Consider the following 72,089-nt stretch of genomic DNA (forward strand, 5'->3'; position numbering starts at 1 on the left):
CTGGGATTAAACACATGTAGTACCTCACCCAGCACTGTTTACTATCTTAAGAGAAATAGCCAGGTGGTGGTGGTGCAGGCCTTTATTCCCAGAACTTGGGAGGCAGAGGCAGGTGGATCTCTTTAAGTTTACGGTGAGTCTAGTCAAAAAGAGCTAGTTTCAGGACAGGCACCAAAGCTATTCAGAGAAACTGTTTAAAAAAAATAGGCATACATACATACATACATGCATACACAAGCACATAAGTGCTTGTGTATGCATGTATGTATGTATGCATGTATGTATGTAAAATCCCTGAGTTTTGCATATGCCAATAGCTTTTATTTAGAGTTCTTGTTATTCCTTGCATGATTAATATCCAGGTTATTATCTAATTCAAATTCAACAGGAAATTTTTTCCTATTAGTGATTGCTACCAAATACTACTACTAACGCATATTTTAAAATATTAACCCTCTTAAGGATTTGATGATAATCACTTAGCTGTTTATCTGTGAATTATACAGGTGATCATGTTTAATGACATTGATTGAGTTGTCACATGTTTAGTAATCCCGTATCATTTCTCTAGTGAAATATCTTGAATTTTGCATGCAAGTGGATGGAAATAGAAAACACTATCCTGCTCCCATTACCCTTCTTCTCCCCCTCTCCCCCTCCCTCTCCAGTTCTAAGAGCAGTCAGGATTCCCTGCCCCATGGGAAGTCCAAGGTCCTCCCTCTCCATCCAGGTCTATGAATGTGAGCATCCAAACAAATCAGGCTCCCACAAAGCCAGTCCACACAGTACAATCAAAACCCAGTGTCATTGTCCTTGGCTTCTCAGTCAGCCTTCAATGACAGCCACATTCAGAGAGTCCGGTTAGATCACATGCTCCATCAGTTCCAGTCTAGCTGGCCTTGGTGAGCTCCTATTAGATCAATACCACCGTCTCAGTGGGCAGACGCACCCCTTGTGGTCCTGACATCCTTGCTCATGTTCTCCCTCCTTCTGTTCCTCATTTGGACCTTGGGAGCTCATCCCTGACTTCAAACTCTATTACAGAGTTACAGTAATAAAAACTGCTTGCTATTGGCACAAAAATGGAGATGTTGACCAATGGAATCAAATCGAAGACCCAGATATTAATCCACAAACCTATGAACACCTGATTTTCGACAAAGGAGCTAAAAGTATACAGTGGAAGAAAAAAGCATCTTTAATAAATGGTGCTGGCATAACTGGATGTCAAACTGTAGCAGAATGAAAATAGATGCATATCTATCATCATGCACAAAACTCAAGTCCAAATGAATTAAAGATGTCAATATTAATCTGACTACATTGAACCTGATAGAAGAGAAAGTGGGAAGTAGTCTACAAGACATGGGCACAGGAGACCACTTCCTAGGTAGAACTCCAATAGCACAATAAGAGCAACAATGAATAATTGGGACCTCCTGAAGCTGAGAAGCTTCTGTAAAGCAAAGGGCACTGTTGTTAAGACAAAAAGGCAACCTACTGATTGGGAGAAGATCTTCACGAACCACGCATCAGACAAAGGTCTGATCTCCAAAATATATAAAGAACTCAAGAAACTAGACACTAAAACTCTAATTAACTCAATAAAAACAATTTTAAAAGACATATGGGTTAATTTAATTTGGAAGAGCTAGTTACCTACAAATCTAAGCTATTGGCTACGTCTTTATAATTAATAATTTTCTTTATGGTAATTTGGGAGACTGCTGGCAGCACAGAAAAGTCTGTCTACATTCCTTGATGACTAAAGATGATGAATACATGTAAAAATCTTAGTGACCATTTATTCTTCTCATAGGAAAGAAACGAACTATTCCCTCTGAATGTGGTTGACAGTTGCAGGGCTGGGGCAGACTGAGGGACCACTGGCAGTGGCACTGGGATTTATCCCTACTGCTCTTAATGACTTTTTTGGGAACCTATTCTCTTTGTAAGGATACCTTGCTCAAGGTAGATATAGTAGTGAGGGCCTTGATCCTTCCCCAAACAATGTGCCTTACCTTTCTGAAAAATAAATAAAGGTGGAGAAGGTGTATGTGGAGGGTATTGGAGGATAGGAGGGAGTGAGATCTTGGATTAGTGTAGGTCCATATTTCATATAAAATAATTTACAGGCAGGCTCACTGGCCACTAGGCAGATGCAACCATGCAAAACAAGTAAGACAGCCCATTAACAAAGGCCAGGATGTATGGCTTCTTCTCCTTTGTTTAAAGTTAGATCGCTTGGGAAGAGGTGTTTTCCAAAGCTGGTGAATTATGTTGCAGGTGATTCGCTAGCCCCATATTCCCCGGAAAGAGAAGATTAAAGAGGATCCACCTTGGTTTATCTGGAGGTTAAAAGGTGTTTTGGGGAATAAACTTGGGTAGATCTTCAGGATGAATGAAGCCTGAGATGCCCTTTCTTGATGACTGTGTGAACTGTGTCTCGTTATTTCTCGCACTTCTGCACTGGTCGAGTTGAGGGAAAAATAGTTTCTATGTTGGGGTCTACAGCCCCTGACAGATTAGTAATTAAAATTTTAAAATAATAATAATAAAATGTTTTATCTTTTCAGATTATGTGTAAAAACATTTGTTCACTTACTGGTGTTTTTAAAATATAATTTTTAAAAGTGGGATGAAAGACATGCATTGAATGTTATTTTTCTGCAGGTGGATATCCAGTTTTCCAAACATTATTTGTTGATGAGCTACTTTTTTGTAAATACAAAAATGGAGGAAATGTTGGGAATTAGAAACACTTATTTTCTGCTACTGGGAATGTTAATGATTAGAGCATAATTTTATTATGACAGAAATTCTTCAACAAATGAAAAGAACTGACAAGTGATCCAACTGTAACATCCTTGTAAATATGCTCAAAGGGTGTTGTATCATTTTACAGACATACTTGCACAAATTTTATGCTACTATATTTCTAATAGCATGTAATTAGAACTATACAAAATAAATAGATAGAGATGATTGTTCAATAGAAATATGACATGTGCACATAATTTTATTAGCAAATCAAAATAAAATTATAAGAATTTTGGGAAGTATATGTGGCTGAAAAGCATAATATTTTATGAGATAAGCCTAATGCAAAAGAAAGGTAGGAAATAGGAGACAGTGGAGAATGCTGAAAGGAAGGGGAGTCATTAAATTATGCTTCAAAAATGTCAGAATTATGGTTAACTTATTATATTCTATTTTTGCAAATATTTAAAGGGAAAAGTCTTGTATTCCTTTAATATGAGATGACAATTTAAAAGAACAAGCCTGCTGACAGTGGCTGGGCTAGGGAATGGTTTGTTTCTGGACTATTTTCCATTCTACAAGAGTATTCTTACACAGGACTGAGATTTCAATTTTCTTAATTTCAGAGGAGGTTAGATACATTCAGGATGCAATATCTCTAGACTCAGTTCTCCGGCTTTAGTTTCAAGGGATTCAATAATCTTGTGGTTGATTTGAGATTGGCTTTAAATTTAATATGTATCTCCATAAGTTAAATAAATATTATTATATATGAATATTGTCTTTTCTGAGCATAATGGAATAACCATAATAAAAATGAAAATCACTCTTTTAAATTTTTATATGCCTTAAAATGTAGTCTTTGACTTCAGCTCTCTTTGCTTCCTTAAACATAGTTGAGTCTGTATGAGTTCTACTAGAAAAATACAAGGTAACTTGGCTGAAACTCTCAAGCTATACTTACTCATTGATCTGTTAGCTTTACATTTGTTTCATACTCTTTTCATCAACATCACCCTGAAAGTAATATGCCATCTTCTTTGTTTTATGTGTTAATGAAAAAAAAAAACTTGAAAGCAATTAAGGCACAATTCAATAAGTGCAATGTGTAGTTTGAAGTGCAAATCTGTGAACAGTTATTTTATTTAGAGTTCCTCAGCCCAATGGAACCAAACTGATAAAGAAAATTTGATGAATAGTCTTATTTTGCTTTATGAGTGTACTTGTACATTTGCATATATGTAAGTGTGTATGTGTACATTTTGCTCTTGATTGGCTGAAAAAAAGTCAAATATTTGACATTGTCAAACTGCAGCACTAAAACACAGGACTCAGTGAATTTACTTGTCAGATGCGGAAGACTGGTGTACCTTGAACACAGAAAGAAGTCTTTCTTTTTGTATCATTTTATTTTTATTATCTGGTTCTCATATTATTTTAATACTTAACAGATTCGACAAGTCAAAAATGAACATCTTATTTTGACTATTTATTGTTAAAATTAGTTATGTCTCTGGAAAAAGTAGCACAGTAGATTAAGCCATGATAGTGGTAGAAGTTACAGGAGCGTGTTAAAAAATGCACTGGATTTCAAGGCTTATAATCAGAATTCCAACGAAAGGCCACATATTTATCTCTGAAGATTCATTTGTTTCTGAAGTGTATTGTCTGACAACCTTTTATGGTAATGACAATTAGTTCATATTTTACTTAAGTCTGAAACAATGTGAAGTGTTATCTAGGTTTTTTGGGTGATTTAGTGGAGCAGGACTTAAAATATGTGTATTTGATTAATATTTCAAAAATTAAAGGATAATTAAAATATTTTCACAAAACATATAATTATAGACATTTTATTTTGTTCAATATCTAGATTCTAATAGTAAATTAATAATAGTTCATGAATGCAGGCAGTCATATAAATATTTCCTATGTAATTGATGAATGCCTTTATCTACATTCATGAAGATATTCTGAAAACTGTGGAGACAATAAAAACACATAAGCAGTCTTTCTATAGGTCAGCATGATGATACTTAAGAAGCAGCATTTGATAGATTGTTTTTAGGTATCACATCATTTAGGGGTAAGGCAAAAGTACTGGTTTATCTCCAACAAATGAAACTCTCCTGAACTCTGATCTTTAACCATGTGAAGACACTGGTTGCAACAAAATATCTGTGTCAGCCTACTTAGCACTGTAGTCATTGATTTCAGTAATGGAACCTATTTGAAACTTTAAAAGAGGCAACTCAATGGAACTGAAATTTCAGAAGATAGATGAAATGAAACATCTCTACAGTCACCTCCCAGAAAGTGACTTTTTAATTAAATGCTTTCTGACCACCCTTGGAGTATGATTGCCTGGATAACAAAAATTACTGATCCAGATTATATATTAGTTTAAGGTGTATTACCACCTTACCAGTACTGATTAATTCCAATGTCTCCCAAGTGTTCTAAAATGATATTAGTTATTACAAGTTTGCTCAATCATAATAAATCATGCAATTTCTTATCCATAGCCATTATTTTTAACTTTACCATGATCTCCTACTTGAAAAGAAAAAAAAATTACAGAATTATTAAAACTTTATTGAAAATCCACAGTACTGTGCATGAGAAATCTACTTTCCGATTGTTAGTCAGAAGAATCTAAAGGAACTCAACAACATACGCGTATGCTGTTTCACTTTGTTGCCTCCCAGAAATTGAAGGATTCTTGCTAAAGACATGACACACTTCGGACCTGGACTTGAAGGGCTTGACATAGAATTGGCCTGGAATTCTCTTCATTTAATACTTTTTATTCTTTCTAGTACAAAAGGTTGCTATTAAAGATGGTATGCAATAAAGCAATCAATAAAGCAATAGGACTGCACAGATGGGGCACCGATAGACCATTACAATGGGCTTGAGTTTTCTACTCAACATACAGTGAATTAACTCATGTATAGAGAATGGCACCAATTTCAGTGAGTTGGCTTCCCACATCAGTTAACATAATTAAGACAATTCTGTTCAGGAATGTACACAGGCCAACTAATTGTTCCAAATCCATCATGGAGAATCTCCTTTCTGGCAATTCTAAATTTTGTTTTGTTGACAAATAAAATTAACAGTTATGGTATCTTTTGATATATGTCCCTGCTTTTCTGCATGGGTGCTCTTATTCCAGAGCCATTTAGTTCTTTGAGCATCTTCTTTATCTAGTAAAGTCAGTAAGTGTAATATAGGAAACATTAAAAAGTATTAGTAATACAATATAACTACATTTTCTTACCATTTTAAATATTTTCCATTCTCATAATGCAAGTATAATAAAGAGAAATCAGACATTCTAATTGTGATAAATTTTCAAACTGGATTTTTTAAAACATGGCTTCCACTGCCAGAAAGCATAGAGATATGGATGCTGAGGGTTCTCTCTCTACCTCTTTTCTTTCTTATCTAGAACACTATCCCACAGAATGTAGTCACTGGCATTTAGATTGTCTTTCTGACCCAATGACCTATATAGAAAAATTGTCACAGGCACATACAAAGGTTTATTTCCATGGTGGTTTTAAAACTCATAAAACTGTGACCCGAGGTCAATAATTATGTTTCAGAGTGGGCAGTCAGAAGACTTATGAATATTTTACAAAATATTTCTAGTAATAAACTCTTCAACTTTAAGATCAAACTACAGGGACTCATAATATCCAATAAGAGTTTGACATTTGTAGCAATTAAGTATTTCCCACATTCTCACTATATTACTAGGTAGAAGATGTAGAAAGTTGTCTGAAGTAGATTTTACATGAAAGCACTAATCCTGTTTATAGTTTCTCCATCATACAATTAGAAGACACAGAGTCAGTATTCATATTTCCTACCCTAACTTTAATGACTGAAACACATTTATTTTTATTTAATTGAAATTTATAATATAGATTAAATGACTTAGGTGTGTCTTTAAGTATCTGACTATCTGAGAATACAGACCTATCCCTATATTTATTTTCTGTATTTTACTATTGCCTAGCTAAATTTCAATAACTTGATACATAGTTTTAGATCTGAAAAGATGCTCCAAGTTGAAGGAAACATATATCTTCATTACACAGTAGCAACAGAATTGCTCAAAAGCAACTTTTATCATACTGAGACATAGAGCCATAAAACAAGGCAATTTTATTCAACATTTATCAATAGTCATATTTTAATGGGACTCCAGTGTATATGTACAGAGTTAAATATATTTTCTTTTGGGTTAATATGACTTATGTCAATTGATTCATGGTTCAAAAGTAAAAATGTAGAGAGAAAACATATTTCTGTCCTTGGCAAATGAGATAGAAAATGCATATATATGAAAGAATAAAGCATGAATACCAACTTTATTATGCATACATTGTCAATATGCTCATTTAAATGTATGAAGTTCTACAAAAAGTTAACAATTATCCTGAAGTCTGTTTTCTTTTTTGGTCCTTCATATTTTTGAAGTTCATTATGTCTTCCCTCTTATTGTTCCACTCTAAATTACTGTGTCCAGATCTGGGTGACTGCCATGCATTAAATTGTTTAAACAATCATGTTGTAAAATATGTTTTGTCTTCGGTTTCTCTTTTTTCAGGGTAATATTTAGATTTAGTTTTCAGTACAAATATAGTGACTGAATGGATTTACAACTTTTTGTTTGTTTTAGTTTTTCGAGCCAGAGTTTCTCTGTAATTTTGGATCCTGTCCTAGAACTACTCTTGTAGATTAGGCATGCCTCAAACTCACAGAGATCTTCCTGCCTCTGACTCCCAAATGCTGGGTTAAAGGTATTCGGCACCATCACCTGGCCTAAATGGCAATTTCTTAGGTGAATCACAACAAGAAATAATATGAAATCCTAAAAAAGAAAAAAGAAAGCATTGCAATTAAAAATTCAATGTGAGTGATAAAATTCATGCAAAGGAAACTCAAGAAATTCTTTTTGTATATACACACTGAAAATCCTACAGAAACCATATGGCACAGGAAGGTAAATAACTTATGTAAGCAATTAAAAAGTCGTTGAAATATCACTGAGTCACATTGCATATAACAGTGTTAAAAATACACCAGTGATTAAAGTATAATCTCACTAATGTGTGAAGAAATCACGATAAATCCATCACTTTATATACTAATAAAAATGATTAATTACCATAGAAGATGCAGGCCTATAATGTTCTAAACACATCAAGAGGGTAAAGAATACATGATTGCTTGAACCCCATATAATAGTGACAGTGAAAGTAGCATTGTACACATTGACCTGTCATTGAACCATCCAGAATGAGAACCAAGGGATCAAAATGCAGAGAACTGCTGACTATCCCATGGGCTTCCAAAGTCAATTATGCTCAAAACCAGTTTTTCTACTTGCTCTCCACCAACCATTGCAGCAAGATTCAGTTTCATGCCTCACTTGACTATTACTTTGTCTCAGTATCTGGGGATCGCCATTGTGACTTGTGGCATTTTCAATAGCTAACAAACTGATCTCAATATTCTAACTATTTAAAATGCTGAACCAGAGATTTAGTATTAATAATCATTAAATAAAATTGAAGTAACAGGGACCTGTGAACAACAATGACCATGTTGTAAGGGAAAATTAACATTTTCTAGCAAATGAAAGCCAACATAATTTATATATTTATTGTTGCTTAATGGATTCTGGTGTTGCTGAAAACCATAAACATGACATATTATGCTTCTGAGGTAGGGAAATAATGATATCTAGAACATCATGACTGAGGAGAGACTGAATGATCTACTCTGAGATCAGAGTTTGAGCTGTCTTTATTTTTATAAATCAAATATATATCAGACATGTATACTCTCATTTTATATCTTGATGATTTTTGACACAATTATTTAAAGTTAAGCTAAAACTGGCAAAATATAAAGTAAGAATGTTGGGACATATAAAATATTTATTAAAAAATATTATGCTGTGGACTTCTAGCATGACAATCCTACTAATGATAATATGAATCTATTTAATAATGAATTTAGTTTTTATTGGATCTAAAGGAAAGAAATCTAAAAATGGGTAGGCCCACTAATAAGGTTCAAAACTTACAGTTTTGGCTCATCTCAAGAAAGACTATGGATTGCTGGCAGAGAGAACAGTTCATTTTTATCCTTCCTCAGAAATCTGTGAAATATGCTTCTGTCTGTCAGGAAGAGCCACTTCTCTATTGAGATGTATCTGTGTTGCATAGCACCAGACCTCAAGCCCTTGCTCTACCATCAAAAACAATCACACCATGCAAGAAACTCCAAGCCAGAGATTTATTGAGAAGTAGGGAGACACAAAAGGTAATTCTTATTAGGGAAGGAAAGCATATATATTTATATATATATATATACATACACATACTTTTTATCACACATTTGAAACACACAAAATATAGCAATATTTTGGATCATCGCAATTGCAAGTCCAATCAGAAGTGCTAATAATCCAGAACCAGGTGCTCTGCCAAAAAAAATTCCACCATCAGTCTACGACAAGTTTCCTCCATCATATTTTCCCCTATGCTTAAGCTCCATATCATCTGTAAAAATGAGACATCGTTGTCTAGTGTCTCTCTTTATGCTTTCTTTTTCTAATTAGAGGTGACCGTTTGTGTCTCCCCACTCCTCAATAACTTTCTGGCATGATGTCTGTTGCATGGAGTGACTGTTTTTGGTATTCATGGTTCCTGTGTATTAAGGTATTCTTTTGTGCTCAAAATCCTTTTAGTTATGATATATTGAATTAAAAATAAAGAAACGAAAGAAAGAAAGAAAGAAAGAAAGAAAGAAAGAAAGAAAGAAAGAAAGAAAGAAAGGGGAAATAATAGGACTTTGCTACTTTTTGCTATGGTGTAGGAGAAATTTCATTATAGATATATGGGGTAGCATGGGTAAAGGATTGGACAGGGACATCTGGGTGAGTCCACAATGAACATGACTGGACTGAGCTGGGCCACATGGAGAGAATGGGAGTAGAAGTGAGAAAAGACAGAAGGCAAAGACTTGAAGAAGCTAGAATACTGACAGTACAGGTGGGCAACAAATGCCTGGGATATACAGAAAAGATCCTCTGAAGGAAGGATAAACAAGCCCCTGTGCTGGAGAGTTCAGTGTAGAGGGCAGGGTGTGCTAGAGATACCCTGTAACAGGCAGGGACTGAGGGGATGTTGGGAGAACCTGGTGGTCAGGTACAGCAAAGCTTTGTCACATAGAAGCCTCAGATTTTTGTCTGTGGGGATTGTTCCACGCCACGGGGTCTGCACCACCACCCACGAGCTCTAATGTCCTAGGGGTTAAATCACAGATGCACACACAGATACAGAGTTCGAGTCATTCTCAGGGAGAAGAATGCCCATTTATTTAGCTTAATCCGGGGTTAAAATACCCTTTGGCCCCAATAACAAAAACCCCTCCCAGCCAGGTGTGAGATAACAGTGTTGAGCTGCTGGCGCCAAGTGGCAGGAGATTTCAACAAGGGGTACTGAGCTGGGAACCCTGAGAGACAGATAGGAGGAGATTCAGGGCGCCTGTGAGGACCCTTCTTAGCAGGTGAAATTACCATATCAAGATAGAAACAAGGTTCTGAACTAATCCCCTCTGTCTGGCAGAATCGAGTGGAGAGAGCTAAGCTGGTTAGCGTAAACATTTCTTGCATCCTGTGCTTTGGCCTCAAGGAACAGGGAAGACAGGGCCTCATATGTCCTCCTTTTATATAAAATATGATGACTAGGGCCTGTCTTGGGTCACATGGCATCAGACATGACCCCTTACCCATCTCTGGAAGGGTGTCCAGGTTCAACACAATCCTGTCTTAGGTTTTGAAAAGTCTGCCAGAGACCTTACCCGTCATAGGCTCACAAGTCAATATCATTGAGTTCTGCCAGATTTATACTGAAAGATATTTTGAGGCGAATGCCAAAAGGACTTGATGTGCATAGTCCTGACTTTGGCTTCATGAGATCATGAAGGTCACACTCCAGCGTATATAAGCATTCCAAAAGGAGATTGCGCTTAGCACAATCCTGAAAAGTCTGCTCAGAATATAGCCCCTTGAGTAGGGCTACAGCACCAGTGAATGGAGCCCCTGGAATAACTAGCCAGACTAAATGACAGCCAATTAGTAAATTTTGTATTCCGGGGTCCGAGAAAAAAACAGCAAAAGCCTTTTTTGTGACCAGCAGAGGTCAAAAACCCATACCCAGTTTGTAAAGATAAACTGCAGTTTCCAATTTTAAATTTAGCTTAATTTGAACAGCCATGGCATTTTGCAACCTGCTTTGAAGGTACCCACAATGCTTAGCAGAAACAGCTGACAGGATAAGGGGAAACCCAGTAGTACAGCAATTGTACAGCAACAACAATACAGCAATGACTGATAGATCAAGTGTAGGGAGCTGGGGGAGGATGAATGCAGGCACTGGATCACTTTTCAGGAATCTGCCAGCTCTGCAGCAGACAGGTTGGACAGTTCCACAGCAGAGGCTTTGTCCTCAGGCCTCTGGATAGATGTACAGCACAGCACAGCATGTAGCAGTACCCAAATGGACTGGATTCCTAGGAGAGACATAAACAAACTCTTTTCCCAAGTTAATTCTTAAGAGTAATAAAAAACTCAGGTTAAAATTTCATGCAGCTGGTCTTGAACTTAGAGACCTGTAGGTCTCTGCTCCAAACAGTAAATCCTATTGGCCTGCGCCACTGCAGCAGGCCTTTGCATTGGGCTGAATAGCCAACCTTAAAGCATCTCCTAGAACCAGCTCTGCCTGGAACTTTTTCAGGGGCAGAAAATAATTATCTGATCCAGTACGTGAGCACTCACACAACCGGATAGAATTATCCAAATTGTCACTTTTATGGGGGCACATCATCTCCCACCAACATTTAGAGAAATAATTAATAGGATCTTTAGAACTGAGAAGCTTCCGTATAGCAAAGAACAGTCAACAAGACATACCAGGCTATAGAATTGGAAAATCTTTACCAGTCATTAATTTATTTTAAAAAACATAAGGACTTTAGAAATTAGTCCTCCAAAGAACAATTAAATAAAAATACATCCAATAAACCTAAACTGAAAATTCTCAGTAGATGAATTTAAAATGACTGAAAGACATTTAAAAAATGTTTAAATATGACATTTCTAACCATTGGAGAAATGTAAATCAAAACAACTTTGAGACTCTATCTTATCTCTGTAACATAACCAAGATTAAAAATATTGCTCACAACTTATGTTTAAGAGAAACTCCTGCACCACTGGTGGAAATGTAAACTGGCACAGTCTATAAGCAGCAGTCTTTTGGCAAAGAAGCAAAATTGTGAAATGGAAAAAAGCATCTTTAATCTGTTTATCTAGAGTCTGTTTTAATCTAAAACTGCCCTTTTCCCTTCAGCTGAAGTGCTGCACAGCAGGGGGTAGGACACAGACCCTCTGCAGACTGCCTCCTGAGCTTTGGAGGGGGCGGATCTTTAACTATCCTTTTGTACTGCCAAGGCCTGGCCCTTGCCGCCGGGTTTTCAGGACTCCTTGAGTTTCCAGCTGCAGTCGTGCAGTCCTCTGGAGTCCCGCGCGGACGTGGTCAGACAAAGGCATGGCCCCAGCCCAGCCCAGTGCCATCTGCCGGCCTCCACCCAGGTGCCCAGCTCGCAGGGTTTTGAGGCCGCGTTTTGCCTTAGGACCTTGTTGCTTGCCGTAGGCTGCTTTCTAGTTCGCGAGTCCATTGCCTTGGAAACAGACTCTGTGCCGTGGCTGTTTTGTCGGCTCCTCCGCTGAGGTGGCAACACCCGCGCTTCCCCGTGTGAGTTCCCCTGCCCGGCATTTTGGGAATACTCATCTCCCTGCTCAGTACGTGGCCCCACCCCGGGGGCCCTGTGTATCCCGCGACCGAGCCAGTTTCCCGATCCCGCGCTCCACGCGCGCCTTGGGTCCGGTTTATAACTCTCTCTCTCTATGGCTCTAAGTGCATCGGGCGCAATTTTAATTTATATCTGAGCCTGTGAGCTTCGGCCGAGGTGAGGGCCCCTGTGCGGTCCTGTGACCCGCACCCAAACATGCATGGGAGCTTTCTTAATCCCCATGAAAGACAGGCTCTGTGAAGCTGCTCTTTTGTTTCTCAAAAAATCTTAATAGAACTTACAGACACACTTTTAGAATCTTTTCTCAGCCCAAGACCTGCACTTTCATGGGCCCTCGGCAATTCTATTTGCTAGTCGCCAGCTACGCTGGGCCCTGTTGCCTTGGGAACGGATTTTCGCCGGGTGCTCTCGCATCAGTCTGTTTTTTACAGTAAAAACTAAAGCCCCATGCTAGAAAAGTCAGGGACTGAGCTTTAATAAAAAAAATTAGGCGATTACCACCTAATAAAAGAAAACTGTCCTAAGGAACTCCCGTGTAGTAGCTACATTAAAAATGTTGGTACTTTTCTAAAAGCACTGTCAATTGGCCGCAACTGGCCTCCCGGTTCTCAACAAGAACAGAGACGCTTGCATTTCAAAATCCAATACACCCTTATCATACACAGCTGGCCAGCCTATTATTTGAGGGCGACCCCTATGGATTCCTACCTTCCCAGGAACTTGTGGCTGCTTCTTCTTCATACTCCAGCAGGGCCTCCATCTGTGGGGGTCGTTCCATGCCACGGGGTCTGCATCACCACCCACGTGCTCTAATGTCCTAGGGGTTAAAACATAGATGCACACACAGATACAGAATTCGAGTCATTCTCAGGGAGGAGAATGCCCATTTATTTAGCTTAATCCGGGGTTAAAATACCCTTTGGCCCCAATAACGAAAACCCCTCCCAGCCAGGTGTGAGATCACGGTGTTGAGCCACTGGCACCAAGTGGCAGGAGCTTTCAACAGGGGGTACTGAGCTGGGAACCCTGAGAGACAGATAGGAGGAGATGCAGGGCGCCTGTGAGGACCCTCCTTAGCAGATAAAATTACCATATCAAGACGGAAACAAGGTTCTGAACTAATCCCCTCTGTCTGGCAGAATTGAGCAGAGGGAGCTAAACTGGTTAGTGTAAACATTTCTTGCATCCTGTGCTTTGGCCTTGAGGAACAGGGAAGACAGGGCCTCACTTCTGTCCAGCTTTAAAACTGAACATGTGTTCCTGGTGCAGTGTGTGATGATTAATTTTAATTTCAAAACAAATAGTGCAGTGATATTTTATTTTTATTTTAATAATAAAGCTTGCCTAAATAGTAGTATGCAAAGATAAGTCACTAGAGGCCAGTGAGTGTTGGCACACACCTTCTTACCTCCTCTATCTGCTTGGAATTCCCACCTTACTCTATTTTTCCTTGGTATAGTCCAAAGTCACTTTATTCATTCACCTATAAAAGTAACACACATACAGAAGGATATCCCACTTGAGCAAATGTTAAATTCCTGTTCATTCCGTAATATTATCAGAATTATATCAAAAGACTGGATAGAATTGGTTAAAGTTGTTTTAGGCTTGATCAACAATTACAATGGAGTAACTCGTTCAGAGAAGTGGTTAAAACTATGGAAAAAATAGAATAATGCTAGAGGTATAGAAATCTTCAAGATCAAGTTCTTGGAGAAGGAGATTATGCTATCATAGAAAGTTAATCCTTTCTATCACATCTTGGTTGTATGCCACACAGCACCTATGAATTCTTGGGCCAGAATTGAAGATGCAGGAAAGACTGAATAATTTACTCAAGTCATACAGAAATTAAAAGAGAACGTCATGGCTTTCTTACAAGATTTATATCAGTAACAAATAAAATGATAACAATTCAGAAGCCAATTCTCAATGTAAAATGATAGTTAGGCCATTAAAGCTAAGATCAGCACCCTTGGATGATTGGATCTAACATACAATCAATTTTAAATCCTATTACCATGATGATACTTGGATTGGGGAGGTAGTTTCCAGATTTTTAACAAAAAAAAAACAAGTGTTTCAATTGTGGAAACAAGGTCACCTAAAAATGGATTGTACATAGAATGTTCCTAGAAAAAATAATGCTTCTAAGCATAATCCATTCAGAAAACCTCCCCTTTCTGGATTATTTATAATTTTTCCAAGTTATTCTTGTATCCTGCTACATTACTGAAGGTGATTATGAGTTGTAGAAGTTCCTTTGTAGAATTTATGGGGTCACTTATGTAAACTATTATATCATGAGCAAATAGTGAGAATTTGACTTCTTTTCTAATCTGTATCCTCTTTATCTCCTTTTGTTATCTTATTACTCTAGCCTAGAATGTCAAAAAACATACTGACTAGATATGGAGAGACTGGAGGACAACCATGTCTTTTTCTCGATTTCAGTGAGTTGACTTTGAATTTTTCTCCATTTAGTTTGATGTTGACTATTGACTTGCTGTATATTGTTTCATAATATTTAGGTATGTTCCTTGTATCCCTGCTTTCTCTAAGACCTTTATCATGAAGGGGAGTTGTATTTTGTTGAAAATATTTACAGGAACTATTGAGATGATCATGTTTTGGTTTATTTGTTTGTTTTAGTTTGTGTATATTGTGAATTACATTGACAGATTTTCATATGTTGAACCATTCCTGTATTTCTGGGATGAAGTCTATATAGAACAACAGTAATAAAAACAGCCTAATAATGGTATAAAAACAAACAGGAAGGACAATGAAATCTAATCAAAGACTCAGATATCAATCCACACACACACTATGAACCCCTGATTTTTGACAAAGAACTAAGAAATGGAAAATGGAATAAAGAAAGCATATTCAACAGATGGTGCTGGTATAACTGGATATCAACAAGTATAACAATGAAATAGATCCATATCTTTTGCTGTGCCTAAAACTCAAGTCCAAATTGATCAAAGATTTCTATATAAAACCAAACACACTCAACCTCAGAGAAGAGATAATAAAAAGCACACTTGAATGCATTGGCACAGAAGACCACCTACTAAATATAACTCTAGTTGCACAGACAATGAGAGAAACAATTAATAAATATGCCCTCCTGAAACTGAGAAGTTTTTGTAAAGCAAAGGACACGGTCAAACAGAAAAAAAAAAAAAGACATCTTACAGAATAAAAAAATATCTTCACTAACCCCACATCAGACAGAGTGCTGATCTTCAAAATACAGAAATGAACCTGGTCACCAAAAGAAAAATTATTCCAAAAAAAAGGTGTATAGACTTAAACAGAGAACTCTCAACAGATGAATCTAAAATGACTGAAACATACTTAAAGAAATGCTCAGCATCCTTAGTCATCAGAGAAATGCAGATCAAAACAACTCTGAGATTCTGTCTTACACCTGTAAGAATGACCAAGATCAAAAACTCTGATGACAACTTATGCTGGAGAGGATGTGGAGTAAACAGAACATTCCTTTATTGTTGATGGTAGTGCAAAATGATACAGTGACTTTGGAAATCAGTATGGTGATTTCTCAGAAAATTAGGAAATAAGCTCTCTCAAGACTTATCAATACCACTTTTGGGTATATACCCCAAGGACGCTCAGACCTACCAGAAAGACATGTGTTCAACTATGTTCATAACAGCATTATTTGTCATAGTGAGAATCTATAAACAATCTAAATGCTCCTTGACCAAATATGGATAAAGAAGATGTGGCGTATTTAAACAACTAAATACTACAAAGTGGAAAAGAATAATGGCATCTTAAAATTTTCAGAAAAATGCATGGGTCTAGAAAACACCATATTGAGTGAAGTGACCCAGGCCCAAAAAGGACAAATATATTATGTACTCATTCATAAGTGACTTTCAGACCTTAAGAAAAACAGCCTACAATTCACAGCCCCAGAGACCCTAGACAACAAAAAGGACCCTAAGAGAGACATACATAGGTGTAATCTACATATGAATTAGAAAAAGAAAGGATCTCCTGAGTAAACTGGGAGCATGGGGCTCATGGTACAAGGTAAAGGGGAGGGGAATGAAGGGAGGGAACTGAAGAAAAATATATAGCTCAAAAATAAAAACAATCAAAAAGGTCTATAAATAGCAAAAGTTAATGAAAAGACTTTTGTCGTATGGTAATATGGTAACAAGTCAGGAAAATTATAAGGAAATGTCCTACTTGTTCTTTTCACAACCAAACACTACTACCTGTAGGAGGTAAGCCAAAGAGTAATTAAAGGAATGAAATATGCAAATGGATGTGTTCGATTTTGTAGGATTTGGATAACTAAAATATATATACCATGCCATTGATTCCTATTCAAGTTTTCAATGCATAACTGCTTTGACTTTGGAAAAGCCTTATTCAGTAACCATATATTTGCTAGAATTTATGACCATCATGGTTATACCTGCACAAATAAAGACAGACAATATGTCTCTATAAAAATGAAACAGTTTTTTTCTTATTATTATATAGAGCATATTAAAATTATACCACACAATGCATCAGGGCAGGCAGTTATAGAAAGATCAAGTCAAACTCTACTGGACACATTGAATAAACAGAAAGAAATAAAAAGTCCACCATTAATAGACTGAATAATGCTTCATGAACTTTGAATTTTCTAAATGCTAATGAGAAAGGAAAAAAAAAACAGCTACAGAGATACATTGGATAGTGGGGGAAAAAAACTACAGAATTACAGAGTTAACTCACAGAGAACCACGTGTCTCTGCTTCCCCAGTGCTAGGATCAAAGGTGTTTGCTACCACACCTTGAACTCACAGAGATCTGTCTGTCTCTGCCTCCCAGGCATTAGGATTAAAGGTGTGTGCTACCACACCTTGAAGTCACAGAGGTCAATCTACCTCTTCCCCTTAAAGTCACAGAGGTCAATATGCCTCTGCCTCCCAGGCATTGGGATTAAAGATGTGTACCACCACACCTTATTTCTCCCTTTCTTTCTTTTTTATTTTTAATGACTTTAACCTTTAGCCTGCATATATTTTTAACACACTGTAAACCATTTAGAGGTTTTCTTCCTCTTTGAATCTCTCTTTACTGTATATCTCTCTTTATTTTCTGACTACGTGAGTCTTTAAGGAGAGGATAAAAGCTGTGGCTTTGACGGCTAGATCCAGCCCATTCCTTAGCTTTCCAGCCTCATGGCCGAGGTACCGGCTATAGCCATTTTTCTTGCCACAACTCTATGGCGTTTCAAGGTCCTTGCCAGCAAGCAAACTGCAGCATTCTGCTCACAGACCACACTCAGTCAGACTGTCTGCCTCAAAGAGTCAGAGTTTGCCCTGGCAGGATGGCCCAGAAAGCTGGCATTTTAAAACAGCACAGCTTTTTTCCTGCTACGACTGAAAACCGAAAAGCATGCATTTGGCTTTTCCTCAACACAGTTTAAGTGTTTCATGGCAGGACCTCTTAAAAGAGCTGCAAGGTTTTCCAGCAAAAGCTGAGTCAGGAAGCCTCTATTAGATGAGAGCTCTTGCTTGCCTCTAACAAGCAGAGCATAACCGAGAAATTGTTGCTACCAAGAAAGCATGCTTTACTCTATTCTTTCCCAAGCTTTCTCAAGCTTTCTGTGGATTCAGTTATCCACATGGGTGTCATGGGCGCCATCTGTAGCACAAAAGGTCGGCTTGTTGGGGTATCTGTTCCCGCTGGTACTCCACAACTGGCAAGTCCCAAAGAAATCACACATAGTCTACATTAGGTTATAAACTGATTGGCCCATTAGGTCAGGCTACTTATTAGTTCTTATAACTTATGTTACCCCATTATCCTTATCTACATTAGCCACATGGCTCCGTACCTTTCTCAGCTGGGCAAGTTTCATGCTGCCTCTTTGGTGGTCTGCGCAGGAGTGGCGGAGAGCTTCCTGGTTCCCAGAATATTCCCAGTCTCTTTGCTCCACCACTACTTCCTGTCTGGCTTTCCCGCCTATACTGCCTGCCTAACCAATCAGCATTTTATTAAAATATGATTGACAGAATACAGGCAATTCTCTCACACCAAAAACTGATAAAGATTTGATTTGAACAAGAAATATTTCTCAATTAAAAGATAGTAGTTCATCAAGCAGCATGATTTTTAATCCAAATTAACCTATAAAACTAAGTTAACCTCTAAAATAACCTATTAAACTAAATTAACCTATAAAACCGTTTGATCAGATATAACTTGTCAAATAAGAATCTCCCCAAAATTAGGGTTAGAAAATGGTTGTGATTTTTGTCTTTTCAGAAGAATAAATGTTTCTTGCCAAGGAATCTGGAGTTCACTGGACAAATGAGATATCCGAAGATAAAGGACAAATCGTGCAGAAAAATTGTTCAAAGGACTATTGGAATACCACATTTCCAAAAGAAAACTTTGCAAATCTCCAAAAATGTTAGTTTCTGCTATAGTGACTTATAATACATTTTTTCTTTTATGTAGTCCCAGTCCAATTTAAGATTAAAGCTAGCTTTTTAATAGGATCATGACTCTTTCCTTCTCTAATCTCAATCATGCTCATTAACATGAAATCCAAAATCTAGTCTCATTCCAGAAAAGTCACCTGATATGGAACAGAAGAAAAACAAATATTTGATATCTATTTCATTGTTGCTAATCTCATCATCCTTTGGTATTGTATTGACTCTAAGAGCTTTCCTTAATGTATAAAATATATAAGATTTTATGTATATATATATACTAAAATTTGTCATTATATTAACAGTCATAAAGAGTACTGACTAATTCTAGCAAAAGGTTTCATCTATGTTTCTCTACATTATTCCTATTTGAGTCTCTATCAGTATTCTGTAGTTAACCATGGGCATACCTCACAGTTACCTTTGAGGCCTTCAAAGGTAGAATAGGACCCCACATGGATCAGTCCACCAGTAATATGATAACACCACAAAGCTGGAAAACACTACCTAAACCTCTGGTTTTTATTTCAAATTGCTCAGAGCAATTTTGATGTGTCTCCCTGAGATGATATAGCTTCACAGACTATTCGAGGCAGGACTTGAGAAAAACCCTGCACTTTCCTATTATGCAGAGAATGGACAACAAATAATAAAGCTAACTCTCTCAGGATTTAACAACTAACCCAATTTTTTTCTTTTCAGGATCCTCTAAAGACACTGTCTTCCCCAGGAAGCAAATTAAAGAATATGACATTCATATTTCCAAGAGGTGAGATGGGGATTTTGGATGGTGAATGCGTCATGGATATCTGTCATTGTTTAAAGGGGTTGTTTACAAGTTGGTTTTGGTTGAACTCAAGAGGAAAATTTAACAAAGGAAATAAGATTCAGAGTTCTTGTTTTGAAAGAAAAATGGGGGATACAGATATGATAGGATAAAAGGGTAGATTATTGAATCTACTCTGAGAAGAACAAAAGGAGGATGTAGATATGATATGATAAAATGATAGATTATCGAATCTACTTTTAAAAATCAACTACTAGTTCTAAATATTTCCATTGGATTCAACCTTTGTATATTGTACACAAATTTTGTATATTGATACAAACTTGAGATTAGTGTTGCTAATACATACTGAGTATGTGTTTCTAATATTATTCAAGTTATTGTACCTATATAACACATTTAACAATATAATGCAGTTTCTAGTCCTTGAAAATTATTATTACCAACTGTTTAGGAAAATAAGGAAATAATAGTTAATAGTTAGTAGTTAATTACCTTTCATAATCAAACTTGTAGTCACAGTGTATTTTCAAGATCAAACAAAGATATATTTATTCTCAATAGATAGGTCATCTTTAAACATTTTAGAAGTCTACAGAACATTTAACATTATTTACTAACATAGGATCTTTTAATGACAATGAGACATGTCTGCTCCTTGCAGTATCAATCTACTTCAGAGAAGATGATGGACATCAAAGAAACTATGCATGGAGTTTATTTTCTTTGTGAAAAATAAGCACAAAAGTAGGCAAGAAACTGCCATGTCTTTACTATTAACAGCATGCTGCCCTAATAGGACAAGTAGGACCAAGAAAAGTTATTGTCAACACAAGGAAAGATAGCCCTTCAGAGTATCATGCTACACAGAAAAGTCTCTCAGATATGCTAGGCCTGTAGGCTGAAAACAGATGTCCCAATGTTGCAAAGGAAAATTGGGTAACTATTGACTATCCAGATAGCCAGCTATTTCTGTCATTCTTACATTTTGGAAGTCACTTACTTGTACTTCCTGCTTTCTCAGTTAATATTATTTCCTTCTTATGTTTTGGAGGGGCTTGACAAATAAAGAGTTATAGTTGTCTCTGTTTACAAGACACATAAATCAAGTTATAATAGAAAGTAAATTAGATACAAGTCTTTAAACTCATTAAAACAGGATAGAAAATGGAGTATTTTCTCTGAATTTGTCAAATGCAAATGGACTAGATATTTTTTATGTACTTATTGCCTGTAGATATTGTATATAGTTATTGTACTTATTGTATATAGTTTTCTTATATTAGTTATGACTTTCTTTTATATTTTAAACAAAAATAGGAAATGTAGTAATATTTTATTAGTATTTTAAATAAAACTTGCCTGGGAATTAGCATCCAAAGCTAAGCCACTAAAGGACATACAATGTTGGCACCCACCTTTAACCCCTAGACTTGGGAGGCAAAGACAGGTGGATCTCTGTGACTGACTTCAAGGTCATTCTGGGCTATACAAACAAGATGGATCTAGAATCAGATTCAGGTGGTGATGGCTCACACCTTTAATTCCAGCGTTTGGGAGTCACACACCTTTTATTCCCGCACGAGGGTGGTAGAGACAGAAGCAATACGGCTGGGTGAAGAGAGGAATATAAAAGGGAAGGGACAGAAACTCACTGCAATGTGGAGTCTGAGAATCACCCCTTTGGTCTGATGGTTGAAAAAGTTAAAAGTCTCCCTAGTGGCTTACTGTTCTTATCTGATTCTCATATTCAGCCCTTATATCTGAGTTCTTATTATTCATGTTATAGATATAATTCACTGTAAAAGGAGAAACAATGAAAAATTTTGAGAATTTTTCCTATTCTTTTTTTTTGTTCCACAGGGTAGTTGCTAAGATTTACAGCTCATCTGCCCTGTTTTCTTTTCTTTTTTCTGTGTTTTTTTTTTTTTTTTTTTTTTTTTTTTTATCTAACTGTTCCCTTCAGATGACATGTTGTTTGGTTCTGAGACTAGAAAAATTAAATTTGAATTAAGTCTAAGTCTTTGGGTTTTTTTTTTCAGTTTACATGAAAACCACAACACATTTAATTATAATATTAAAAATGTCCTTTCCTAATTTGACGTTGTAAAGTATTTTTTGCACAGCAACAGGAAATTAATTTAGGTCTGGTTGATTACATAAACTGAATATTCTCATTGATGTCTAAGTTTCCTCAATCTTTGCATAGATTCCAAAATGTATTGAATGTTAGTGCTGTGGAATTTTCTTTTATTTGTACTTGATACCATTGTATATCTTACAGACAACTAAATTTTAGCTGGGTTAAATTAAGCTATTTTGAAACAGTTTATAATTTGTACTACTACTCTTTCTATGATGACTTTTAGACAGTTGAAGTACATTTTTAGTTGTAAGAAATTAATGTGTAATATTTAAATAAGAATGTTTTGAATAATTTTCCTGACATTCCATGAAACATGGGAAATTCCAGTTAATAGTAGAAAGAGTTACAGCCCCCACATTGTTCACTGGCCACTGTTTTTAGATCTTAGATCTTTTAAACGGTCATTTCCAAAAAGGTCTGGGATGAACAAAAAAGAAGAAAACCTATGCGTTAACAATGGAAGCACCATAACAGACATAAATTCCTTTCAGAAGACAGAAAGCATATTCATAAAGAACATTTTTTTTTAATTCCAAGTTGATGGCCTTCTCTTTTGTCTTTAATGTAGTCGGCTTTATTCTTGACACCCCGAATCCCTGCTGGGTCACATCATATTGTCAATTCGACCCCCTGCATCCAAACTCAAGGGAAACAACACAGGCTTTCAATGGGCTAATCAAAGTCACTTCTATGCTCTCTAGGAGGGCAAATTAAGTTGATTATTTTCATTGCTCAAATGCAAATGCTGTTGTAGTAAAAATCCAAGATACACATGCTTAGGTTGTATTCAGTCAAATTTTAATATACTCTTGTGGAAAATCCTACATAGTAATTTAAAGTTTACTGATAATTATGAAGAACTGAATCATTAAGTTTTAGTGTGATGCCATTAAGGGAAAAAAAGGTGGCAGAAAACTTCAGATAACTTTTGAATATTTTAGTTCTATTAAGTATTTCAACAAGGGTTTACATTACTTCTTATTGTATTTTGAACATAGTCTCCTCCACACCCCTCCATTTATTTAGGGCTTATTTTGCATATCAAGCGTACATATAAACTTTGTGAACCATGTAAGACTCTCTACAACAGAATGCCAAGAAATTTTGTATCCCACGTAATTCTCATGCTTAAAGTTTCTAGCATATAAAATGGAAATGATCATGCTAAAACTAAAGGCAAAGACTGTGCATCATTTTATCCATTATTCTGGCCTTCGCATTCATTCTACTTTCTGCTTTATAATACCCCTAGAGTATTAGAATGGGAAATACAGAAACTTGAATATTTTCTTCCATATTAAGTTCATCTTTGGTTCACTATGCCATAGCAATTGCATAAAAAACCACAGCAGACCCTTATAGTCAGAAATATCAGAGCTATGAATATCTTCAGTTATTTATCACTTACCAAGTAAAAATCACACAATAATCAACATCAGTTCTAATTTATCTTAATTTCTCTGTATTGTCAAAACCAGTTATACCATAAAGTGTGTGGTAATTGTAATGGAAATCTACAGGCATGGGTATTTATTTTTGTTTTCCCTTGATCAAACACCATGTCCAAAGCAACTTATTTAAAAAATAGTATAGGCTTATGATCTCAGATGTTTGCAATTATGGTGTCAGAGCTGGAAAAGTGAAACGCTGCCATCTTGTTGCACAAGTAGGGAGCAGAGAAATCACTATGAATGGCGTCATTCTTTTTGAATTCTCAAGGCCTACTCCAAGTGACTTGTATCATGCAAGAAGACCACACTCGCTAATCCTTCCCAAACACAACAAAACTGGGAACCAAATATGAGCCTATAGGACTGTTCTCAATCAAACCACCATAGAAGTGTAATGGTTAACATGAATGGACATTTTGATAGCATTATCTGAGAAAAATGAAATGGGTATTTCTATAAGAAGTTTTGTAGAATTGGTTGATTGAAATGGGAAAACCCAACTTAAATGTGAATGGCACCAGATTAGGAGGTAAGATCCATCATATAAAAAGGAGAAAGAGTGCAGAATGCACTAGCACTCATCTGTGTTTACTTTCTGACTGCAAATACTAACAAATGTTTGGAAAATGCATGGAATGCTTGTATTGACACATGCATGTCTTCTCTAATATCCTCCATTTTAGTCAGTAGGTGACTCTTTCCTTCTATCACATGATACTCATTTATTACTCTACTCATCAACAAAGTGATACAAAATCAAATTTGTCTCTGTTTAAGCATGAGTAGTGCTGGGTTCATAGTTTGTAACTATGGATTACTGTCGCTTAAAACTTTGAGAATTGCAGTGTTTTATATCTTAATAAGTATTAATACACACATGTATGATTACATTTGAAAGCAGTTTGAATATTCTTTATTTCCCAATTTATAAAGTCTCTTGGAAAGGGAGTGAATGATTCCGTTGGTAAAATTTGTTGTACATCACAATTTCTTTTTTTAAGTAAATAAATAATTATTATTTTTTGCTCATTTTGCATATCAATCCCTGTTCTCCTGCCTTTTCCTCTTCCCAATTCCTCCTCCTTCTCCCCCATACCACTTATCATCTACTCCTCAGCGAGAGTAAGGCTTCCCATGGGAAGTCAACAATGGCTAGCCCATTGCTTTGAAGGAGGACCAAGGCCCTCCTCACTATACCCAGGCTAAGCAGAGTATCCTTCCAAAGACATAGGATTCCAAAAAGTCAGTACATACAGTAGGGGGTAAATCCTGGTCACACTTCTGGTGGCCCTAGAGTCTACACCAATTGTACAACTGTCACCTACACTCAGAGAGGCTGGTTTCGTCTTATGCTGTTTCCTTCACTCAAGGTCAGAGTTGCTGAGCACCCTTTAGCTCAGGTAAGCTGTTTCTATGGCTATCCCAATCATGGCCTTAACCTCTTTGCTTGTATTTTCACTACTCCCACTCTTAGACTGGACTTTGGAAACTCAGTATATCACAAATTCTTTTTAAAAATATTTATTTATTTATTTATTTGTTTGTTTATTTATTTATTATGTATACAATATTCTCTCTGTGTGTATGCCTGAAGGCCAGAAGAGGGCACCAAACCTCATTACAGATGGTTGTGAGCCACCATGTGGTTGCTGGGAATTGAACTCAGGACCTTTGGAAGAGCGGGCAACGCTCTTAACTGCTAAGCCATCTCTCTACCCACCTATTACAAATTCTTTATCCTTGTCTTTTTATAGTTGGTAAACATTTTATTTTATAACTGTGAGTATTTTGTCTACAAGTAAGTATTGCACCAAGTACAGCTTGGGTGCCCATGAAAGAAAGAAGAGGGGCAACATCTCTGCTGAAACTGGAGCTACAGTTAGCTGTGAACCATCCTGTAGGCACAAATAACTTTTATCCTTCATCCCGTGAAACAGCAAAAATGCTCTTGATTCCCTCGAGAAACATTTGAATGTTACTTTAAAGTTAACACTTTAAAAATTGACTGAGATAATTTCATAAATATCTTGTCATTTTACTCACAAATAATTTCATCACTTTTTAAATTTTGCTAATTCTAAACTTTCTTCTTAATGCCTAATACAGTTTCTAGAAGGTGAAACATTAAAATTCTCATAGTGTATTATTTCTTCCCTACGGTTATTTAAATTATGTTTGAAATTTTTTCGGTGTTATTAATTTTCCAATGTTGAATCTCTAAAGTCCTTATTTAACTGTGTACTTAGATTTCTTAATGATATATAAGAAACCATCCTATGCATTCTATGTGCATGTTCCTGCCCCCATCTCAATAAGTGATGCCCGTGACTATTGATTTTAAAGTATAACTATAATGAATGTACTATTTAAAGAGAGATTGATGGACAGCAGAACTAATATTGAATTTTGATCTAATAAATTTTATTATATCCTTGAAAAGAAAAATTTGAAATCATAGAAATACAGATAGAATTAATGCATATTAGATTGTGGAAAAGTGTTTTATGATGGTTTGCAATTTCACATAGAAATAATTTTTGAAAATTAAATATGTTTTCATTTTGTATTCATACCCAGTTAAAAAAGATAGTATTTACAGCTTTCATATTCTTTAAAATAAAATTGTTTTATGGATACTATTTTATTCATGTGTATAGCTGTGGTAATACTTTATTTGCAATAGATTTTGATATAATTTTATTTATCTTACTGTAGCTATATGTATAAATACCTTAATAATATGTTTAAATTTACCTGTTTTCATAAACTCACATAGAACTTATATTCAAGATTTAGTATCCCATTAGTAAACAAAATATCTCCGTTAATGTTATTCCATTAGCAGATATAAATAATTTATATTTCTGTACATTTTTCTTGACATGTACAGTTCAGCTGTGCAAACTGTCATCCATCTTGAGATCTGTGCCTAGGGTTTAAATGGTATTGAGAAATGAAAACTTTTATAACACTTTGTATTTGCTGCATTTTGTACTTACATAATTGCAAAAAAAACAATTGGAAAGTATAGCTGGAGGAGAAAATGTTTCTTCCTGGTGAAGAAAATGTTTCTTCCTAGTGAGAAGAAAATGTTTGATAGGTAGATTAACTTTACCTATAAGTTAAACTCGCTGCCCCAAGATTTGGCTTATCAATTTTCTAGCTTAGACCACTCACACAAAGTGTAAAAACTGTAGGAGATCATCAAAGTAATTTCTAGTTAGAAAATAGTTGACAGTGGTAGAGTGGAAGGTGGATATCAAATAATGTGACAGAGAAAGCAAAGAATAAGACTGGAGATGTCAGAAAAGCAAATGCTAGCACTAAAGCACTGGGCGGTCAGTGACCAACATGGCTATGGGAAAACTGAAAACCATTTCTTAACCCTCAGTGTCCTGACATTTATTGGGCAACAAAAATTTCACAAAAGTGAAGTAAATTTTATAGAAGTTGTATATGGTTAATCTTCACAATGCTCCTACAGCTTTTGGGAAGAGTTGATATGTTATGTCAGAATTGAAAAATTTGAAACAAAACCTGATGCCTTTCTATTCTTGAAAAATAAATTTTGGGGACTAGACAGATCGATGTCTATCTAGGACTTGCAGTGTTTGGAGTGGAACAGAGTTGAATGCTTAGAATGAATCAAAAACCACTCACAACTGCCTAAAAATACAGCTCTAAGGACCACAGGCCCTTTATGAACTCTGTACATACTATAGACATACACACAGAGATACACACACTGTTTAAAACATAATACATCAGAGATACACAGATTGTTTAAAATAAAATACATGCTTTAAAACTAGTTTTCCATGTGTGACTTATCTGCCCCTGATGGCTTCTCTTTGAATTTTTTGACTCTACCAACAATGCTGGCAACCCACCACCAATATCGGCCAAGCATGGTTTCCCTTGTTGGCTTATTGGAGTTCAAAGAGCTAAGACCAAGAACAAGCAATATTCTAGGATGGTAATGCACCCAAAGCAGGAGGATTTCAGTTATATGTCAAGATTCTGTGTGGAGATTTTATGACTCAGGTTATTTTTAAATGTTTCTCACTCAAGATTGGGATTCCTCCTACAAAGTTACTTTAGTATACAGGAGAAAACAAAAACAAAACCAAAAACAAACAAACAAACAAAAACCCCAAAGATTCAATTTGTAAATTTTTCTCTACAGTGTCTGTTGACAATATTTTAAGCATTTGTCTGTTATAAATAACTTCCAGAACATTTTTATTCTCCATGTTGTATGCCTTAGCTAACAAATAACTTTTATGTGCTTGTTAGAAAAATATATTGCTTAGAGTGGAATAGTCAATCTTATACTTGTTTAACTTTTTAAAGATGTGTCTCCTTTTTATTATTTTGATTTCTAACAAGAATAATTTTTTAATTTAATTATCTGTTCTTTGTTAGTTTTTCTTAAACCATAGCATAGGTGTAAACTTTGTCTTTGTTATTCAGACACTTATGTGTCTTTAAGTTTTCTTTGAGGCTAGATGCTTCATTCCCTGAGAGCTCCATGGAGGACCAATACTTGGTGAACATAAGAGGTGAGACAACAGTGGCCCTGGGACCCCAGATGCCCCACTCCCTAAATCCTCCACATGGGAGAAAGGCCAGAGGCCGCCTCCCTCAGGTGTCTCCAGAATTCTTAGCTGCCAGCAGGGAACTTGTTTGATAGATAGCCATCTATACCACCCCCAACACATCCTTTTCTGCAAGTTCCTTGGAGATGAATTCTTGTACACATAAAAGTTGAAGGAAGAGATGGGAAGGCACCAATGCAAGAACTCCTCCAACATCCTAAAAAGCAAAATGGTACCACCAGAACCCAGCAGACAAACAACAAGAAGACTTGAACATCCTAACCCAGAAGATATAGAAGAAAATAACCTTAAATGTTACTTAATAAAAATGATGGAGACCTTTAAAGAGGGAGTGAAAAACTTTCTTAAAAAATGAAGGAGAAGACAAACAAAAAGCTGGAAGAAATTATTAAATTCCTCAAAGAAACCCAAGAAAACCATGAAAAAAGCAACCAAACAGGTGAAGGAAACATTTCAACATTTGAAGATTGAAATATAGGTAATAAAGACAACAAAAACCAAAGGAATACTGAAAATGGAAAATCTGGGTAAATAAACAGGAACCGCAGAGACAAGTATAACCAACAGAATACAAGAGATCGAAGAAAGAATCTCAGGCGATTGAGGAAATAGGCTCATTGGTCAAAGAAAACACTAAATTCAACAAATTCTTAACACAAAACCTTCAGGAAATCTGGGACATCATGAAAAGACCAAAACTGAGAATAATAGGAGTAGAAGAAGGGGAAGAATTCCAGCTAAAAGGCACAGAAAATATATTCAACAAAATTATACAAGAAAACTTTACCAACCTAAAGAAGGATATACCTATAAAGGTACAAGAAGCTAACAGAACACCCAATAGACTGAATCAACCCCTCACCATATAATACTCAAAACACAAACCTACAGAACAAAGAAAGAATATTAAGAGCTACAAAAGGAAAAGATCAAGTAGTATATAAAGGAAAACCAATCAGAATTACACCTAACTTCTCATTAGAAACTTTAAAAGCCAGAAGGTCCTGGATAAATGTGCTGCAGACACTAAGAGACCATGGATGCAAGCCCAGACTACTATACCCAGAAAAACTTTCTTTCACTACCACTGGAGAAAACAAGATATTCCAGGACAAAACAGATTAAACAATATGTAGCCACAAATCCAGCCTTACAGAATGTACTGAACTAAATAGAGAATTCTCATCAGAGGAATTTCAAATGGCCAAAAGATTCTTATCGACATGTTCTTCATTTTTAGCTATCAGGGAACTGCAAATCAAAACAACTTTGAGATACCATCTTACACCTGTCAGAATAGCTAGTATCAAAAACACCAATGATAGCCTATGCTGGGAAGGATGTGGAGTAAGGGAAACACTTTTCCGTTTTTGGTGGGAATGCAAACTTGCGTAACCACTGTGAAATAAGTGTGGCAGTTTCTCTGAAAGCTGGGAATCGACCTACCTCAGGATCCAGCAATTCTGCTCTTTAGAATATACCCAAAAATGCTCAATCATACTACAAAAGCTTTTGTTCAACTATGTTCACAGCAGAATTATTTGTAATAGCCAGAACCTGGAAACAAACTAGATGCCCCTCAACTGAAGAATGAATAAAGAAAGTGTCACACTTCTACACACTAGAGAACTACTCAGCAGTAAAAAATAATGACATCTTGATTTTTGCATGCAAATGGATGGAATTAGAAAACATTATTGAGTGAGGTAACACAGACTCCTCCCAAAATGAATATGATATGTACTCACTCATAAATCGATATTAGTTATAAACAAAAGGCAATGAACCTATAGTTCAGGATCCTAGAAGAACTAAGTAATAAGGTGAACCTAAAGAAAAACATATATAGACCCTCCTGGAAATTAGAATCAGAAAAAAAATGGAAGCAAGGAAGAGGGGGGTGAGGAGAACTTGAGGGAGTGGAATAGTCAAGATGGAGGAAGGGCAGATATGAGAGCAAGGAAAGAGATATCTTGATTGAGGGAGCCATTATGGAGATAGCAAGTAACCTGGCTCTAGAAAAATGCCCAAGAACCCACAGGAATGAACTCAGCTAAGAACCCAAGCAAAAGTGTGTGAACTGACCTTACCCTGTAGTCAGACTGAGGTTTATCTTAATTATCACCATAGAACCTTAGTCCAACAGCAGATGGGAACAGAGGCAATGACCCACATTGGCGCACTGGACTGAGCTCCCAAAATCCAGTTCAAGAGTGGAAGGAGTGAGATTATGAGCAAGAAATTCAAGACCATGAGATGGTCATCCACTGAGACAGTTTGCTTGAGCTAATGGGAGCTCACCAACTCCAACTGGACTGGGAGTGAATGAGCCTGGGAACAACCAAGCCCCTCTAAAGAGGGTTGACAGCTGGGACAGAATGAGGGGCCACTGATAGTGACACTGGAATGCATCTCTTCTGCAGATACCGGCTTCATGAGATCCTCATGGAATCCTATTCTCCTTGAATTTAAACCAAGTAGGGAGGGCCTTGGACTTTCCACAGGGCAGGGTACATGGCACTCCCTTAGAGTTGGAGGGTTGGGGGAAGGGTCTGTGGAGGGAGAGGGAAGGGACTGGGAGGAGGGGAGAAAGTGGGAATTTGGATTAGTATTTTTTAAGTAATAATAAAAAAAGACAGATTGAAGAGAAAAAAGTTTTCTTTGACATGTTTAGAAGTGTTCTGTTAAATGAATATAGTAAGGTGAAAGCTGAAATAAAAATATAGTTTCATATTATGTAAAAATAGTGGTAAAATTATCATTATTTCCAAAGGGGTTATAATATTTTCAATTTGTAGGGTCCGGGTCTACCCCTGCTCTTGGGGTTACTTGAGGACAGTTTCTGGTCAGCCAGCTAAAACATTCTGTTTGTTTTTGCGCTCTCTCTGCTCTGCCTGGCGATTAGCTGTTGTTATGATTGTTCATACAAGCCACACCCACTCCCTCCCTCATCTGCTTAGGCAGGCTGATCTTCAGCTTCGGGGCCTGAGCTCGCTCTCTTTTCCCTCTTCCTCTCGGAGAGGCAGTTTCGCTTCTGCCTCTCTACCCACTTCTCTGAACTCTTCTCCTTCTTCCCTCCCCCTCTCTCCTCTAAGTAATAAATACCCAATTCTATTTTGTACAATGTGTCTGTCCATGTGGCTCCCACCCGCTTGCCGCTGGGATCCTGCACCTTCTGGGTACTCACTGCTGCCAGGACCAGCCTGCCTGCCACATGACTGTGTTGCCAGGGCCAGCCTGCCTCCCTCATGGCTGAGCCCTGCCTGGGGCTGGCGGCTCCTGGACCCCTCTGGGGACCAGGCAGGGAACCGCTGCAGCTGCTGCTCGGGACCTGCAGACAAAATCATAACAGCTGTAGGGTATTGTTTACTCCATCTGAGGTGTGACAATTTCCCAACTGCCTGGGGGGAATTCCTTGTGCATCAGCAAGGTATGTAAAGATTTCCCCAAAAGTGAATAAAAGGCATTTGGCTGATCTCCTTTCTAACGACCCAGGTCTTTTGTGTGTTCTTTCAATCTCCAGACCCTTGCCTGGCTCATGTAAGGTACACTGATGCGTGAACTGTAAAATGAGGGTAACACAAAATCTGTTGTTACATCAATTTTTGTTTATAACAGCAAAATTAATTTCATTTTTATCACTTTACATCTAAAGATAAGTTCACAAATACTAATTGTATTTTTTAATGTTAATTGTTTTAATGGATTAGTAATAATCTTTTAAAAGGTTAACACGGCAATCACTTTCTATTGTGTTTTAATATTTAAAAGGAGTAATGTTTAAAAGTAACACATTTATTTTTACTTCCCTCAATATTTGCTTTTATGTGTGTTAATTCTTCAACCATGTCTTCAGGAAAACCTTGAAATCACACTGTGGGCTTCTTTCCTAAATAATATGTACTTAATTATTTTGATTTTGTTTTGACATACAGTTGACAGATAATTTACAGTTCTATGCTACCAAGTTTTCACCTCTAAGGGTTTTCAATACTGATTTATTTATTTCACATCCAATAGCACCTGTTATTTTGCCTTCCTGGATATCTCATTTGTTTATAAGATAATACAAAAATATCTTAAACACTATGAGAAAATTTTAATATACATATGTCCACATAGAACAAATATAATTAAAATGTTTTTCCATAGAAAGAAATGACTTTGAATTCTGTATTCTTGGTCTTTAAGAAATATGGAAGACAGAGAAATCAGCAAAACATGTAAAACAAAAGTAAATTTACATCAAGAAACAATGCATTCACAGAACACTCAAGTCTACAATTTAGATCCTATAATATTCTATTGTAAGGATAATCTAAGGAAATTAGGATAAAGTTGTCAGGGTCCGGTACCAGCCTGACCATAAATTATTTCTTTGGACCAGAGGGGAGGCATGGGAATAATTGAGACAACTACATGGCTTTATTAGGAGGGAGTTTTTTAGTGATCCCTAAAGAAATCCTGAGTTCACATCCTGGAAATTTTTACGTTTATTCTCCAAACAGCATTTATACCAAAATGTAAACTGCGGATAAATTCATTAGCATTCTGTTACCTATGTAATCAGTTAAATGATTTTAGTCAATTTTACATCTTTCTATGCCCTCTGTGTCATGTCTTTCTATCTTTCTGCTCTGTATGCCAGCTCTGTCTCACAGGCCAAATTAGCATCTCTATTCCAGACATCCTTCAAATTACAGAGAAGGCGCAGAACAACATTAGCACAATCTGACCTTTGTTAGGGGGGACCACCTCCTGTGTGGCAGGTGCAAACTTTGGCCTAGGATTCTGGTCCCCATACCATGTTGAAATATGGGCCTAAATAAAATTACATTTAATTTCCCTACCTTATAATGATTGAAAACCTTCTGTTTTTACAATTTTATTTTAGTTATAATGTAGTTATAACATTTACCCCCTTTTCTTTCTCTAAAACTTCACCTATGGCTCTTTCTACTCTCTTTAAAATTGATGGCCTCTTCTTTCTTTGTTACTGTACATGCAGATGCATGTATATACACGTATACTTCTAGTCGTTACTAGGTCTGTTTGCAAAATGTTACTTTGCATATGTTCTCAGGGCTAACCATATGACATTAAACAACCAATTGTCCTCTTCCTGGGGTGTTTTGACTCAGTCTCCTCCCACCTTACTTCAGTTGTCTGTTGCCTATGTGTAATACTAAGCATCCTGGGCTTTTCCCCATCATCTTTGGTAAGTCAATTACTGTTGTCCGTTTCTGGTCATAGTTAACCAATTGTGTTGGGGACAGTGTATAGGTATAGATTCTGACATCACTGGGAGACAGTTCTCATTTCCAACTCCATGAATTTCTTGCCTGTACAGCTTTTGTACTACATCTTCCACCAAACTTTTGAAGCTTTATGTGCAGGTGTCACCAGTATAATCTCTAATAACAATCTATAAACATCTGCCCTATACTCACAGATAAGTATAGTCTTCCCCTCTCATCAAGAATAGACAGAGACCACTAGAAAACACTACAATCAATAACCCAGAGTAGTGGGGAAACTCACCATGGATACATCTATAATGTTTTATAATCTTAAGAAAGTTCCTGTATTCAGATGGGAAAATATTAGAAATTGTTTACATTGGCAATTTTTGTTTCAAATGAAAGGTATTATGTGAATCTGAGGTAGTAAGGGTTGTATGAACTATAGTACCATCAAAATGTATAATGAAGCATCAGTTGATTTTTAGTTGACATGGCTTTTTTGAACATGTTCAGAATTTAGGCTGTGTAGAAGCCAGCCATGATAAGCTAAATAGAAACAGACCACCTAAAGGAAGTTCTTTACTTCCAAACATTATTACTTGCCAGAGTAGATATTGGCCATCAATAAGGCCTGAGTCTCAGTAGTTTACTCTAAAGCAATATCTGGTTGTGGAAGAACAATAAATTAAGATTACCCAAGCACTACCCAAGAACAGATCATCCAAAGGAAATGCCTAACATTCCATCCACTGTAGATAGGATCACCAACCAGCACACACTCACCAGGACACCCCATAGACAAATGTCAGCCAATCAGGGGTCCTGAACCTTAGAAACACCTCACCACCACCTTTACTACTGTAAAAACCCAACTCTAACTGGGCTCTCTGTTTATTCCAATGCATTGGACATGCGGAGAGACCAAGTTTGCAAACTTGCCTAAAATAAAGTCTCTTTGCTTTTATATATGGGACTCGGTCTCCTTATTGGCTTCTCTGGAACTTTGAGGATTGGACATAACAGCTATATTATCAAATTTTGACCTTCAAATTCACTTTTTAATGAGTTCTTGTTTGTGTGTTAGTACTTTTATTAATAAAAGAAAATGTAAATAAATAATATTTAACACATAATAAAATTATTTACTATTTATTTTATATTTCTAATGCTTACAGAAAATTTATTTTTGTGCAGGTAACATTTCTATGTGTTAATGTCAGTTTTTAGAAGGTAAACAATAGCAAGAATTTTTTACAGTAAATCATGTATTTCAAACCAAGAATTCAAGTTACTCTAATGCTTAACAATATGCTGCACTGTAGCTTAAGATGGAAATGTGTGCTATCTCATATGCACATTGTTCTCTGTATAAAGTCTCAAGGTAGCTTGCTAATGATAGACTGAAGAGAGAAAAGAATAATGCATTGGGCACTGGGTTTTTGAAAGGTGATTATCTGCACTCAGCTAAAAATAGTGAAGCTCAGTCAGTATGAAGAAAATGAAAATTCTTTAAAACCTGTCTGCCCACTTGAATGGTCAGCATAAAAAAGAGAATATTATTAGGCATGCATGTACTGTTCTATAATTGCTTTTCTAAAACTTGTTACAGCTTTAAATAGAGTTTTTGAATTATTTCTCTAGATGATATTTAAGCATGTTCCTTATTTACAATGCACATTTTTATAATATTTCTTTTATTTTCTTCTCAGTGATTGTGTTTCATATAGCTTTTTCATGTAAATTGCTGACTGCCGATTATTTGTTGTTTTGGTTGTATTCTTTCAGCCTTGTTTCTTTCTATTCTTTTGTTGCACATTTCAGAAAAAGTAAATTTTAATGTCTTTTATTTTAGATACACTCTTAATTTTATTTTTGCTTCTAGGTACTTATATGCTTTTGTGTGATAGCATTGTTTATACTGGACGACTTCTCTTTTTGAAAAGTTAGTTTTAAAATTACTTTACAACTAAATAATCCTTCTTAGAGGACTATGATAGTAGATAAGATCTATTTTTTTAAATATCAGGTTTCCATTTTTAATATTAATTGCTTTATTGCAATGTTGTTATGTCATGTACAAAATTGTCATTCTGGAAATAAAATAATTCCAAGTAAATTTTTTATTAAGCAATAATTTCAAACATACATGGAAGCTGTTTTGATTTACTCCCAATCCTCTCTCTAATTCCTCTCTTTTCTGCACCCATTATTCCACCTTATTTTGTGTGCTCTTTTTTAAAATGTACTAAGACCATTTATAGTAGGCGGTATGAACACAGATGTAGGGTCATCTGCTTGAGCATCATTAGTCTTTCAAAGACCAGATCCCTGAGTAAACTGACTTTTCTATTCTCAGCAGTCATCAATTATCAACAGTTTCTCAGTCAGAGAAGTGATTCCATGACTGCCTTTTCCATTCATGGAGGGCTATTCTTGTGCAGATCCTTTGAAAACATTCACAACCTCCGTGAGTTCTTGTGTTCCATGATATATTTGGAAAACATTGTTTCACTGTAACTACCCATTGTCTTTGGATAGTACAGTCTTTCTGACCTCTCTTTCAAGATCATCTCTATGATAGAGAGGTTCCTGTTAAGTCTTGGTTTTCCATTTTTTTTCTTATTCTCTGCACCCTGAACAATCATGGTTCTCTATGTTAGCTATCATCTATGGTTAAAAAAAAGAATTTACCTTGAAGAAGGTGGAGATAATCAAAATCCTGTGGGTATAAAGGAAAATCCTAGAAGGTAGTTGAGATACGTGTAGATATAGAAAATAATAGCAATGATTCAAGCCTTTAATCTCTGCTCTTGGGAGATAATGCAGGCAGACATTTGTCTGTGAGTTAGAGGATAGTCTAATCTACACAGTAAGTTCCAGGTCAATCAGGGTTATATAGTATGACCCTGAAATCCTTCCCCAAAATATAAAGTACATTTTATGCAATTTCAACAGTATATGTCATTCTATTTCTTCTCATCATCATCAAGTTGTATAATGAATGATACACATTAATATAAGGATATCTCTTAAATAAAATTAAGTTGAAAAGTCTAATATCTGATAAATATTTAACATCTTCAATTCAAAAATATTTTTCTTTCTTTTTTTTCTTTGTCTTCTTTCTTACAGAACATCCTAACCATAGTATCCCCTTACCGCACTACTCCCAGGACCCTTTTCCCATTTCTCCTATCTCACAAATCCATTGCTCCTCCATTATCCTCAAGAGCAGGTCTCCACAGATATCAATGGAACACAGTATAACAATATGCCTAAGACTAGGCCCAAATCATCATATTAAGTTTCTATCAGGCAACACAGTAGGTGAAAAAGGGACCCAAGAGCAGGCAAAAGAGCCAGAGATAAACCCACACTCATTATTAGAAGGTCCAAACAAAATCCAAGCTTAACAGCCATAACATATATGCAGAGGACCTAGAGTCTCCTCATAATGGCTCAGTCTCTGTGAGTTGCTATGAGCCCTACTTAGTTGTTTTTGTGGGCCGTGTTCTCATGGTGTCCTTTTGCCTTGTGCCTCCTACAAAAATAATTTGAAAAGTCTCTGCTTGCAGTTTAGCATTTATTTTTAAACCAGTTCGATTCAAATTATTTTTCTATGCCTTACCTTAAAATAATTTTTAAGACTAGAAAGTTAAGTCTATTTTCTACAATAATTTTTATATGATACATAGTTGTAAAATTATTTAGTCAAAAATAAATTCTGTATAAGGAAATAAATACTCCATTTGATATTCATATCATTACTACTTATTTCTGCAAAACAAATTGATAATATGATTATATGCATCATTACTCCGAGTCATTAAATTTTGTTGGAACTTGACATATTATTTTACACCGTGATTGTTCTGACTGTGGAAAGGTTATGCATGAAAACAGTAAACCAAAAGCTTCTCTCCCTCCTGCCTAGGAAAATACTTCAAAGAACCTTTTCAGTAATTTGTCTTGTGAAAAGGCCAAAAATTATACATTTATGTAATTTTCTATATTTCTGTCCTAAGCAAATCTATGTTATAACGTCTTACATTTGTGGATTTTTCTGAAAGCATTTTGGAATTGCACTTCAGCATTGTAAACCATTGACCTTGGAAATGGTATATTCTTATCAATATAAGAACCTGAGTGCTTCTGTCACTATTAGAGTATAACTCAGCATCTTTAGTTTTCACTATAGCTACATTTCTTTATCTATGTCTTTCGGAATCAAAGTACTTTAATATAAATATGAGTCATTTTCCTGCTTAATTTCAAACACTTTAATACAGAATATATTTTATAAATTCCAAGTATATGTTTAATATTGCATGACCCGTTGTGGATGTGCTTGAGTGTATATTTATACTAATCTATGAAACAAAAAATAACTTCAGACTTTGGAGAAGTATATGGTTACAACTAAACAAAACAAGAGTTAAAAATGATTGAAAGTTGTCATGCTTTGTACAGTTAAGTTGAAATGAGAAAGTGATATGTTCTCATTATGATTCTTTTCATAAATGGAGATAGAATATCTGCATTATAAGAAAAACTAATCCACGTTTATTGTAGGCAGAACAAATGGATGAAGAAGGGTTCAAACCAAAATAAAAATGAATAACCTACATATATTTTATATCATAAACATATATTTAATATATAAAACACTGTATGTTGTAAAAGTAGTACATGTCATACTATTAATATTTATTGCCTGTTTATTTATTCATATTCAAAATATTTTTAAAATTCTATATTTCCAGGCAACACTATTTAATAGCAAGGGATACATTAATTGTCGTACCAATGGGCAAATTGAACATCAGTCTAGATATTTTAGTAAAACAGGTAAGAAAATCTTGTATATTTTGTTCAACTCTCTATTCTTTATTTAATGGTAAAAAGTGTTTGAGTTACAACATAGTGTCATACAAGTATATCAGGGAATGTGCATTGATGTGTTCCATTTTTCTGTCTTGGAGATAAAATTCTGTGATAGAAAAATATGATACAGATAGATAAGAAAAAGAAGCAAGTTTACAACTAAATCTACCCCTCCCTCTGATAGCATGAAGAAAGCAGGCAGCAAAGAATCTTACATTCTGGCTGAAGGCATTGAGGGTGCAGATAGGGGTATGAGAGGAATGTTTGGAAAGTAGGCTCAGGTTATAAACTTATCAACACAAAGACCACAAACTGTGTTTCTAATTCCTTCTCTACACTAGACCCTGATTATGATAGACACGCACACATATTGGCCATTTTTCTTTTATCACCACACACTATTTTATGTAGAAGTCCTTATGATCAAATTTTCCTTCCTGTTTGTCTTAAAAGAAGACAAACACTTTTTATGTGATGTGAAAGCATTATCCATATGCTCTCGAATGCACAAAGCAGAACACAGAATGCTGTATCTTTGCAGATAGGAATCAAGTGTTATTTCATTTAATTAGGTACACTGATGTTTTATAATGTGAAAAGCGTGTGTTATACATTTTTATACTTTTTCTATATTTTCCTTTGCTTACTATTAATAGAACCCAATCTTTCGTTTTTATTTTATTTTATTGTTTGCTATAGGATGAAAAGATTCTTCATAAAAAGGATATTTCTTAAGAAAGTGATGTTCATGTTGCTTTCCCATTGCTAGGAGAGTACCTTCTTCAGACATATTAAATGCCTTTTTCGGGTGTTGGTCGAAACAGTGTAAGAATTGATCATGGTTTGTTTTGGGCTGTTTGCTTTGTAATTTATACCTAGCCCAACTGTGGTGTCAGTACCTCTACTTTTCACAGAGCTTGGGGATAGTTCTTTAAGCCATGCATTGTTTTCCATATTGCTATCATGATTTTTAGAAAATTTCTAATTTGATTATCAAACATAAGAATATATTTGAGGGTATATTTTTCCATTAGTTCACACATTTTTCCTTATATTTTAATTAAAAATACTTAATTTTATTATGCATTGTATCCAAATTATAGTTTCTGCTTCCTTTAATCTTCCCAGTCCTTCCTACCTCCACTCCTTATGGGTCCACTCCCTCTCTGTCTCTCATTAGAAAATAATAGTCTTTTAAGAGATAACAACTAAAGACAAAAAATATAATAAGATGTAGCAAAAACTTTCATAACAATTTTGGAAGTGGCAATCCAATAGGAGGAAAATTATTTCAAAGGCAAGACAAAATATCAGAGATCTACTAATTTACATAATCAGGACTTCCCTAATAATGCTTAGCTAATAGCTACACTAGTATAGGAGGTTCTTCTGTATTTGTGTTGCTTTAATTGGTTGAATAAAGAAACAGCCTTGGTCTTTTGATAGGGCCAAGCACTTAGGTGGGCAGAGTAGACAGAACAGAATCCTGGGAAGAAGAGCAGAGTCAGGTATGATTCTCCTGCCTGAGAAGGACACTGGTTAGACTCATGCCAGTAAGCCACAGTCAAGTGGTGATACACATTAATAGAAATGGGTTAAACCAAGATGTGAGAGTTAACCATTAAAAAGCTAGAGATAATATGCCAGGCAGTAATTTAATTAATACAATTACCATGTGGTTAATTCGGGGGTTAAGCTAACTAGGCAGTGGGACACAACCCACCCTCCTACTACACTATACTACATATGTTTTACCAGGTAAGTTGATGGGAGTCCTCTCTATGGGCTGTGATTACCATTAATGAAAAAAGAAACTGCCTTGGCCTGTTGATAGGGCAGAGCTTAGGTAGGTGGGGAAAATGGGACTGAATGCTGGGAGGAAGAAGGAAGGCCAGAGTCAGACTTACTGAGTTTTTGCTGGTAAGCCACTGCCACATGGTAATATAGAGATTACTAGAAATGAGTTACACTAATATGAGTTAGCCAATAAGAAGCTAGAGCTAATGGGCCAAGCAGTGCTTTAATTAATGCAATTTCTGTGTGATTATTTTTTTTTGGGCAGCCAGGATGAACAAGCAGCTCCCTTGCAACAGTAAGTCACTTTTTATACTTTAGTACTTTTTTCCACTTGCTGCCATCTACACACATACCAACCTAATAAAAAAAAAATCTATGACCTCTGTAAGTAAGCAAATTATAGTGGTTGAGATGCCTCTTTCCTGTCCCATCCTTCTCTCTGCTCATTTCCTTCTGTACACACAAGAGTCTACCTCTAGATTTATGACCTGGAAACTGTGTCATTCAAATATACACCTCACCAGTCAATTTTACCTGACCTACATTCATTCACTAAGCATCTGCATTGATCTAATCTAAAGCAACCAAATTTTCCCTATCTTACATTCAATCAAGGCAAAAAGTGTACATGCACAGGTCAAATTGCAAAACCAGATAATGTGAATAGCAAAACCTACCAGTTCAATAGAAGCACTCTCTCACAAAAATAGCTAAATTAACATGCAGAAACAGAAAGCTAAAGAATGATCATAAATATTACTAAAAAATTCAAGAAATAGAAAGAAGACACAAGGTTTTATTGAATTCCAAGAGAACAAGACAGGTCTTACTGATAACTAAGAACATGCAAACAAATGGCTGAACAAAATTATTTAAATATTTTTTATTCAGGGTTTGAAAATAGAATTCATCAAAGAGATAGAAACATTAAGTAGAACACAAGCTGAAATAAAGATAGAACTGAAAAACACAGAACATGTAAATTAGAAAATAATATCATCTGTAGGAGGAGGGCCTGCTTGTTTGTCCTGGCCACCCAGAACAAAAATAACAACACAGAAACCATATTAATTAAATTACTGCTTTGTCCATTATTGGTAACTTCTTTTTTTTTTATTTTTTATTTTTTGTAATTTTATTAAATTATAAAAAGTTTCCATTTACGCCCCTCCTCCCAACGCCCTCCCACTCCCCCCCTCCCTCTCCTCCTCCCTCTTTGTCCCCAAGGGAAGTCAGGGTCTCCTGCCCTGTGGGAAGTCCAAGTTCCTCCCCCCTCACTCTAGGTCCAGGAAGGTGAGCATCCAAACAGACTGGATCCCAAAAATCCAGTATATGCAGAGGAAACCAGTCCCAGTGTCATTGTCAATGGCTTCTCGGAAAGACTGCAGGCCAGCCACATTCAGAAAATCCGGCCACATTCAGAGAATCTGGTTGGATCACATGCTCGTTCAGTCACGGTCCATCTGGCCTTGGTAAACTCTCATTAGATCCGACCCCTTGTATCAGTGGGTGATAGTATCCCTCGCAGTCCTTCGTCATTTTCTTCCTCCTTTTGCTCCTCGTTTGGATCTTGGGGGGCTCAGTTCGGTGCTCCAACGCGGGCCTCCATCTGTATCGTCATCCAACGCCAGATGAGGGATCTATGGTGATAAGCAAAATATTCATCAGTATGGTCACGGGCCAAGGCCGGTTCAGGCACCCCCTCCTCTGTCCAGAGAACAATCTGGGGATCTCTCCTTGGACCTGGGATCCCATATATAATCAAGTTTCCTGTAAACTCTAATATGACTCCCTTAGTTGAAATATATTCTTCCCTGATCCCACATTCATCCTTCCTCCCTTCCCCCCATCCCGGTCAACCGAGCTTTCTCCATTCCTCCCCTACTCCCTTCTCTCTAACCCTCTCCCCTTCCATCAACCCTCCCACCCCCCCCCTCATGCACCCAAGGTTACCTGGGACTCTTGATTATTTCCTACCTCCTGGCGGATAGGTAAATAATCTTCATCAGGTTCGTCTTCTTATTTAGCTTCTCTAGGATCACGAATAATAGGCTCAAAGACCTTTAATTATGGTTAGAATCCACTTATGAGTGAATACATACCTTGTTCCTCTTTTTGGGTCTGGCTTACCTCACTCAGTAAAGCGTTTTCTATGTCCATCCATTTGCATGCAAAATTCAAGATGTCATTATTTTTTACCGCTGAGTAAAACTCTAATGTGTATATGTTCCACACCTTTTTTAACCATTCTTCTATTGAGGGACACCTAGGCTGTTTCCAGGTTCTGGCTATTACAAATAGTGCTGCTATGAACATAGTTGAACAAACGCTTTTGCAGTATGTTTGGGCATCTCTAGGGTATATTCCCAAGAGAGGAATTGCTGGGTCCTGAGGGAGGTTGACTCCCAGTTTCCTGAGAAACCGCCACACTGATTTCCAAAGTGGCTGCACAAGTTTGCATTCCCACCAACAATGGATGAGTGTTCCCCTCATTCCACATCCCCTCCAGCATAGGTTATCATTGGTGTTTTTAACTTTAGCTATTCTGACAGGTGTAAGATGGTATCTCAAAGTGGTTTTGATTTGCATTTCCCTGATCGCTAAGGAGGTTGAGCATGACCTTAAGTGTCTTCTGGCCATTCGAAGTTCATCTGTTGTGAATTCTCTGTTCAGATCAGTACCCCATTTTTTAATTGGGTTAATTAGAGTTTTAGTGTCTAGTTTCTTGAGTTCTTTGTATATTCTGGAGATCAGACCTTTGTCTGATGAGGGGTTGGTGAAGATCTTCTCCCAGTCAGAAGGCAGCCTTTTTGTCTTACTGACAGTGTCCTTTGCTTTACAGAAGCTTCTCAGTTTCAGCAGGTCCCATTTATTCATTGTTTCTCTTATTGTCTGTGCTGCTGGGGTCCTACTTAGGAAGTGGCCTCCTTTGCCTATATCTTGTAGACTACTTCCCACTTTCTCTTCTATCAGGTTCAAAGTGGACAGATTGATGTTGATGTCTTTAATCCATTTGGACTTGAGTTTTGTGCATGGTGATAGATATGGATCTATTTTCATTCTTCTACAGGTTGACATCCAGTTATGCCAGCACCATTTGTTAAAGACGCTTTCCTTCTTCCATTGTATACCTTTAGCTCCCTTGTCAAAAATTAGGTGTTCGTAGGTTTGAGGGTTAGTATCTGGGTCTTCTATTCGATTCCATAGGTCGACTTCTCTGTTCTTATGCCAATACCAAGCTGTTTTCAATACTGTAGCTCTGTAATAGAGTTTGAAGTCAGGGATAGTAATGCCTCCAGAAGTTCCTTTATTGTATAAGATTGTTTTGGCTATCCTGGGATTTTTGTTTTTCCATATAAACTTGATTATTGTTCTCTCAAGGTCTGTGAAGAAGTTTGATGGGATTTTGATGGGGATTGCATTGAATCTGTAGATTGCTTTTGGTAGAATTGCCATTTTTACTATGTTGATTCTCCCAATCCAAGAGCAGGGGAGGTCTTTCCATTTTCTGGTATCCTCCTCAATTTCTCTTTTCAAAGGCTTAAAGTTCTTGTCAAATAGGTCTTTCACATCCTTGGTTAGAGTAACCCCAAGATATTTTATGGTGTTTGTGGCTATCGTGAAAGGTGATGTTTCTCTGATTTCCCTCTCCGTTTCTTTATCCTTTGTGTATAGGAGTGCCACTGATTTTTTGGAGTTGATCTTGTATCCTGCCACGTTACTAAAGGTGTTTATCAGCTGTAGGAGTTCTTTGGTAGAGTTTTTGGGGTCACTTATGTACACTATCATATCGTCTGCAAATAACGAAAGTTTCACTTCAACCTTTCCAATTCGAATCCCCTTGGTCCCCTTATGTTGTCTTATTGCTATTGCTAGAACTTCAAGCACTATATTGAAGAGGTATGGAGAGAGTGGACAGCCTTGTCGTGTTCCTGATTTTAGTGGAAAGGCTTTGAGTTTCTCTCCATTCAATTTGATGTTAGCTGTCGGCTTGCTGTATATTGCTTTTATTATATTTAGGTATGATCCTTGTATCCCCAGTCTCTCCAACACCTTTATCATAAAAGGGTGTTGAATTTTGTCAAACGCTTTTTCAGCATCCAATGAAATGATCATATGATTTTTTTCTTTCCGTTTATTTATATGATGGATTACATTGATAGATTTGCGTATGTTGAACCAGCCCTGCATCTCTGGGATGAAGCCTACTTGATCATAATGGATGATTTTTCTAATGTGTTCTTGGATTCGGTTTGCCAGTATTTTATTGAGAATTTTCGCATCGATGTTCATGAGTGAGATTGGCCTGTAATTCTCTTTCTTGGTTGTGTCTTTGTGTGGTTTTGGTATTAGGGTGACTGTAGCTTCATAAAAGGAGTTTGGCAGTGACTTTTCTTTTTCTATATTGTGGAATACATTAAGGAGTATAGGTATTAGCTCTTCCTGGAAGTTCTGGTAGAATTCTGCATTGAAACCATCTGGTCCTGGGCTTTTTTTGGTAGGGAGATTTTTGATAACAGCTTCTAGTTCTTCACGACTAAAAGGTCTATTTAGATTGTTCACCTGGTCTTGGTTCAACTTTGGTATATGGTACTTATCTAAAAAAATGTCCATTTCTTTTACATTTTCCAACTTTGTGGCATATAAACTTTCGTAGTAAGATCTAATGATTCTCTGTATTTCCTCTGTGTCTGTGGTTATGTCCCCCTTTTCATTTCTGATCCTATTAATTTGCAAGTTCTCTCTCTGCCGTTTGATTAGTTTGGATAGGGGTTTGTCAATCTTGTTAATTTTCTCCAAGAACCAGCTTTTTGCTTCATTGATTCTTTGAATTGTTTTCTGTGTTTCTATTTTGTTGATTTCAGCCCTCAGTTTGATTATTTCCAGTCTTCTACTCCTCCTGGGTAAATCAGCTTCTTTTTTTTCTAGAGCTTTCAAGTGTGTTGTTAAGTCTCCAATGTGTGCTTTCTCCGTTTTCTTTAGTTGGGCACCTATTGCTATGAACTTTCCTCTTAGCACTGCTTTCATAGTGTCCCATAGGTTTGAGTATGTTGTGTCTTTGTTTTCATTAAATTCAAGGAAGACTTTAATTTCTTTCTTAATTTCGTCCTTGACCCAGGGGTGATTTAGTAGTTGACTGTTCAACTTCCATGAGTTTGTTGACTTCCTGGGCGTAGCATTGTTGTTGAATTCTAATTTTAATGCATGGTGGTCTGACAAAACACAGGTGGTTACTAATATTTTTTTGTATCTGTGGGAGTTTGCTTTGTTACCGAGTATGTGGTCAATCTTCGAGAAGGTTCCATGAACTGCAGAGAAGAAGGTATATTCTTTCCTATTTGGGTGGAGTGTTCTATAGATGTCTGTTAAGTCCATTTGATTCAATACCTCCAATAAATCTCTTAATTCTCTGTTTGGTTTCTGTCTGATTGACCTGTCCATTGGTGAGAGAGGAGTGTTGAAGTCTCCTACTATTAGTGTGTGTGGTTTGATGACTGCCTTGTGTTCTAGAAGAGTTTCTTTTACATATGTGGGTGCCTTTACATTAGGGGCATAGATATTCAGGATTCAGACTTCTTTCTGATGAGTTGTTCCTGTTATGAGTATGAAATGTCCATCTCCATCTCTTCTGATTGATTTTAGTTTGAAGTTGATTTTGTTAGATATTAGAATGGCCACACCCGCTTGTTTCTTAGGTCCATTTGCTTGGAAAACCTTTTCCCAACCCTTTACTCTGAGTAGGTGTCTGTCTTTGTGGTTGAGGTGTGTTTCTTGTAAACAGCAGAATGTTGGATCCTGTTTTCGTATCCAATCTCTAAGTCTGTGCCTCTTTATAGGTGAATTGAGTCCATTGATAAGAGATATTAATGACCATTGGTTGTTTACTCCAGTCATTTTTTTGGGGGGTAATAGAGTGTATGTGTTTTCCTTCTTTGAATTGTGCTAGTGAAGGGTCGCTAGATGTCTGAATTATTGTAGTCAGTGTTGGCAATGTTGGATTCCTTGGGATGTAATTTTCCTTCTAGTATTCTTTGTAAGGCTGGATTAGTAGTTACGTATTGTTTAAATTTGTTTTTATCCTGGAATATTTTGTTTTCTCCGTTGATAGTGAACGAAAGCTTGGCTGGGTATAGTAGTCTGGGCTTGCATCCATGGTCCCTTAATTTCTGCAGTACCTCTATCCAGGACCTTCTGGCTTTCATGGTTTCTATAGAGAAGTCTGGTGTAAGTCTGATAGGTTTACCTTTATAGGTTACTTGACCTTTTTCCTTTGCAGCTCTTAATATCCTTTCTTTAATCTGACTGCTTTGTGTTTTGATTATTATATGGTGAGGGGATGTTTTTTTCTGATCCAGTCTATTTGGTGTTCTGTATGCTTCTTGCACCTTCATAGGAATATCCCTCTTTAGGATGGGAAAGTTTTCGTCTATAATTTTGTTGAATATATCTTCTGGACCTTTGATCTGCAATTCTCCTTCTTCTACTCCTATTATTCTTAGATTTGGTTTTTTTATTATGTTCCATATTTCCTGAATGTTTTGTGATGAGAATTTGTTGGATTTGCTGTTTTCTTTGGTCAGGGCCTTTATTTTCTCTATGGTGTCTTCATAATCTGAAATTCGTTCTTCTATCTCTTGTATTCTATTGGTTAAGCTTGATTCTGTAGTCTCCGTTCGTTTACCTAGATTTTCCATATCCAGCCGGCCCTCGGTTTGTGTTTTCTTCACTGCCTCCATTTCTGTTTTCAATTCTTGAACTGATTCCATTACCTGTTTGATTGCTTTTTCTTGGTTTCCCAGGGTATTATTTACGAATCTACTCATTTCTTCAAACTTTTTGTTATATTTGTCTTCCATTTGTTTACTCATTTCTTCCATCTTTTTGTTTTATTTCTCTTCTATTTCTTTAAGTGAGTTATTCATACCCTGTTTAAGAGACTCTATTGCTTTCATAATGACACTGTTTTCCACTTCTTCCGGAATAGGGCGTTCAAGTCCTTCTGTCATAAGATCGCTGGGATCTGGTGTTTTCATGTTGTTTTTCAGATTGTTGGAGGAATTCTTGCCTTGGCGCCTGCCCATCTCTTCCTTCAGATGCTCTCCAATGGCTCTTCCCTCCGCTGGGTCTTCTTCTATTGGATTAGTGCCCCTTGCTATCCAGGAATCACTTTGCCTGCAGTCTTAGCTTGCTGCAGGCAGGCTATTAGAACAAAGGGACTTCCTTCCCTTTGCACTCACCACCTGTCCCGACCCGCGGTGCTCACCCCGGCTGAGATGGAGGAATTTAAGCCCCGAAAAAGGGATAGAGGAGGGTAGGGGTTCGAGGCCGAAAGCTGGGATGGCGTAGCAGGAGAGAGGGATTAGCTGGGGGAAGCTGCCCCTTTGGAGTAGCCAGGGAGATAAGGATGGCGGGAATATTGTGTGTTCCCTAACAGGACTTGTATGGTGGTCAACACACTTACCCCTCCACAGGATCAGAGCCCCTCGCTGGTTAGAAGACTCCCTGCCTGCGGTCTTAGCTTGCTGCAGGTCGGCTATCCTCAATACAACTTTTCTATATATATTCACAGATCTTGTGACTATAAAATTCACCCTTTCTGACCTAATTGAGCATCTCTATATTATTATTCATTATTCATCATCAAGTGCAATCTTGTATTAAAGCTGTGAATTTAGCACCATAACTGTCTTCATGAGTAATTCTATAGTTGTATAGAAATGATTTCATTTTGCACACTTATGTGTTTTCAATTTTATCCATGTACATTCACTTTCACTGTTGTTTTCATTAACAACCCATAGATACATATAAGCATGCATGTAGTATATATAGTATTTATATTCAAATATATAAAATACAACAAAAGTAGTGAGAATTCATTCATTGGATACAATACTTAACTTTTTGTTTTTAAACTTCTCTTAATCTTGCTGCTTGTTTCATAAGTAAGATTACAAATTAGTCAACAAGGCTTTTTCATTTTACATTCTTGTTTAATATGTTAATGTTGTACTAAAATGTTTAAATTTTCAACTTGTTTCATTTTATAGTTACAGTTTAGAAAAAGTTATACTATATTTCTTACATAGCAATTATGTAAACTCTCAGTAGTACATTACTAAAGACATTTTTAAGAGTGCTTATCCTAGTATACGAAACCTACTGCTGTGGAGTGACTGTGATCGCAAAACAAAGGGCAGCATGTCTGAACTCACAAGCGGTGTCAGCAACATTCGCAATCCACTCATGATCTTGAAATCATGAAGGTTTCTCTAGGGTAACCTTCATATTCATGTTTTATGTTAAACTATTTTTAACTCAGCTCGCAGCATATAATGTAAACTGTATTGTACATTTACATAAAGTTATATGTGTTACATATCAGAGTAAGCTTTCAAATTTTCATTTTTGAATGAGTCATGATTCCATAGAGGTTCGATTTTGTTCTTTTATTCAAACATAATGGGAGGACTGAAAAAATTTAAACACAGTTGGGTGAAACATGATTAATATCTTCTTGATAAAAACCTACTGATAATTCCATCTCAATACTAAACCTCTTCACCTGTGATATTTATTCCCTTCCATATTTGAAAAAGCAGTAGCATATTACAATTTCAGAGATGGATCATTAATTGTAAATTTGTTCATGAAATTCACCAAATATCACTTGGAGAATTTAATCTGTACATTTGATTTCTCTATAGGAACAGCATCATTAAAAAATGACAGTGTACAATCTTATGAAAAAATAAAATTAAGGAAGAAAGGAAATCAAAATTTAGCCCAATTCTAAGTAGTTTTATGTATTATGTAGAAAGAGGGAGTTTTTAAAATGATAGTCTCAGAAGACTTTGCTTAGAAATTCTTGAAAGATGTATGCCCTTGAATCACTTACTGAAGCATGTTTTACTGTTTTTGTGTTTACAGGTTTCCATGGATTTGAACTATCTTTTTTACTACAATTTTATTTTCCAAAATGATAGAACATAGAAATAAAATTCTACAAATAGTTTATAAATTTTATTTCTCATCAAATTTGAAAAGGAAATAACTTGTAAAGTAAAACATTTCCAAATTTCTGTGGTGTGTTTATTGTTTGAAATAAGTAGAAAAGGATGAAGACAGGTTTGCTTTGAACCATCATATAAATTGCATTTCTCACGTGAATACACTGACTTCACTGCTGTTGTCAATTTATGTTTAAAGGAGGTAGATAAAATTATTTAATATAAAATTTCATCTGACAATATATATTTGTACCCATGATGTGTGTAATAGATTAGTAAAATAAATGTGGTAGATATAAAAAAACTGAATTAATGTTTATTTTCTGGATTCTTTACTTTTCAATTTAAGATTTGTTTATTTTTTATGATAGAAAGGTTATCTTTACCTTTTCTTTTTTGTTCTGTATATAATAGTGTTTAACATTTTCTAATAAAAATCACGAATTTTTGAAATATTTACTAATGTTCTTTTGCCTTGTGATTATGTTTTTTTCTTAATCCATTGCCATTTGTGTATTATATTCTATTAAATAGAGTCGCATATTTATTGATTGTGTGTCTGTGCATGTGTGTGTGTCTGTCTGTGAGCGTCTGTGTGTGTTTGGTGCTGGGAAAATGGCTCAACAGTGAAGAACACTCATTGTTCTTATAGAGGACCCAGGTGTATGCACCAAATACCACCTGTTGGCTCACAGCCTCTCATAGCTCCAGATCCAGAGGATCCGACACCCTCTTCAGACATTCTTAGGTCTCAGGAGTGAACAGCACGTATGTTCAAATGCACACAAAGCACCAAACATGGAAAATAAAATAAAAGAAATTTTAAATATATACTATAGTATTAGATTAACCTGTGTATTTCTTGTGTGTTTTATAGTAACTTATTTCTCAGCCTAGCAAATGATTCTGAAAGCAATCTTATAAATTGGATTTCATCTATAATGGATACCCTCTGGATTTTTTTATATTGATATATTTAAATGAACCAATTTTCTTAATTATTGCTCCATTTCTTTGTTGTACATCATTACCAAGGCAAGTTTTATAAAAGAAAACATTTGATGGAGGCTTTATTACAATTTTAAAGACTTAGTTCATGATTATTATGGGAGGAAAAAGAGACATGACACTAGAGCAGTAGATTAGAGACTTATACCCTGATAGACAAGCGGCAGACATATAACAAGCACTACAAGTCCTGAAGTGAATCAGTGGTTGAAACCCCCAAACCTACCTCTTAGGGACACAATTCATCCAAAAGTCCATATTTCCCAATCCTTCTAAAACAATTCCGTTTTATGTTGAACAAGCATTCAAATACATGATCCTATCAGGCAATTTTCATTATAATCACCCAGTACTATGGTAGAATCTATTTGGATTTTAAGTTTAAATTTCTTAGTTTTAAGCTGTTTAAAATATTTTTCATGTTTTTAGGTACCTATTTTAGAATAATTGTGTTTTGGGCTTAAATATTAAGTTTTAAATTTTATAAATTATTTTTTGTCTTTTTGAGTTCTTTCTTTTGATACAATTCTAAGGACTTCATTTCAAAGACACTGAATAATTTCTGTGAACACATTATTAAATTATATGATTGATTTCACATTTATTTTGTCTTTAAAATTTTCATCATTATATAATAGGCCTGATTGATCTGTTGATGTCATGACCCAATATTGCCATGTATAACATTCAAGCTTGATAACTGCATAATCAAGTCACAAAAATATAGTAAAAATCTACTGATGTATGAATGAAGTTATTTTACAATTTTATGTTGAACAGAATTCAAAGCACTGTCTGTATTCTGTCAATCATATTTTAATAAAACGTTGATTGGTCAGGCAGGCAGTATAGGCGGGAAAACCAGACAGGAAGTAGAGGTGATGCAATGAGAACAGGAGAGTTCTGGGAAGCAGGGAGGTTCCTCTGCCACTCCTGTGCAGACCACCGAAGAGGCAGCATGTAACTTGCCCAGCTGAGAAAGGTACAGAGCCGTATGGCTAACATAGATTAGAATAATGGGTTAAGATAAGTCATAAGAACTAATAAGTAGCCTGACCTAATGGGCCAATCAGTTTATAACCTTATGGAGTCCTGTGTGTGATTTCTCTTTGGGCTTGCCGGCTATGGGGTACTGGGTGGGACAGAAACCCCAACAAGCCGGTCCTCATGTTACATATGGTGCCCAGCGTGGATATCTGAATCCACAGAAAGCCTGAGAAAGCTTGGAAAAAAATAGAGTAAAGCATGTTTTGTTGGTAGCAGCAATTTCTTGGGTCTGCTCTGCTTGCTAGAGGCAAGCAAATGCTCTCATCTAAGAGAGGCTTCCTGACTCAGCTTTAGCTGCAACACTTTGCAGCTCTTTAAAGAGGTCCTGCCACGAAGCACTTAAACGGTGTTGAGGAAAAGCTGAACGCATGCTTTTCGGTTTTCAGTCGTAGCAGGAAAAAAGCTGTTCTCTTTTAAAATGCCGGCTTTCTGGGCTGTCCTGCCAGGGCAAACTCTGACTCTTTGAGGCAGGCAGTCTGACTGAATGTGGTCTGTGAGTGGAATATTGCAGCTTGCTTGCTGGCAGGGACCTTAAAACACCATAGAGTTGTGGCAATGAACACAGCTCTGGCTGGTATCTCAGCCAGGGGGCTGGAAAGCTAATGAATAGGCTGGATCTAACTGGCAAAGCCACGACTTTAGTCCTACCCATTAAATACTCATGTGGTCAGAAAAGAGAGATATATAATAAAGAGAGATTCAAAGACAAAAAAAACCTCTAAATGGTTTACAGTGTGTTAAACAATATATGCAGGCTAAAAGGTTAAAATCATTAAAAATAAAAAAGAAAGAAAGGGAGAAATAGGGTGTGATGGTACACACCTTTAATCCCAATGCCTGGGAGGCAGAGGCATATTGACCTCTGTGACTTCAAGGGACAGAGGTAGAGATTGACCTCTGTGACTTCAAAGTGTGGTAGCACACACTTTTAATCCCAATGCCTGGGAGACAGAGACAGACAGATCTCTGTGAGTTCAAGGTGTGGTAGCATACACCTTTGAGCCCAGCACTGGGGAGGCAGAGACAGAGAAATCTGTGAGTTCAAGGACAGCCTGGTCTACAGAGTTATTCCAGGACAAAGATATATACAGAGAACCTGTCTCAAAAAGCCAAAAGTTAAAAGTAAAAATAAAAAAATAGAGGTTAAAATAAGGCTACATAAAGATGGAAAATACAGAGAGAATCTTGATACTGTGTGTTATTATACTCTCTTTGAATTGTTTAAATGCTGAGGAAGGAGCAACAGCTGCTAAAAGACTTTTGTTTATAAATGCTGCTGAACTAACCCAAGATAGGTATTTTAAAAATACCTTGACTTCAAAATTGAAATCAAAAGGTATATTACTTTGGAGAAGAGATTTTGCTTTTGTTTCCACAGAAAATGAGAGGCTCTGGATTTATTCAGAGTTAAGAAAAATCATCTTTGACCAAGGGAGGCCACCTAAAAAAATCTCTGACAAGAATAGATGGCCCAGATGTCTGAATTCTACATCCAAAACAGATTCAAGACTACTGACTGAGATGATCGAGACTCACAGGATACTCCAGTCATGACTTGATTATAACTCTAAGTTTTCTTTAGGTCCCCATAAGACTGTCAGCGCCCCCAACCAGCAGGAAGTAGCCTGAAATACTACGCCCACATTCCCAACAAATGGACTATGGGTATTTTCCTTTGTTTAAAAAAAAAAGGGAACTGATATGGGAGAATTGTCTGTATTCTGTCAATCATGTGTTTTAATAAAACGCTGATTGGCCAGGCAGGAAATATAGGTGGATCAACCAGACAGAAAGTAGAGGCAGGGCAATGAGAATAGGATAAGTCTAGGGAGAAAAAAACTCCCTCGCCACTCCTGTACAGACCACGAAAGAGGTAACATGTAAGCTGTCACACTAAAAAAGATACTGAGCCCATATGGCTAACATAAATAAAGATAATGGGGTAATATATATTATAAGAGTTAACAAAAAGCCTGACCTAATGGGCCAATTAGTTTATAACCTTATGGAGTCCTGTATGTGATTTCTGTTTGGAATTTGCCAGCTATGGGGTACCAGGCGGGACAAAAACCCCAACAAACTGGTCCTCATGTTACACATTATAATCACCCAGTACTATGGTAGAATCTATTTGGATTTTAAATTTAAATTTCTTAGTTTTAAGCTGTTTAAAATACTTTTCGTGTTTTTAGGTACCTATTTTAGAATAATTGTGTTTTGGGCTTAAATATTAAGTTTTAAATTTTATAAATTATTTTTTTTTCTTTTTGAGTTCTTTCTTTTGATACAATTCTAAGGACTTCATTTCAAAGACACTGAATAATTTCTGTGAACACATTATTAAATTATATGATTGATCTCACATTTATTTTGTCTTTGAAATTTTCATCATTATATAATAGGCCTGATTGATCTGTTGATGTCATGACCCAATATTGCCATGTATAACATTCAAGCTTGATAACTGCATAATCAAGTCACAAAAATATAGTAAAAATCTACTGATGTATGAATGAAATTATTTTACAATTTTATGTTGAACAGAATTCAAAGCACACAACTATAGGCAATAGAGTGCACAGAATTGCTAGATGAATTCACTATTTTGCAGACATTTTTCTATAGACATGCACATTTCTTCAAAAATGTCATTAGTGTGATAAAAATGCAAAGAGGCAATCTGGGAAATATTTACATCTGACTATGTTATTCTTGCTTTCCATAAAGTAGACATGTATCTGTTACTAAATAGTTATTGATTAAATGCTTTCATCAGAAGTTTAATATTAGTAACAAAAACATGCTCTATTCTTCTTTTGTGTTTAGACAAAGGTTTTCAAGAAGTTCTTGAGTGGCATTTATAACACAAACTGCTTAGCTCTGACAGTACTAGTGGCTATTGAAATGATACTCAAAACCCACACTAAATGGGCTCAACCTTGAAAACACACACACACACACACACACACACACACACACTCACACACCAAAAAAAAAGGAAAAGAAAAAAAGAAAAAGAAAAAAGAAAAAAAAAACAATAGAAGAAAATTAGGTCATCAATTTGAGAGAAGTACAGAGGGAATATGGGAAAAATTCCAGGAAGGATAAATGGTAGTGATTAAGGGGAGGAAAGGGAAAGTTGAAGGTTATGTAATTATGTATTACACCCTTAGTACAATCTTTTTGATTGTTTCTGTAATAGAAAGGAACATGGCATGTGACATATGTTTTGCAATATATAGTACAATAAATATAAACTGATTTTAGAAATCATTATAAATACTGTTAATTTAAAAATTGGAAATCAATTTTTAAATGGGTAATTTTACCCATTTTATTCAATGTACAACAAATTTTCAAAGTGATCTAACAAAGATATTCATAATAATAAATGTATGTTTTTACTTTGGAAGTTTGTGTATTTAGCATCATATTGACATTGTAAATTAATGCACTAATACTTGTGTCTTCCAGACATTTAAAGTATTTCCTAAAGACTCTTAAAGGATTAGTTTACAGTTTTGAGGCTGATTTCGTAAATTTTCGTGCTCTGAAGTATTAGTTATTCCAAACAATGCCCTCAAGACTCAAAATAGCTAAGTAGCTCTAAATAGCTCTCCAAATTTCTAAGTATCATTTTGAGGATTTCTATAAATAAAATTATAAAATAAATATCTCTATTGCATTAATCCTACCATTAATCATCTGATTAATGTTATTAAAATGAAGTGATTCATTTAAAAGCAATCTCTGACTGAAAGTATATACTTTCCATGAATGCGAAGAAAAAGGAACAGTTAAGTCTTCTCATTTGCAAATTTCAAATTGCTTTCAACATGATACCTTTTTATAAAAATTAATCTGTTTATTCTAGTAAAACAGAAGTGCAACTGCAAATTTTTGGCATAATGATTATCATGCAATAACTTCAATCTGCAGAAGTCATAGTTTCTTGGTTTAAATTTCTCCTATTTATCTGCAATTTCCTTAAGACTTTACATGTAAACAGCTGGGCAGTGGTGTTGCATGCCTTTAATCCCAGCAGCAGGCAGATCTCTGTGAGTTTGTGGCCAACCTGGCCTACAAGAGCTAAATCCAGGAAAGACTCCAAAGCTACAGAGAAATCCTCTCTCGAAAATTAAAAAAAAAAAAAGACTTCACAAATAATCATTTATTTACAACTTTAAGTTATCAGAGAGTTAAAGTAAAACATCCAAAATCCATCCAGACAAGTCTGGTAATGGGCATTAAATACAATAAAAAAAATAGAAGTCACTTCAAGTCAGTTTAGCTCAATGAATAACTTTAGAGTCTTGGCCTAGTTGCTTGGCTTACTTAAAGAATAAAGCTGTTTGTTAATTGATAACATCTTAGTGAAGTACAAATATATGTTTAGTTTTATTTATTTAAAAATTTGTGAGAATTAGAAAAGCATGTAGGTACATGAAGATTATGAGTTCGAGATTAAGTGAAGTATATATCATAACTGAGAAATAAAAATGGATTCAGATCTAGAAATAGGAAACAACAATAAATGCTTTAAAAATTAAAATGGGCTACAGTAAAAAATATTGATAAGTATACTATAATTATTTTGATGGAATAAGAATACAGATGCTGAATAAAGAAAGCATTAAATAACTATGTACACATACATATTCTATGAAGAAGACATTTAAAACTGTGTTTTAAAGTACCTGTAAATGTTTTTGGAGTTTATTTTCATTATCATGACAAACTATGTAAGCCCACAAGATAAGCAGTTTCATTTCGTTCACAGTTCTAGAGTTTCTAGAATAATTTCATTGTTAAATTGAAGTAGAGCTTTGATGAAGTGGAGCATCATGTCAGTAGAGAGATTAGTGAGGCAAAACTGCTTACCATATACTTGCCAGGAGTCAAAGAAGTAGTTTGGGTAAGAGAAGCAGATATTATATTCAAACATATACCTTTGAGGCTACACAATTCTTTATTTATATTAGGCCATCAACTCTCAATACCTCAATCTCCACAAACTGATCAATGAATTAACAGTTAAAGTTAGTGCCTTCATAATCAAATCACCTGTTGATATTGCTATCAAGTGTTGTCAAGAATTCGACACGTGAGCCACTTTTAGTTCTATGCATTCAAACCATAAATGTACATTGACAATATAGTAAAACAAAGAGAGAAATGCATTAGTTATTTTTCTGTCATTCGGATAAAATAGTTTTACAAATTAATTCAAGGAAGAGAGGGTTTATTTTGTCCCAGCATAAAGGGAAGTCTGTCATTGTGAGGAAGCTAAGGCAGAAGGTATGGAAACAGCTAATTCCACTGACCTACAATCAGAGAGCAGAGAGCCGTGGTTGTTCTAGTTCCCCTTACCCCTATTCTATATAGTTCAGGAAACAAGTCCAAGAAATGGTACCACCAACTTTTCGGGCAGACTTTGACAACTTTGTTAGCCTAGCCAAAATAGACACTAATGGACATTCCAAGAAGAATTTAAATATTTCTCACATGTAAGCTTTTCTCCTAGTCAATTCCAGAGTATTAATTTGATTATTAAGACTAACTGGCAAAATAGCTAATAATCTCAGGAATAATTGAAAACAATCTTAATTGTATCTAATGTCATGAGCGAGATGTCCATGTAACATAAAAATTGGTTTGATAAAAACATGAATTAAAGAAATAAATGAAGAGAGAAGAAAGAGGGAGGCAAGGCAGGGGAAGCAAGCTCATTGTCAAAACCAAAAGTGGCATCCCTACAAAGTAATCCAAATGACCTACCTAGCAATAAAAATTTGTTAAAGTGCTGGAGATGTCGTTAACCTGACAGAACTGGACAAGCTTTCCTGAATTGTCTGTTGTATTTCTCTGCATTTCAGCTACTACAGGGTGAGATATATAACACAGGAGGTGGCAGTCATGCCTATTATCCCATGGAATGTTCAATTCTTCCTCTTCTGCACAAGGTATTCCAGACCAGCCCATGCTAAGTGATTCTGGCTCAAAAATATAATAATAATAAAAAAAACAGAAGAAAAAAAAAAAGAAAAAGAATCGCAGAGAACACAACATACTAAATTTAATCAAAGATGTTCAAAAGTCAGCATCAAATATTTTACCGTTTGTATTTAAGTTAACTTACATTTTCAGACGTTATATAAAGGAGAGAAATGATAAAAAAATACAGTATAAAACAAACATACATTAATACAATATGATTGATTGTCATGCAATTACATAATATAATTACAAAATTCAAATAGAATTCATTGGATTAGAGATTTATACTACCAATATGTTTAGTTTAAAATGATAAACTATATATGAAGTAAGTAATATGATTTACATAGACTATTTGGGTCACATTGAACTTTGAATTATTTCATTAAATGATTACAGCATGAGGGTTCCACTCATGGTAATGTCACTTTAAAGGAACAAGTTCTGCTCCTTCCTACTTTCTGTAACCATTTGCCTTTCTCCACTAGATAATGTAGTATGAAATTCTTACACATGCAATTGAATCATAAGATTTATAATGGTAATAGCAGGTAGAATCATGGGTCAAAATATTTGTCTTCTATCTGGCTTAACAGCAGCTATTTTAGTTTAGAAATCAAAAATTAAACAAAATAACATCTAAAAATCAATGAATCAACAGGGATAATCAGCATAATTTTCTATGAATCAGGAATTTAAAGGTCATCAGCTCTTTTATCTTGATTTCCGTTATTATTGTCATATTTAATAGAGCAAATGACCAGATAAAGTATACTTAGGTGACATTGTTAGATAATAAAAAAAGTAGTTTCAAAGATATCAAAGTCATTTATGAAAGAATGAAAATTAGCTTCAGAGAGTATAAAATTTAATGTGGTTCTTCTACATATATTATATCTGCAATTTGACTTATCCCAGTATAAAAAAAGAAACTATTCATCAAAGATACCAGTCCTCATCAATCACAATTTTAAAGTTTAATGAAATTTCTAGCAAACTCTGTTCATTTACAGGGATTTGTAGGAGGAGTGTGCATTGACAGAATAGGAGAGAGCTGAAAGACAGTGAGGGTGAGACTGTAGACTGAGTTCCAAGGCTGAGGATGTAGGTATTGCCATGCTGTCTCTGTTCCTTCCTACTCTACTTATGCAGTTATGATAACTTCAGGGGCAATGCTGACTTCTTCCAAATTTTGCCCATTTGTATTTCCATTTCCATGTCAGCAGGATAATAAGTGAATGTATTTATGAAAACAAAAGCAAGGATACAAGTGCCTACTAACAAATTTTACTTTGAGGAAAGGAAACACAAATGCGAGCAAACACAATGGGACTCTTGACAGAATAAAACATCTGCATGCTAACTGAAACCATAGACAGTCTCAAAATTGATTTTTACAACATTTTAGAAGTATATCAGTTGTCAATAAGTATATAATGTTTAATTCCTAGAAATAAAAAATGCCTAATGTATATTGTCTCTTTCAACTTTTATTCTTCTTAAAAGAAAAACTTTCCAAAACTAGTTTAAAAGACTGATAACAAAAGGAGAGCACTTGATATATCATGGCTGAGGGCTAGACAGGAAGACGCATCTCAGGCAATGACAATGACTCTATAAACCAAATGCATGAGCCTGGGCTGATCATAATGTTTATCTCCAGAGGCACAGGAGTGAAAGTTCCAAGGTAGAGCTTCAGTCATAAAAGGGAAGAAAGTTTGTAAATCGTTAAGGCTTCCAGCCAATTCTTCCTTAATTGTAGTCTCAAGACAGACTGTGACCATTTCAGGCTGAGAAGATAATGAGAAGCATAATTATCCTTTTTGCATGGCCTATACATAATTAAATTGAGTCCAATTCTCCTCTTTAATGCAAAATGGAAGGTCTTTCTTAACATGAGAAAATTACGCTTTGGGAAACCTTTATTACTATGCCTTTTGATTCAGAGATTGCCATTGCCTATAAAAAGCCTTGATAATTTCCATAATATCATTTAAAGATATTCTGCCAAAATTTGTTCTGCCATTTAGGACTTGAATGTGTATGTAGTTGTAATTGAGATGAAGTAACGTAGAAAGGTATTCTTTAAGGTTTGAAATCTTTAAGAGAGAAGAGAAAAAATCGTGTATCTACATTTCTCCGTGTGTATATACACAGGGAAATTATTTCATTTCCAACCTTTACAATAAACTCGCCTGGGAGTGTAAACATCAATCTGTCTTGCTTGTTTCCCACTACGGAAAACCAACTGTGGCATATACACAACCATACACACACACACACGTGCACAAACACCCTCCAGCCTTACACATACACACAAATAAATATGCATATAAACATATAAAATGAAAGAAGATATTGTGTAAATACCTATATTGATAAATAACTTTGGGGACTATGATAAACATGTTTTCTTTCATTCTCCAATCTACATATACATAGACACAACGTTTCAATTTTCCTAAGAAAATCATGTCACTCAATGACCAAATATGGGGTTTCCTTAATGTTGAGAAATTGTACCTATTTATATCATATGATATAAATGTTTCTAAAATCAAATTAATGTTTAAGATTTTAAATGTTCGGTATTCCATTATAACAGTCCAGTGACAAATATAAAGAAAAATCACATTTTTTAAACAGATGTTCTCTTTTCAGTCATGCATTTTTATGTAGAATTATCTAAATCACCTTTTTATTACAGCAAGGTAGTCAACATAGGATACTAATAAAGAGTAGTGTTTAATTGAAAGTTGCAACTCAAAGAGAGAATTAACACTCTTAGATCTGGGTTTCTTTTATAGATAGTCTATGGTTATGGTGGGGAGAATTACCACCATCCTTAGTGGTGTAACTTTGATTAAGTTACAAAAAGTTAATTTCTTTACCAATGCTTTCTTTTTCAAGTACCCTTAGTGTTATTTATTTTTTACCCTTAGCACTTTGTGGAAGAGCCAAGGGAAGTCCTGAGTGAACGGATATTCAGCCAATCAAGACAGCAATGCCTTAGACTCATGGGAATGGCAACTGCCTCCCAGGAAAAGTTCAGCAAGGTAACTGGGCCCTGATGGTTAAAGCACAGATTTATAAGCACTTTACATTTACCTAAAGACAGTGTCTGCAGAAAATGTTAATGGTGGCTCCCTCTTCTGAGAAAATAGCAACCTGAGTTCACTCCAAGACAGAGACCTCCTAAGAAGATGAGATCATTGGCCTCCTCCTCTCCTTCATTCTGTATGTAATAAATGTTGAGTCTGCAGGTTACTCCTGGTATGTATCCTTCTCCATCAGAGCATATTGTCCATCTGAGGTTAGTTTTCTGTTCATATGTCTGTGGTTTCTTTAGTTTCTATCAACCCATTTTGGCCAACGCCAAACTTGGGAAGACCACAGAGCCTCTATCTGTATTTCTTTTTACTCAGTTTACCATTTCCTCATTCATATTTGCTACGTCTTGATAGCCTCTCTTCTAGAGACTTTGTTTCTCTTCTAGAAACTCAATACATCTTTCTTACTGACTATAATACAAAATTAAACAATGTTTTCACTACATTTTCATTTGTTTTATTGTGTAGCTTTCTGTGCCCAAAGAATAAATTAACAATATGTTTTATTGAAATCAAGAAAGTCAAACTAAGGAAGTTGACTCTCTTTTAAATTAATTTAGTTTAATTTTCTTATAGCTATATGAACAGCTAATTAAATTTTATCTTTCTTAAGGACATTCAAACTGCATAAAAATTTTCATAATAAATTTCACTAGTAAAGGTCATACATACTTGTGAGATAAAAACCTGGAAATTTTTATGTTAGGAAATTAGTATAGTAAATTATATACTAAGGACACCTGAGTCTGTTTAATAAAGATGTTTGAAGAAATCATTGTTTTGGTTTCCTTGGTTAATGAACACAATTTCATTACTAGCTTAGTAACCCAGAAAAATCTGACCTTATTTACTGTATTATTGAAAATATATAAAAAAACAAAATTTACCTAGGGCTAAAGAACAACAAATAAAATATGAAAAAGAAGAAAGTGAGAAATCAAAAAATTGGACTAGACAAATTTTGAGGCAGATGCAATTAAATTAAGGATAAGCTGTGTAAACAGAAGTTATGTTTCCATTGAGCAGTGATTTGTTTCTGTTTTCACTAACTACTACCTATGATGAATATAATTCCAATTCTATACATAAAATTGAAATGACATCTTCATTAACTGTAACCCCACTATAATATCAGGAGAAATCATTAAGTCAGTGGAGAGTATGAAGTTGTTTGTATTTGTTTTTGAATGCTGTTCACTGACTAGTTTGACATTGCCAATTATTGATATTCAAAGAAAGGATTTATTCCTAATGTATTGAAGCCTATGAAAGGCAGCTCTGGGGAAGCAACTTCTAGTTAGAAGCAGAATAAGTCAAAAACAACACCAGACACTGACTGCAAACCCAAGTATGGACTACTAGACAGATATAAATTTTCATCAGTACTGGAGAGATGCCAGTTTTTCAGAACTTTTAGTAATTGCAGAAAATAAAAGTTTTAGTTTTTTAATGTTCTTGGCCCATTGCTCAGCTCTACAAAATGTGTAGTGGGTTTCCTTTCTATGCTAAAATTTCTTTATTCTTGAGGATTTCCATACATATACAAAATATGATTTAATTCATCACCAAAATTTCCCCTTTCAACTCCCTAAATATACCACTCAACAAATTTCACCAAATAACATAAGAACTGAGTGAAGAACAAGCCTGCTGTGAAAAGCAATCTTCTGTACCTTGCTGGCTTCTTTGAGCCTTCAGTTGCCAGGCTTCTTGTGCCTCCATAATCCCACAGTCATTGCTAAGCCTCCTTATCTGTAGCATGAGGGCTGGCTTGTTGGGGTATCTATTCCTGCCCGGTACCCCACAGCTGGCAAGTCCCAAGGAAAAATCGCACACAGGACTCCATAAGGTTATAAACTGATTGGCCCATTAGGTCAGGCTTCTTGTTAACTCTTATAACATATATTACCCCATTATCCTTATCTATGTTAGCCACATGGGCTCAATACCTTTCTCAGTGTGACAGCTTACATGTTGCCTCTTTCGTGGTCTGTACAGGAGTGGCGAGGGAGTTTTTTCTCCCTAGTCTTATCCTATTCTCATTGCCCTGCCTCTACTTTCTGTCTGGTTGATCCGCCTATATTTCCATACAAGAAGGCACAGTACATGCCATGAGGATTATGTCCAAGGAGGATATAACCTGGCAGACAGGTTATACCATGAAAGACCTGATTAACTACGCCCCTATACAGCAGGAAGAAGTTTGGAGAGAAATAACTACGTCCATATTTCCAAATATTGCTTATAAATGTTCTTTTACATTTAAAGGGGGATATGATATAGATATGAATAATTTGCATTGGTATGGATTTTAAGGTCAATTTTGTTATATGTGTATATATTCCTGATTTTGATTGTGTAGTTCATATAAAAATGCAATGTATAATTAAAAATATAGGTTGTTAATGGATAATCATCGATAATAGTCAAGCTTATAGTAATGTTAGTCTGATTTTCTAGAAGTGCATAGATATATTTCAGATAGATATTCATATCTTTCAAAGACTACAGAATATGGCATTTAATGTTTTAATAACTTAGGACTTTTCATGACAATGAGACATGTCTGCTCCTGGCAGCACCAATCTACTTCAAGAGGAAGATGGACATCAAAGAGGCTCCTTATGGAGTTGGTTAGCCATTTGGGCAAGAAACTGCTCTTGCCTGAACTGTTGCATAAACTGGACACAGAGAACCTGCAGAGAGAGGACTGCTGAACTTGCCTAAAGGTGAGATGGTCTTTCGGGGTTCCTGATTTATGAAAGAGTCTGCGAGACATTCTGCAGGACACAGCAGATAGTGACTGAACTGCCTTTGAAATTTCCTGCTTCATGGAAATGTCTGCTGGATATTATGGGCCTAAAGGCCGAAAATGGATGCCCCAACGATACAGAGGAACTTTGGGTGACTGTAAAGGCAGCGAGATGTCTCTGTCATTTCTAGAGTTTTGGAAGTTGCTTACTTCTTGTTTACTTAGGTAATATATCCTTCCGGAGTCTTTGATGGAGTTGAATAATAGATAGTCATAATTATAGTTTTCCATTATTATGATAAAGATATAGTTATAAATATTGTGACTGTTGATAACTGTTTTGTTATGTGTAATTTTACTATGTTAAAATGAAAGCCTTTCTTTTTTGTTTAAACAGAAAAAAGGGAAATGATGGAGGAGGGTTATCTGTTTATTGTGTTATTTTCATTGGTCAATAAAGAGACTGTCTTGGCCCCTTGATAGGACAGAAAATTAGGTAGGCGGAGTAAACAACAAAATGCTGGGAAGAGGGCAATGGGGCAGAAGCCATGGAACCAGCCACCAGGTCAGACGTGCTGAATCTTTTCGGGTAAGCCACCACCTCGTGATGCTACACAGATTATTAGAAATGGGTTAATATCAAGATATGAGAGTTAGTCAGTAACTAACTCTCTAGAGATGATGGGCCAGGCAGTGCTTAAATGAATACAATTTGTGTGTTGTTATTTCTGGGACTAAGCTAGCTGTGCAGAAACAGGGCGGGATGAAAAGCAGGCCGGCCCGCAACTCCACACTACACTTATCCCCAAGAAAAGGTGACTGCACTATCTGCCCATTCCAGAGCCCCCCAACGCAGAACAATCAGACGCAATAGGGTGTTTGGTCAAGCAGGAACTCAGTTTATTATTGTGAGCATCAGCTTATATAGCTTAAGTGACGTAGTGTGATATGAGGGTACCTTCATCCAATGAGAGACAGCTAATCCCTCTCTCTGACTAATTTTTGCTATCTAATTTTTGCTATCTCATCCTCACTCAAAGGCTTTCCTCTGTCCTACTGGCCTCAAAGTACAGGCCCTGAGATAATTCTGACCCAGCAGATATTACATGATGATTGAGTTCATGAACCTCACCATCATGGTCACAGACATAAGACCAAAACAAAATCAAGTTAACCAAAATTCAGCATAGGTCAGGAATGTGATCTTTAGATTCCATCCTTTCATAAGGAGTTACTTATTGGCAGTTGATTGCTATGATAGGGCAGGGAGGTTGTTTTAAAAGTGTGGCTGCCAAGAAATTTATCATGCTTCAGTGGAAGTCCAATGTGTTCTTATCTTCATCTATTTCATAGATTTTCTGGGAAAACAGAGGATACAGATTCCACATTGTGAAGGTGGAGTGTATAATGTCTGTTAAGTCATGTAAGTTATTTGCTATAGCAGCAATTAAGGATGGACAAACTAACCAATATGATATGAAGCAGTTCTCAATATCTACTAGATAAAATATATTGATATATGGAACTGATGCTCACAACCATCTCTCATTTTTCTTCATTAAGAAACTCTACTTGATATAGTTCTAAAAGTCGTATTTATCTTGCATCCTTTGATCTGCCATTGCTTTCTCTTACTGATCTGCTTTTGAAATACAAACCTCTCCTATTCTCATATTGCTGTCGATTTTGAAATTCTTTCACACAGTAGGGATATACCTTTTGCCACACCTTATGTTTTTGACTAATCCCTGATTTTATGATAATACACCTCCTTGATATTTCCCATTCTTCTGTTTACTCTATATACTTTTTTTCATGTGCTCATGTTTTGTTCCTTTTTTTCCTTGTTTTTATTAGAGCTTTAGAAACAATCAAGCAAAACCAAAGCTGATTAGACTTCCATCTACATGTCTTCACATTTCCTACTCTAATGATTTAATGGCAAGAAGATTGCACAATAATTAAGGAACTGAATTGTCTTGGGATGCTGACATGATGTTCACTGTCCTACAGGGAATATTTTAGACCCCCCCCACCAACGTCAAGTTGTTCCTACTTTTTTGCTTTTCAAATTACATGTTGATATGGAAAAATAAATCATAAAAATATATTTTTTAAACGTTTTGTGTTTATATATTACCATTTTGTGAATTAGGAAATTTTGTGAATAGGCTGTCACTTATTTCTCTCCATCTGATACTGAGTGTATCATTTAGAGATGAGATTTAAACAAGACATACAAACGCTTCATTGAAATAGTGATTTGGAAACAGAAAGCAGGAAGGCTCCACTTACTTGGCTGATATCATATGGAATTTAAAAATGATCCAGAAAACTAGACAGTGAACAATTGTGCCTCAGAGCACCCAAGAAAAGAACAATACTATAGTCTCCTTAACTATTACGCCTGAATTCAAAGCAACATCAGTTCAGCTATACCAACTGTATTTCTCTAAATGAGAACTAAGTATTAAAAATGGTGCTGCTTTTACTGATGCCTAAAGATTTTACAATCTAATATTATGATCACTATTTCTTGCTTAACGTCTTTCATTTTACCTAAAAGAATTACTGGCAAAAAAATTTATAAAACAGCAGTTGGATATCAAAACTTATTATTTGTATATATTTTCTCTTAAAAAAAGTCAAACCTTTAGGTTAAATTATGCAAAACGTAGGAACACATTTTAAACTATGGATCACCTACAATTATGTGTTACAAGATTTATTCAGTCACATTTCACAAACAGGAAATTAAGATAATTAAATAAACACCTGAGTAATTTTCCTTTATTGTTATCTTTGATGACTCAGTTTTTCATATTTATTATCTTCTTTTTGAAGTACGTCACTTTTTCTCAGACAATGAATAGTATTTCTACAACTGATCCAACTCTTTACTATGACACATTGTAATAACTTGTATATAAAACTGTCATATCCATGAGACAACATAATACTTAAATATATTCATTTCTTTGACTTTTTCTCTATCTTCATTAATGAATACAAATTGTGGCATAAAAATATGGTCATAATTTTGGAACAATGAATAAAGTATATGGTACTGGATTATTCTATCAACAATCTGATAAAATACGCTATCACTTAACATTGTATAATTTTTTGCCCTATTTTATTTCAAAGAAATGTACTGACAATTGATTACATATCATCAGCTGAAAACAAGCCTACATATCAGAATATATTTTAGGAATAAAATAATTTAGCTCAAATCTGTGTCCTTAATATTATCACCAAAATCATGAATAATTCTACCTTGGACATGGTTTACTGTTTCAAAGAGTGAAATATGCTTTATAAAAGCAAATGAAAGTGATATTTGGATTATATGTACTCAAAAATGGTGTTCATATCTTAACACATATACAAGACCAAACATCATATTTGAGAGGATTTTATATTACAACATTTGTAATTTGACTATTATATTCATTTTCATTTATTGCAATAATATAATGTTCATAAATAAACATTTAGTAACATGAGCTTAAAGATCATGTTAGACAATTTTAATATAAGGAAACAATGTTGTTCTACTGTTTTTCTGTGTATTTCTCATACAAATATCATTGATGTAACAAAGAGGTTTTTATATTCAATTCAGATATATATCAATTTATAGAGTGAAGTATTAATTTGTTTCATCTTATGACTCTTAGAGGATATTCAATATTTTGTGTAACTTAACAATCTGAAGAGTACCTGAGATATATAAACTGTTAAACTACTGTCCATGGTCAGCCTTGGATTTCTTATATCTTTAACATATTTATTGGAATAATTTTCAATGAGAACAATATATATCCATTTGATGTATTTTTTGAGATCAGTGTCAAACATGAGAAAGAATTAGAGAAACAATGTGATTATTGGACTAACTTCTTGTAGAGTGGTAATGGTTTCTATAACTTTTCTACTCAAAGATAGCTGCAGTAGCAAAATATTTATCCTCAGTATGGATAAAAAGAGTCAAAAAATTATTTCACTGTAGCACATCACACAACTTATTATTGAATGGTTTCTAGTACACAAGTACTGAATTAGTATTGCAAAACTTTGGGAACAGTCCTTATGAGTCAAACTATGTGACTTTATGATGTTTTTCAGTCTCATATAAGTACATTATCTTTTATAGTATTCTCAATCCTTCTTGAAGGGAATATTTTAATAAAGAAGAAACAAACACAAAACACTCTATTCTTTCTTTTGGCTCTAATATTTGTCTTGTCTCTTCCTTCTTTAAAGTTTTGTAAGTCATATAGAGAAAATTATAGATGCATTGTTTTTTTTTCTTTTATCTGTGCTGAGCATTCAGCCACCATGCTAAAACAAGTTCTCTATAGTAAGCACTTTGAGTAGGAAACCTACTGAACAAGACTTACATCTACAGCAGGATTTATCCAAGACTTATGTGCATGTCAACTTTAACCAGAATAGTTCAGCAGCTGTGTCTATTATTCTTTGAAATTTTTTTCAAATATTACCATCTTATATATTTTTCTTTATTACTTTCTGTTCCTTGTTTTCCTTTTGTTTTAAACCAAAACAGAATCATTTTATAGAATTATATAGTATTTCCATTTATTCTACATCCTTATTATCAAATTGGGATTATTTGTGTTTCTAGACATTTAGTTTTTGAGATCTTTATATGGTTTGGATATAAGCTCTCTATCAGATGAGTATTTAGTGAAATATATATATATATCCATTCTGAAGGCTACCACTTAGGGGAAAGTTAGTACAGAATAATGTAACATTAAAAAATCCTATCATTTAAATAAATTATTTCATCAAATGAGCAATGATGAAGACAAAAGCAGAAGCAGAAAAGAATCACTGTATGCTTACGATCCATACTATTTTTTATTAGCAACGCAGACACTATTTATGAAATAATGCCTTGGGACTCTTGCAAGGAGGGGCCACTTGTTTGTCCCAGCTGCCTGGCTAGCTTAGCCCCAAAATAACCACACAGAAATTGTATTCATTAAAGCACTGCTTGGCCCATTAGTTCTAACTTCTTATTGGCTAATTCTTATGTTACTTTAACCCATTTCCCTTAATCTCTGTATCACCATGTAACAGTGGCTTACTGGGTAAAATTCCCAGCATCTGTCTCCAGCAGATCCATGGCATCTCTCTCTTTCTCTGCCTCCTTTCTCCCAGCATGTCATTTAGTTTCCCTCACCTACCTAAGTTCAATCCTATCAACAGGCCCAAAGCAATTTTTTTTTATTAAACAAGGAAAGCAACACAAAGACAGAGGACCTTCTACACCATTTCCCCTTTTCTGTTTAAACAAAAAGGAAGGCTTTAACTTTAACATAATAAAATTACATATAACAAAACCGCTATCACGCAAGTATTACAGTTACAATATTTGTATCTACTTTATCTTTTATCATAACTAAGAAAAACTATAATTATAACTATAAATTCTTCAACTCTATCAAAGCCTCCAGAAGGACATAATATTATCTATGTAAACCAGAAGTGTATTGTAAGCAACTTACAAAACTCTAGAATTGACAGAGACATCTTGCTGCCTGGACAGTTACCCAAAGTTCTTCTGTGCCATTGGGGCATCCACCTTCAGCCTACAGACCCATAGTGTCCAGAAGACTTTTCCATGAAGTAGGAAATTTTAAAGACAGTCTGCCTTCATTGGCCATTTGGCAGTAACTTTCTTATGTATCCTGCAGAATGTCTTGCAGACTCTTTCATAAAGCAGGAACCCTGAAGGATCATCTCACCTTTAGGCAAGTTCAACGGTCAGTTCTCTGCAGGTCCTACATGTCCAGTGATCAGTCCAGGAAAGAGCAGTTTCTTGCCCATATAGCTAACCAACTCCATAAAGAACCTCTTTCAATGCCCATCACCCTTTTGAAGTAACTTGGTGCTGCCAGGAACAGATGTGTCTCATTGTCATGAAAAGTCTTAAGTCCTTAAACATTTCAAATGTCATATTCTAAAAGTCTCTGAAAGATTTGAAGAATACATATCTATCTATATATAATATATCATACATATATAAGCATATATATATATATATATATAATCTTACTAACTTGACTACAAGCTTGCTCTATCTTCTGAATGATCACTGACTCTTTTATTTTTCATGTTCCATAATAAGAGATGTTTAAAAGACCCTTCAAGGCTCATGGTTAGTTCTGTTGGACTGTGTTGATGTGACAAATACGTTAAATCATTTTTCTGGAAAGACTATTACTAGTCATACTAAAGAAATAGGACCCAGGAAGAGAGAACTCAGAAACAGATTTAAGAAACCATTCTATTGAAGTCCATCTTAATGACATTTTTATTTTTCAAAATTGTTCACTGTGTTGTTTGGTAACTGAAATTTTCTCCTTTAAAATAACATCTTTAAAACAACACCATTAAAGCATGTTTTGAAACCGAATAAAAATTCAGATATTTAAAGTTTTATATATATAAATAAACCCCTATTATATTTAATGACATAATCTACTGGGGTCTTATTCCATAAGAGTCAGGCAGTTAGCATAATTACAAAGGGAGAAAGTTTAAATATAAATAAAATTCTTCCTTCAAAAATCATTGTCTCTGATAACACCATAGAGAGAAAACAACGGAGAGAACTGTAAAATCTCTGATTTCTGATCAATTGATATTGGAATACTACAGAAATGTTTAGTGATGTCAGAGATGTCTAGGTATGACTATTTATTGTCGCAGGCTATCCTGTTCAGCCTGCTTTTTGCAAGGGTATAAAATGTTGAGATAGAGCCCTATTTTAGGGACTTGTTTTAAATTTATCTTGTGAGCATGTTCAAGTGAATCAAATTAATAAATATAGAAACACAAAATAAAAAATGCCGAGATTTTATTCTGAATTAAGGAGTTAGTTAAATGATTGAAACTTGCTGGTACCTACTACTTCCCAAGCATAGAAAAATTAATGATGTATAAAACTAGATTTTACCATTTACAGATCTGAATCTGAGGCTGTTCAGGGGCCAGTAAGTCAAAAATTTTATGTTCAAATGTTATTTAGTTTGAAGTGTAATAAATCTATGCATTTTATGGAGTAGAGAACTAAGAGAAAACTGCAGAGTAATTATTTTTGTGACCATGAAGTGGCATTGGATGTGACCTAACTTGTAATTATGTGAGCTTTACATATAATGAAATGCCATTACTCTTCTAGTGTTGAATGTTAAAAATATTACATTTACTTAACTAGAAAACCAGGATAAATCTTATAAGGAACTTGGAGACTGAATTTTAAGGACTTTGCAATTATTCATCAAAATGTTTCTAAACATTTTTTCTTCTAATATACAGTGTTTGTTAAAGAATCACAGAATTCTAAGGGAAACTTCTGATATTTAAAATAATAAGTTAAGGGTCAAAGTAAAAATAAGACAGTGAGTAGATGACAAGTGTAGTCCTGTTTTTGTTGTGGTTAGAAGAACCTTGACTATGGATTAAGAATAAAATGAATATTTTCAGAAACTCTGTTTCTATGTTTAACTTCCTAAATATAAAAATCATATTATATGCAGCATGTGCATTTATTGTTTGCAAAATTAGTTATCTATAAGAATCCCTGTTTGTTACTTCTGTCATAAAACTTTTTATATCACTATGATAACAAATCAATAATTTTTAAAGTACTACTATTCACAGAAATATTGTTTCTTTAAAAACAATCTAATTTGGGCAGAGAAAGATGCCTCAAACAGTAATAATTCTTGTCCTCAAGTTTGACAATATATGCTCAGTCCCTGGAACACACATAATGGCTGAAGCAGAGCCTCAACAATGCTATCTCTAACCTCCAACTGCAGCTGTGACACATGTTGCCACAAACGCATCAATCATCCACACAGAAAAATACATGCATTCAGCTTTAAAGTAATTTGTTTATTAAAAAAATTTGGGTCGGCGCTTCTTTCCCTCCCTCCTCCCCATTCCCCTCCCGGCTTCCTTTCCCCCTCCCCAAGAATGTTCCGCTACGAGTCTTTAGAGGATTGTCCTCTAGATGAAGATGAAGATGCATTTCAAGGCCTGGGAGAAGAAGATGAAGAAATCGACCAATTCAATGATGATACATTTGGGTCAGGTGCAGTTGATGATGATTGGCAGGAAGCACGTGAGCGCCTGGCTGAACTGGAAGAGAAGCTACCTGAGGCAGCTGATGAACAAACAGGCAATAGAGAGAGGGATGAGATGGACTTGTTGGGTGACCATGAGGAAAATCTAGCAGAAAGGCTCAGTAAGATGGTGATTGAAAATGAGCTAGAAGATCCAGCTATCATGAGAGCAGTGCAGACCAGGCCGGTTTTACAACCTCAACCCAGAAGTCTGAATTCCAGCATCTGGGATGGATCTGAAGTTCTGAGGCAAATCCGTGGACCACTTCTTGCTCAGGAAATGCCTGCAGTGTCTGTATTAGAATATGCCTTGCCGCAGCGGCCCCCTCAGGGCCCAGAAGATGATCGGGACCTTTCTGAGCGAGCTTTACCAAGACAGTCAACATCACCTGTCATTGGAAGTCCTCCTGTTAGAGCTGTTCCTATAGGCACCCCACCTAAGCAGATGGCCATTCCCAGCTTCAACCAACAGATTCTGTGTCCGAAGCCTGTTCATGTGCGGCCCCCAATGCCACCACGTTATCCTGCTCCCTATGGTGAGAGGATGTCACCAAACCAGCTCTGCAGTGTCCCGAACTCCTCCCTTCTGGGCCACCCTTTTCCGCCTAGTGTTCCTCCTGTACTCAGTCCCCTGCAGAGAGCACAGCTTCTTGGAGGAGCACAGCTACAGCCTGGATGGATGTCTCCCAGCCAGTTTGTACGGGTCCCTGGATTTGTTGGTAGCGCCCTGGCTGCCATGAATCCTAAGTTGCTACAAGGGCGAGTTGGGCAGATGCTTCCCCCAGCACCAGGCTTCCGTGCCTTCTTTAGTGCTCCATCCCCCACTACTCCACCCCCCCAGGAACATCCTCCTGGCCCAGGACCTCACCTGCAAAACCTAAGACCTCAGGCCCCAATGTTTAGACCAGACACAACTCACCTTCATCCACA

The 72,089-nt window shown here is 35.7% G+C and overlaps 1 long non-coding RNA gene and 1 pseudogene across 1 annotated transcript; both read left to right on the plus strand.

Annotated features, from left to right (window-relative positions):
* Nucleotides 1-12,535: 12,535 nt before the first annotated feature.
* LOC125392623 (uncharacterized) lies at nucleotides 12,536-49,390 on the plus strand. Its single transcript, XR_015000633.2, has 6 exons — nucleotides 12,536-12,602; nucleotides 15,041-15,113; nucleotides 19,842-19,908; nucleotides 38,149-38,233; nucleotides 40,336-40,361; nucleotides 48,998-49,390. It is a non-coding gene; the product is annotated as an uncharacterized LOC125392623 (long non-coding RNA).
* Nucleotides 49,391-70,962: 21,572 nt separating this feature from the next.
* LOC148122913 (protein PAT1 homolog 1 pseudogene) overlaps nucleotides 70,963-72,089 on the plus strand; it is a 3,970-nt pseudogene continuing 2,843 nt past the window's right edge.

The sequence above is a fragment of the Myodes glareolus genome, chromosome 2, assembly GCF_982192425.1.
Source record: "Myodes glareolus chromosome 2, mMyoGla1.1, whole genome shotgun sequence".
NCBI lineage: Eukaryota > Metazoa > Chordata > Mammalia > Rodentia > Cricetidae > Myodes > Myodes glareolus.